This window comes from Benincasa hispida, chromosome 12 (assembly GCF_027475165.1).
Source record: "Benincasa hispida cultivar pf3 chromosome 12, pf3_genome.v1.1, whole genome shotgun sequence".
NCBI lineage: Eukaryota > Viridiplantae > Streptophyta > Magnoliopsida > Cucurbitales > Cucurbitaceae > Benincasa > Benincasa hispida.
Genome location: NC_143489.1, coordinates 42,145,192 through 42,212,541, shown reverse-complemented (window position 1 = coordinate 42,212,541; position 67,350 = coordinate 42,145,192). Strand labels below are relative to the sequence as shown.

The window sequence follows — 67,350 nt, the reverse complement described above, 5'->3', positions numbered from 1 at the left end:
GGCGACATACTCCGACGATCACCTTCACGCAACAAACTCCGATGACCAACTCTAGACTTCAGCAACCACCTTAGACAACAACTCCGATGAAGACCACCCTCCATGATCAACTCTAGTGACAACCACCTCTGTCAACCAACATTAACATTTACCTCATGTGACCAATTCCGACAATAACGAAACCTTTAATGACAACTCTAGTTTTTGTGAACATGTAAATAAACCCTTAATGACAACCCTATTTTTTATGTATGTTCAACTCATACATTCTACAACCATTAAAGTATATTCTAACCATAAGGTTGTTGATTATATAAATAATAGTATATTGTCTACGTCAGATACAATATTTATATGTACAAAGATGGTTATTAAAAGAAATACTATGCTATCCTTTTGTAACTTTCTTGTTTTCCACTTCTGATTTTCATTTTTTACATTCATATAAGGGTAGCAACTAAAAAAAAGATTGTACTATTGAATGCATTTTTCTTTCCTTTCTTTTATAATAAATTAGTTGTTGCATTGATCTGGTTTTCATACATCTTGTTTTAGATCTCATTTCTACTCTACCTCCATTTAACCTTAGTGTTTGATCTAATTCATTCTGGATCTTTGAAGATATATTGTCGTATGTTTGATTTTAATTTTATTTGCATTTATCTTCATTCAAATCTAACTATAGTTTTTTATCTTACTTGTAGGGTCCAAACTAATTGCACAATTCTCCAATAATTAGTTTGAAGTTCATTAGAGTCTGGAGTCTACTTTTTGTAGTCCAAATTTTGTTTAATTACTAGGAACAATTTGTGATGTATTGAGTTATTCATTGCTATGCATTTTTTTTTACATGCACATAAACATTTTTGTGGACATCATTATTTCATTTGTAAATAGAAAATTAGACTTAACCAACAAAGCTAACCATACAAAATGTTTGAACGAAAAAATGTTTGCAAAAAACGAGTTTACACAAAAAAAAAAAAAATCATTTCGCTGCATTAGTATAAAATGTAAAGAATCAAACGTTTGCACACACAAAAAAAAAAACATTAACCTAATTGAAATTCATATTCACAAGAAATATTTTTTTTTTAATTAACAATTATGGTTGAGTTAAAATTAATTGAGAGTTAAAAATGGAGGGTTAGAAATTAGAGAAAATGTACATTTTATTGGAATATGACATGTCTTTGGGAATGTAGATAAAATTGTTATGCAATTGAATGTTCAAATTGTGTGATGAAAATATGTTACATTTTTCAAAAAAGTTGTTCACTTTTTAAGCTTCTTCAATATTCATGATTGATGGGTGAGTAGTTGTGAAAAATTTTTATTTGTTTGAATTGTGTATAGAAATGGAAAAAATATAAAATTCAAAATTTGTGTTTAGTATATGTTTACTTTGTAGAAATTTATTTTTAAGAATGGAAAAAAATAAAGGAGTTTCTAGTGTTAAATATTCTAGAAAAGTATGCATGTAATTGAAAATTTAAAAAAATAAAGACAAAATCAATTTCATTTAGAAAAACTATATTAGATACATCTACTCAACTCAACTCTGAACCCTAAACACAAATAGTCTAACTTCCCAGATAATAATTACTAACTCGAGAATGATGACAAGAATAAGTGGAGAGAATGTGTTGGCCCCGAAATAGTGTCATCGAGCAATGACAATGTTAAGTGGGGGAGAGTGTCTCAACCCTACTATGACTGAGTGGGTTGAGACTCCCACAAAGTGGACAAGACAAGATGCAAACATGATGACATCCAAAAGGGTGTCATCCATTAGGCCAAATAAAGGGCAAGAAAAGTGAAGTGCCATAATGCGATTGAGGAGGACGATGCATCATCTAACACACAAAGAAGAGTGAGCAAATATGTCAGGTTGAACATCAAATAAGAAGACAAGCATCAGTGTCATTGGTGGTGTTAGCGACAAGCTTAGTGGGGGCCATATGGTCCTAGGCCATGACCTTTGAAGTCAAGGTCTCGTCGCAAGTTTGGACGAGCGGCTCTGGAGTTAGATGTATATTGAGAAAATATGCAAGTATGTTGAATCTCATGTCAATTGGAGTTCAAACGAAAGCTCTACGCTGGCGAATGACCCTTCGCCATAATCCATATGCATGGGTGATAGATTAAGAAATGTTCATAAAACACTATAAGGGGAGTCATGGTGTTGGCTCTCCACCACCCCTGGGCCTTGATGCCTAAGTGAGCTACCACATGACACACGAGTGTGGGCGAGTGTTGCGAGATGAGTGTCTTAACAACTTCCTGTGAGGAGGAGTAACTCAAGGACAGTGTCGAGTGGCACGAGTGTGCCGACATTACGCCTTCTAGGGAAGAATGGAGGTTGGTATATATGCTCGGGTAGCGGCATGGTATCCTCAAATGACACGGTATGGTCGCAAGTGTCATCATGCCACGACGATGTTTGTATTGATGATTGTCCTATTGGTCCCGGTAAATATGAATGACCCATGACTCGGTTCTTGATAGTTGTGTCCCTATGTGAAATGAAGTTGTATGTCATCCTAAGGTTCGGGGTGGGATCCTTGAATACCAATGGACACCCGCTGAATGTCAGAAAGTTAGTCTTGTCCCAATTAGAAGCAAGACTTATCCCGATTGGCAAGTTTAGCTAGTTCCTAACTTAAGATGAAGCAGGAAGCTTACAATGAGTTTGATAAAGTAGGACTGACCCCATGATAGGTCATGACTCACGTCGGTAAGGTGTCGACTCGATATGAGGTATGGGATGATCGATTGGTCGAGAACTAAGGTGAAAGAGAGATGATGGAATGTACGAAAGGGCGAGATAAGCTAAGTTGTAAGCATCAAGTTGAGAACACGTGGTTAAGACAATGTCACTAGAGAGCGAAAGAATGCTCTCCGTTACGAATAGCTGAATGGATGTTCGATGCGAGTCGTGAGACAAAGGATTACATAAACTCGTTTGAGAATGAAAGAAACTCGCTTGAGGGTCCGACAGAGTAAGATGACTCGAGAAAAGAATGTATTGGCTAGGATTAGCCTAGCTAGCCATGTTCGAGGAAAAAATCATGGCACCGCATGGTTGAAGAAATATGACCGTGACATTTGGTATCAAAGCTATACTTTACGTGTTGAGTCGGACCTCGAAGACAACCTAGTCGTTATCAGAGTGAATTCACAAGTTTGTCAAGAGTGCAGTTCGGCAGGACAGTTGTGTTAGTCCGTATCAGAGACAGAAAAGGGTTCAAGCCTAACGCTTTGAATCTCAACGATTGCTAAAAGTAAGTTACATAGTTGAGAGGAGTCAAATCCATCAGAAAGCAAGAACTAAGCTCTATTACCTAAGAGTTTGGAAGTTCCGTGTTCGGTCTTAGAAAAGAAATAAATAATCAAACAAATCAAATTCAAATTAGGTAAAAGTGGCCAATCCCCCAAAAAAGCGAAGTTGCATGTCAGTGGCTCGTTGATGTGAAGTGGTCTAAAACTAAGTGCTAGAAGACAAGTGTAAGAGGAAGAAAGGTGGCAGGATCTCGTGGAACGTCAGATTGGGGGCAATGCTAGAAAAGAGAATTTGTCTACGTTTGCTCACCCTAAGTACACACGAGCCAGAAGGTGCTCTTAAGGCAGTGTTGAAAGCAAATTTCGAAAGGGGAGTTGGGGAAGTGACATTCACTTGCCTTAATTTCTTCATAAGCCAGGAAGTTAAGCATTCAAGTATGTCTGTTGTTGTTTGCGGTAGAAGCGAATCTAAAAGGGAGATGGGTTGGGTGAGACCTAGACCTTAATCCCCTTCAAGACAAGTCAGATGGTCAATTTCGAGGTATATGAAGACCTAGGTGAAGTTTGTACAAGTCAAGAGGAAGCAGCGTTGCAACCGTTGAGTTAGCGTTGGCAGTGTCTGCATTGACTCTTTCGAGAATTTGTAGGTAAAAGATGAGACGATCAAGATAAAAGTACAAATTAGAAAGATGGCCTCCAGGCCGTCGAAGAGAAAAGAGCAATGGGATAAGCCATAACAAGTGAATAAGAAAAAGAAAGGAAAGAGACAGAAGGTGAGTCAAGTATGGTGCCTTCAAAAGAACCATTGTCGTCCCGATGGACGATGTCAGTGGTTACAAGTGAATAAGTTGAGAGTCAAGAGAGACGTTGTCAGAAAAAGTGCAAAAGCAAAAAGGAAAAAGAAAAGAAGCATCCCGAAAGTGGACATTGCGGCTAAGAAAGAGTAATTGAAGAAGGAAGTAACTCGAGAACATGGGTTGCTTACCCCGTAAGTGTGCTCTAAAAGGCATAAGCACATGTGTCCCGTAAGTTAGTCCATGAAAGTTAGATGATTGGCTTTGCAAGAGGAAGGTAAAGTTACTAGAAAAGCTCATGCGAATGAGTGTCGATCTGGTAAACTAAGTGCGCGAAGAAGAGAAAGCTTGCATGTGTTTCTGTTAAAGCAACCTTGCAGCTTATTTTGCCACAACTGGTGGCTCAGTATCTAAGATCGACTTGAAGGGGAGGAGTCGTCTTTGGGAAGAACCAGGAGAAAAGAGTTAGTTGTCTCAACATAAATTTTTTGTTGTCAGTGGCTTAAGAAATAGGAAATTTGAAGCCAAATGGGCTTGAAGCGAGGGCAAGAATGCCCGAGTGTAGTTCAATGTCTTGGTGAGATGTTTTGGGCCAAGTCTTCGAGTGGCGCGTGAGTAGGTCGAAAAAAAGGGAGCAGTCTCATAAGCATTGTACCAAGTTAATGTTGTCTGAAGCACAAAAAAAAGGGAAGAGTAGAGTCAATTAGCCTATCTAAAGTAAGACGACGTCATCGAGGACGATGGCGAGATTAAGTAGGGAAGGATGTATCGACCTTACTATAAGGGCGAGCATCTTCGAGAACGATGATGGGAATAAGTGGGGAGAATGTGTTGACCCTGAAATAGTATCATCAAGGATGATGACAATGTTAAGTGGGGGAGAGTGTCTTTACCCTACTATGACTGAGTCGGTTGAGACTCCAACAGAGTGGACAAGACAAGAAGCAAGCATCATGATATCCAAAAGGGTGTCATCCTTTAGGCCAAAGAAAGGGTAAGAGAAGTGAAGTGTCATGGTGCTATCGAAGAGGACGATGCATAATCCAACACACATAGAATAGTGAGCAAACATGTTTGGTTGAACAACATATAAGAAGACAAGCATCAGTGTCATTGGTGGTGTCAGTGACAAGCTTGGTGGAGGCTAGATGGATCCTAGGCCATGACCTTTGAAGTCAGGGTCTCGTTGTGAGTTTGGAAGAGCGGCTCTAGAGTTAGATGCTATTAAGGAAATATGCAAGTACGTCGAATCTCATGTCAATCGGAGTTCAGACGAAAGCTCTACACTGACAAATGACCGTTCGCCATAATCCATATGTATGGGTGGTAGATTAAGAAATGTTCAGAAAGCACTATAGGGGAAGCCATGGTGTTGGCTCTCTACCACCCTTGGGCCTCGGTGCCTAAGTGAGCTACCATATAACACACGACATAGGCGAGTGTTGCGGGATAAGTGTCTCGAACAACTTTTTGTGAGGAGGAGTAACTAAAGACAATGTTGGGTGGCATGGGTGTGCCAACATTGTGCCTTCTTGGGAAGAATGGAGGTTGGTATATATGCTCGGGTAACGACACAGTATCCTCAAACGATACAGTATGGTCGCAAGCGTCGTCATACCACGATGATGTTCGTATTGATGATTATCTCGTTGGTCCCGGTAAATGTGAATGACCTGAGAGTCGGTTCTCGATTATTGTGTCCCAATGTGAAATGAAGCTATATTCATCTTAAGGTTTAGGGTGGCATCCTTGAATACCGATGGACACCCGGTGAACGTCAGAAAGTTAGTCTTGTCCCAGTTAGAAGCAAGACTTATCCCGGTTGGCAAGTGTAGCTAGTTCCTGACTCAAGATGAAATAGGAAACTTATAGTGAGTTTGATAAAGTAGGGCTGACCCTATGATAGGTTAGGACTCACACTAGTAAGGTCCCGACTCGATATGAGGTATGAGATGATCGAGTGGTCAAGAACTAAGGTGAAAGAGAGATGGTAGAATGTACAAGGAGCGACGTACATTGCCGAGATAAGCTAAGTTGTAAGTGTTAAGTTGAGAACACACGGTTAAGATAATGTCACTGGCGAGCGAAAGAATGCTCTCCGATACGAATAGTTGAACACATGTTCGATGCGAGTCGTGAGACAAAGGATTACGAAAGCTCGGTTGATAATGAAAGAACCTTGCCTGAGGGTCTGACAAAGTAAGATGACTCAAGAAAATAATGTATTGGCTAGGATCAACCTCTCGGCTGGCCATGTTGGAGGAAAATATCTTGGCACCCCACAGTTGAAGAAGTATGACTGTGACACCAAACACCCCTAACTTTGCAGCTTGTTGCCATCAATCTTTAGATACATTTCCACAAATTAGCAAAAGAGTTAAAATACCATCATGTTCCCATATTTTGGAGTTTGTTCAATTTTAGGCTATGTCACTTTTAATCGTTCAATTTTAGTTTTGTATTTTCAATAAATTTTTAAATATAGTCCCTCAAGTTAATCTTTATCGAAATTAGTTAAATCATAATAATAATTTTCATGTGAGGGAATACTACATATGAATATGTTTTTCATGTGAGGGAATACTACATATGAATATGTTTTTCAAAATTTATAGTAAAAATGCTAATAGATAATTTTTTTTTCAAATAATTAAATTAAATTAGCAATAGGGACTAAATTTAAAATTTATTAAAAATACAAGGTCTAAAATTGAACAAGCTTAAAAGTATAAGGACCAAAATGATATTTTCACCTTACAAAATTACATTTTTGTTAACATTGATATTCGACTCTATCAAGGAAGTAAAACCTTTCTTCTTCCTTATTTATGTTGGTTTTTTGGCCCTTAATCCCAAATTAATTAATTTTAATTAAATAATTAATTAATGTTTTGATGATAACAAACCTAATTCTATTTATTAATAATTTTATTATCTTGAATAGTCCATAGCGTAGAGCTCGAAAGAAAGATTCCGACACATCTTGAATCACCCAAATCAGAGTTCGAATGAAGAAGATATAGCAAAAAGAAGCGTAACGGAAACATACCCGAGATGGCGATGTGGCAAATTAATCATCAAATTGGACCAATTAAAGAACGCCACTTGGAGTTATAGGTCGAGTGACATACGGGACTTTAAATTTGCAATTGGTAGATTTTAGTTTTTATTGAAAGAAAAGAGAATTAAAAGAAATTGATTTTGTAAAATTAAAAAAATAAGAAGGAAAAATGAATTAAAAAAAACAATTTTAATATTATTTTATATTTGTGTCGAATTAGTTTTTGACAAATAATGAGCTCTTGTTTATTGTTAGGTTTCAAAAGAAATGTTTTTAAAATATATATATTACTATATTATATTTTGTTTGTGTCTAACGCTAGTTGAGTTTAAATTTCAACCATTCAATTTAACTTTTTGAACAATCCAATGGCTCAAATTAAAACCCTCTTTTTACCCCCATTTCCCTCTCTTTTTATACTTCATATTCTCCAAAATTATTTTCAACTTTTCACATCTTACAATCCTCAAAATTAGCAAAAAATAAATAAATAAAAAAAATAAAAAAAACATCATTGCTACTCTCTTTACAAGCTTCCAATTTCTTTCTTTTCATCTTATTCTTTAGAGAAATTTCTATTGTATTGTGAGGATTAAAGTGTATGAGCTCAATCTTGTATACCTACTCTTTTTAGAAAATTTCATTGTGTGATTTAAAGTTTCCAAACATTGTAACGGTTGGATCTAACCCGTGGTAAGGATCAAGTTTGCTCTTGAACCCGTAAAAAGAGTAAGGTAGCGGTTCAACTCTCATCCATGGAAAGAGTCAAAAGAAGATTTTTTTTTAATTGAAGTCCCAAGAGGTGCTTGGAAAAGTGGATGTAGGTCGTGTTTGACCGAACCACTATAAAAACCACAATGTCTTCTTCTCTATCTTTTTCCTAGTTATTCTTGCATTTAATTTTAATTACTTGATTTTGTTGGTTGAGATTGATTGAGTATAATGTTGCATAGTTTTTATCAATCTTGTTATTTAGCATAAATTAGAGTTTTTATCAATTTAATTTAAAAATATCTAATTAGATCAAATTAAACATATTTTATTTAATTAAATCTTATTCACCCCTCTAGGGTTGCCATACCGGAATACTTTATTTATTTATTTTTACAATTTTTGAGTGGAGAATCGAAGTTTTGACATCAAGATCGATATTTTCCCTAAACTTTATGTCAATTGATCTATAGTTATTTTTAAAATATACATATTCTTCCAAAAATTGCAATGTTACACTAGATCTTTTATAATCATTTCAAAACTACTATTTGGAGTATAAATTCTTTAGAATATTGAATGAGAATTTGGATTTAAAACGGAGTAGCAATGACCTAGAACAAAATATTGAATAATCACGCTATTTCAATTACCAATTTTCGTAAGACATTCTAGTGAATTTCTACTTCAAAAATAGTTTTGAAACCTCGATGAAAAGTCAAAGATAATAGTATAACATTGAAAGGAATATGAGTATTTTTGATAGATGATAAAGTTTAGGGTATATAATTTTATTTATTTATTTTTGTAATTTAGCCTTATTTTTTAAACCATTAAGATAAAGTTAGGAGGTTGAACATTTTTTTTTTGGTTTTTTTTTTGATATAGGGGTTGGATTTACTAGCCAGTATGGAAGAAAAGAATTATCATTAATGTAACCAAACAAAACAGTAAAAAAGTACCGATCTTTGTGCATCACGCCCTAATTGCACACATAAAATATATATTTTAGAAAAGTAAGAATAGTTTTCTACGTGACAAACGATCATTGAATAATTGGATAAAATATCCAAAGATGGATGTAGCCTAACATGTACTGAAATACTTTTTTTAATTATAATCAACTTATTTAATATTCACTTCTTTTATTATAGTTAGCCATGAGCTTGTGTTTTTGGATTACATATACAACATAACAGAGTATCATCGTGTGTATGTTGGGGGAAACAATGCATAAAAACTGAATAACACTACCAAATTGATTGTACCTTGACTATAGTAATTACAGTACACACTGTTTACAATAATAATGTTCGAACTTAAAAGTAAACTAGTTGGTATAACAAGATTCATAAATTAGAAAAAAAAAAACTCCTTCAAGATCTTATGGAAACATTAATAAGTAGTCGAGATGCGCTTCAAAACATTATTTTAAATACAATTATTTTTTCCCCAAACGGACTAAACGATCATCTTAATAGGTTATAATGACCAATTTTGGCAGAATAACTTTGAATTACTCAGATCTAGTAGAAGTATTTGCTTTCAACTCAACTCAATATAAAAAAGAAAGAATACAAAGAAGAGAATAACTACTCAAATTGAAATGAGATACTCCAAATAAAAAAATTGTTATTTATAGATTAACAATTTAATAACTATCTAAAATATAAAAAAAATAAAATAAAATAACATAAACTAATAATTGTATTAATTTAAAATATGAACTTTTATAACTATATTAATTTATCCCATTTCCAAATTTTATTTGATCATTAACATGCGAAACTTTTAATTTAAATTAATTAAACTATTAAATTTTCATAAACCAATGAATTTATATCATTTATTATAATTACCTGTCAAATTATAGTCACCTTCGAAGACGATTCCATAATTTCATAAAATAATCATTTGCTGTAGTTGGGATGTTAAAGACGTCTACTAGACAAACAACTTTCTTTGGTGCCTAGGCCCCAACCCACCACATCAGTCATTCCTTGCTTTTCCCCCTCTTTTCTTCTTCTCCCGGTTCTGCACGAAGAGGTAAGTGAGAATCCGATGTTTCGATTTTCATCCATGGCAGCCATTGACAGGACTGAGTTTTGAAGTAACAACAAACTCGGTGATTCGATGAACTACTGGTAGGTTCGTTCCTTTTGATTTTTTTGTTTTGTTTTGTTTAAGTATCTAAATTTTGAAAGTTCTTGGTATTTCTATTCGTGGAAGATTTTCTTAGCCTGCTTTTGATTTTTCAATCTGCAACTCGAATCACATCTACATTTCTCGTCTGTGAAATTTGATTCTGAGGAAGAAGGTCTACTTAGAGAGGTAGACTGTTGAGTGGAGAATTTGTAAGCATCAGTTCAGTGATTTAGTAAAAAGAAAAGGTTTCTATTTTCTTTCCAATCGCACTAGTTTCTTCATCTTCTGTTGTTAGGGCAAGTAATGGAAGTTGGCATCTGTTTGGATCGTATTCATACATTCAAATAGTTTTTCCCTATAATGGTCAGGGTCGACGCTCAAAAGAGGATGAGATAAGAGGTACATTTTGAATCGTTAATAATTTTAAGGTTAAAGTTATAAGTTAGTAGTTCTATGCTTTGATAAATCCTCATAAATAGTTCTATGGTATGATAAAATGTTCATAAATAATAGTTCCTATTATAAGGATTTTATCAAATAAATTCTAATTCTAACTCTACCAGATTTGCAATTTAACCTAATTTAATGAGTTGGAGTTCTAGCACTTTAGTTGACTTTAATCGTACATCACTGTTAATTATCAAATTCAATAAAACAACGAAAAGCTTGAGTTCCTTTATAAAATAGATAATGTTATTGCCACCAGAATTGGATATATTATGATTTACTAATATACCAATTTTGGTCCTAACTTTTGAAGTGTGTAAATTTAGTTATCATCCTTTAAATAAAATATCAAAAATAATCATCATTGTTATTAGACTTCAAAAATCAAACTCCAAAAGCTAGCTATTGAGGTGAGAAGTCAAACCACTTAAATACCACATATGTGGAACAGTGGTAGCCCATACTACCTTGGTTCCTAACACAATGTTAGCTATCCATTGATATTTGATGAGATCAATTAACACCAACGTCTAAATTCATTCAAGTTCATATGCTCCATCGCTGAGCATTAGAGGGTGAACAAAAATAGGAAAAGACACTTATGGGGAAAATTGAGCAGAAGAGTAGGATTCTTCATTATTTCGCTGAGCATTAGATATATACACAATGATGGCATTTAGACACATTTCTGTGGTACAAAAAATCATCACCTTTTACTTTTAGCTTTATGAGTGCATACATAGTTGTGCATTTCCTTTTTGTTCATTTTTTCCTTTTCCTCTGCAGCTTACTACATCTACTGAATTATCATCCTCGGGCATCTATGAAAACTACTGCTTTGTAGCTGAGTGAGTTTTTACTCCATTCTCAACTCCACTGGAAGGTCTAGCATTCAAATCTTAAACTAGGCCTCTTCAACTAATTTTGGGGAGCAAGACGAAACAGCTTCAGCAACTGTTAGAAAGATATGGTCCTCGCCGATCAGATTAGCAAGATCGGATGCGTGGAGTTTGTCAACCACCACCGGCCCGGGGTTTGCCAAAACAAGCTGTCCAACAACACCACACAAACTTCTGGTAAGGCATATTTAAAAAATTTTACAGCATACATATACCTTTACTGTGCATACCATTCTGAAATAATAGTTTTTATTTAATAACGAGAATATTCTGAAGTAGATTACCTGAATGTCTCTTTTCTGGAGATTCCTGTATAGCTCTTCCAAGGCATGAATTCCACTAGTGTCAATGTCGGTAACAGCTACAACAAACGAAACCCCAGAAATTTGAGTTCGGAACAAGCAACAGTGATTTGATTGTTAAGTTTGTCTACTGTGCAGGATTAGTCCAAAATATTTGGAAAGGTTGAGAGTACTTACGAGACATCTCAACAATCAAAAACTGAGTTTTTGTTGAATACACCTTCTTTATTTGTTCTTCCTCATCTGTCAACCATCTCAATATCCTGCAAGAAATTCCCAATATTATAAAGGGCAAGGGTAATGGAATTGGAAAAGGAAAGAGCTCCTGTAACTAACAGAACCTTCATTTTCCCAGACATACATCAATCCAAATATGCAGTTAATAATTGCTAAGTTAGAACTTGGATCTATAATATTTAATTGGGAAAAGAAAATAACACCCTTAGGACTTCCGAAGGCAGTCATACATCAATCCAAACATGTAGTTAATAATTACTAAAGTTTAGTTTGAAAAAGAAAATAACATATAGCTATTTGATTCTACAATATTTAGTTGTAAAAAAGAAAATAACACTCTTCAGATTTTGGAAGTAGGCAGTCCCTTCTCTAGGAAAGAGGAACAAATTACGTAAAACTTGAAATACACCAGGGAAATATCTTTCAACGATTCTCCAATGCCCTTATATTGGATGCTAGGGGAACTAAATATGACAACTAATATGACAGAGTTGGGAAACTAACACAACTTGCATAGAAATGGATTTAAAGAAATAGACCTTTTTAAAGATGAGGATCATTCTTTACCTCTCTTTGATGTAATTGGAGTTAGAGAAGTAAATTGCAGAATCGACTCTCACAATGAGAATGCCCGGAACCCTTGTTGCTTCTGGATACTGTTGAGTGTTCCTATATACTGTGGTCCTAGGGATCTTTCCGAGAATGGCAACCCGTGGCCTGGTTACTTGTAAGAGTATCTTAGCAAATGATATAGAGACCTGCCTCAGCACATTGAAGACAGTATTAGACATCTTTATGAGATGAAGCTAGCAACGAGAAAACCGATTAAGCTAGTAATGAGAGAACTTAAGGTAGCAGGCGTGATTCTTACAGCAATGAGGAGACCTATCTCAACACTTGCAAATATCACGCCGAAGAAGGCTCCCAAACAAGCAACAAAATCAAATTTATCAATCTTCCAAAGCAAAATTGCTGCCTGAATGTCAATCAAGTTGATGACAGCGGAGATGATGATGACAGCGAGAATAGCATTTGGAGTGTACTTGAAAAGAGGAGTGATGAATTCTAGAGTTAGAAATACAACACAGGACATAACAATGTTTGAGACTGCAGTTTGGCAGCCAGACATATAATTCACAGCTGAGCGAGAGAATGAGCCTGCAAGTAGAAAATAAAGCTTATTAGTTAATATTTACTATTTAATGCTCCTAGTTTAAGCCTTATTTAGATGAAAAGGAAACCATGCTATAATCTGCTTAGTTACCAATTGAGACCCCACTAATTTTGCCAAGATTTATATAAATTATACTGGTTAATGGTATAGACGAAGTTTTGATCCAAACCTCTAATTTCTGAATGCTAGAGAGCCACATTGCTGTTTTGAGAATGTTTTTTTCCCTAGTATCATAAGAATATTTTTGACAATTACATATTTAAAACAGTTCTTCAAGGGCTTTTGAAGAAAGTATTTAATTAGTGTTTTTTTTGGAAAAGTGTGATACTTGAAAATACCATTCACAGAAGCATTCCCGGATGACCCTAAGATTCAAAACCTTTTCAGATACGGTGGTATCAGAATCAGTCAATAATATCATTTAGATCAAATTAGCTCTAGTATCTTTCTGATTTATAGTTGCTTCTCACCTGTTGCCACATAGCAGGAAGTCATTGAACCAATAACGTTCATTGTTCCTAGTGCCACCATTTCTTTGTTACCATCAAGCTGGTAATCCTTCATGGTAGCAAATGTTCTTCCAATTGCTATGGCTTCCTGAAAAGAAGAGGATTTTCAAATAATATAGAAAGATTCATTGGGTACTTCAACAAATATTAATATCTTTCACATCTACAACTACTTCCAAGAAGATAGTTTCACGATTTGCTTACCGTTAATGCTATCATACCAGCCACTGCGCCAATCCTGAATCCTTTAAGGAGGTTGTCACCGGTGAAGTAGATTTGCTTCACTGACGAGGGATTGATTCCTTTTTCTATATGTTTCACCTTCAAAAGTTCAACTATCAGAACTGATGGTATTGTTATTCTTAATTTTCTTTTCTTGGTGAATAATATTTCAATAGGGAAAAAGAGTGATAAGAGATGTCCTTACGATTGCCACACCTTTCTGGTCTGCATGGGTTATGTAAACAAAGAAGGTGGACAGAATAACTGATATTAATGGAGCAATTGCAGGCACCCAAAAAAGGTTCTTATTCTTCTTTCCCTGAGATTGCAGACATGAAAGCTCTTCTAAGACCAAGAATAGAAACAGGAAAAGTGCTTATATATAAATTTGCACCAGGTAACAATGGCAAGTGAGATTCTTACAATATACTTCGCGAATAGAAGAAAAATTAGAAAAGATACTCCAATTACTATTGTCTGCCAGTTCCACTGCAAAGGGTCATGAAAGAAGTTACAATACAAGAGATTTAGTTTGTTATGCATCAATAACCCATTAATGTGCAATAAACACCATAGACATGTGAGGTTTGAAGGGTAAGGAGGCTTACTCCATGATGTGCTGCCTCAAAGACTGAGCGCATTACAGAGATAATGTCTGTTTTCTTTGTAAATTTTTGAATACCAAGAAAGCCTTTAAGTTGCTGAAGGGCAATAGTGATGGCAGCTCCACCCATAAAACCCACAATGGCAGCGTGAGATAGAAAGTCAATCAGAAAACCCAACCTGTTGGGAAAAGTCTTGGATAAATAATCTTATCAAGGGTTTATAGAAGAGTATAAAACTAAGCATACAAACAATCCCAAAATAGAAGGAATACCATTCGAGAAAATCAGATTCTATTGGGAGAAAGAAAAGGGACTCAACTACCTTAGTATCCCTAGAGTGGCTTGGGTGATCCCAGCAAAAAAGGTAGCTGTAAATGCAAGCCGCAGGTACTCTGCTGGATGTGTATGGTAATCAATCTCCTTCTGAAGCAGTGTTCCCAGCAAGAGAGAAACAACAGCCACTGGCCCAATCGCTATATCTCTTGAGCTACCCATCAAAGCATAAACCAGTGGTGGTACAAAGCTGGAATCTGCAACAATATGAAAAGTTGGATAGAGGCTAGGAAAACCAAAGCAAAGCACTTGAAAACGGGAAGAAACTTGATGCAAGAGGCATAATGTGTGCTTACACAATCCATACTGGGGAGCCAAATTAGCAAGTTTTGCATACCCTATATCCTGTAATATCAAAGTTTGACATGATCAGACACAGTTGGTTTCTTACTCAGATGTCGTTATCTGGCATGGTTCTTTTAGCTATCTTTTCTAACATTTGCGTGCATATTAAAGCAGCTAGTTTACCTGTGGAATACACAGACTTGCAATAGTGAGTCCAGCAATTATATCTCCTCTAAATTTAGTCAGATTGTACTTCCTTCCCCATTCAAATATCGGAAAGATAGCCTGAACTCCCAGGACCAACTTTCGGGAATTCGATTGGTCCTTGAAGGTTCGCAGAGGATCATCTGCAAAGAAAGTCTCTTTCACTCTGGCTTTAAACTCTTTGAAGAGATTTTGCTTCGGTGGAACCCCCACCTTATGAATGGACTGCGTATTGGTGCGTGAAGATGAAAGACTTCTGATGTCCATTTCTTTTGTTTCGAGTTCTCTGCCATTGGAATGGCCTCTCGAGTCCATGAATAGATTAGTTCACCTACGGTGAGGAAAGCACACAAGAAAAAACAATGAAAGAGTTAAGTTTCACGAGCAAATAAAGGTGGCCGAATACCAAATGTAGCACACAGTCAACTTCATTGTTCTTAAGCTGGAAAAAACTAAGTTTAATGGAATGTTAGATGGTGAAAGGAAAAAAAAAATTCAGAACATTCAATTGGTTTTGAAAAACAGTACACTTTTGTCACAGGCAAAGCTCAGACCTGAGAAAACTGAAGCCAAGCTTATAAAATTGGAAAACAAATGGTACAAGCAATGGTGGAGACTCTTCAACTGAGTTTTATAGGCCAACTTCTTTATTATATAAGATCTCGGGAGGTTCCAAGTCAAACTTTTCAAGCAGCATAGAAGAATTATCAAAAGCAAATTTACTTCTATAAGTGGTTAATTTAAACGTCAAGACGTACGTAAGGTCTTTAGTTTAAAAGTTAAGCTGCAGTTAAACCAGAAAAAATATCCGCAAACTCATTTAATTGGTGTGAACCGATAATATCATCTACATAACAACTATTGGAAGGCATTGACTTTAGGTTGGGTATACAATTATGAGCAGCAGCTTGCATAATGATAAAACTATAAGTATTTCGTCAATAATTTTGACTAGTACTGGCCATGTGAGAAAGTCTCTGTTTTATGATTTCAAATCAATAAATAAATGTTGAAATGTCACCTTGTAGGCCAATCACAAATCAGGAAAGACCTTAGCGAAAGAGATCCAAAGAAAATCCCGTATCAGTTAGGCCCATACGGACTTTTCTTCACTAGCTGTCTAAGTTTGCATTTGTCTAGCAATTTTTTTGAGGGGTTTCATGTGGAATTTCTATCAAAGAAAAGTCTAACAATGCGACCAAATGTCCCCATTCAATACAAGGGTCGAAATTATGATTATCGATGAGGACAAATGACTAGAATACAAGCAGTGGAAAATAAAATACTTTATTATGAACTTGCACATGAATCAATCAAATAGATAAAAAAATATCTAATACCATGTCGAATGTTGAATAAAAGTAATATGTACTATTGTTTTTAGTACAAGTGTGAGATATGGAGATTTGAACTTCTAAAGAAAGTGTGAATTAAGTTCACTTTATATCTTCCACTTCAAAAACATAAAATCCTCTTAATGGTGTAGGACCTCAAGATCTTGTCCCATGTACACTAAAATGCACCTGCCATAACTCAAAGGATTGGAAGCAATAGTTTCATAGAAGTGAAAAAGAAAAAAGAAAAAGCAATTTTGTCCAAACCATCCATAGTGTGGAGTTTAATAGTTGCATCAATATTGAGGGGAAAAATAACCAATAATAATAATATTAACTTTTAAAAAGTCAGCTTATTTCCTTCAAATCACATTTGGGCTCTTTTTCTCTGTTACGAAAACCATAAAGAAGATATAAGAAAGAAAAAAGTAACACAAGTTCACTATTATTTTATTGAAAAGAAATGCAAAAAGAGAAGAGAAGACTCAGAAGAGAAGTAAAGGAAAAAAGAAAAATCCCATTAGCGTTGAAGTCCAGAATCAGTTTCCCACCTTTTCCCCACCCCTTTTTTGTTCCCCACACTCGATGGTTTCTAGGGTTTCCTTTCCCAAATTAATTTATAACCATTACCAAAGCACACCCAATACCTAATATTCCGTCCAGGTTCATTCAAACAACAAATCCCGCTCAACTCTACTCTAATCCATTCATATTGTTGAATTAAAAAAGAAAGAAAAAAATTTTACGCCAAAAAAAGGAAATAAAAAAGAAGATTTCGATGTGTCGAAATCTTACCGCTGTGTTTCGTCGCCGCGAAAATGTGGGCTCATTTCTGTGTAAACATGGCCGATTCGTCGCTCCCCAAATAAAAAGTAATGATACAAAATCAGTGCTGTGTTTGGTTGGCGAAAACACGGGCAGCGAATTCAATTTTTTCGACCACCAGACTTGTAATGGAGTCAAATCGGGGTTCATCTTTTCCCAAAAGTCAAACGAATTCACGGTCACCGAATACGGTATCTGCGGCCCGACGGTTGAACTTTTGAACAGTGAAACACTAGTGTGGGCGCCGGCGATGAACTTGGAAGTTTATGTGGACAGATCCCGGTGGAGTGGGTTCGTTATTCGGTGCTCTAGATACAAAAAAGCTCGTTGTAGAAATTACGTATATGAACCGTTGGATAGTTGTAGATCATCACTTGTTGGCGCGTCATGGTGTTAGTTTTAGTTTCGAATCTATTTGATATTTTAGGTATATATATATATTTTTATTTATTATGAAAAATTTAGGTAGGGCAACTGTGGGATTAGGATTACGTTGTAGAAATATCAACAAAAGGTTAAAAAAATATATAAAAATGATATAACAAAAGGTTAAAAAAACATATAAAAAGATATTTTTTAGGAATAGGTTAGTTTGGAGGTTAAGATTTTAAAATATCCACCTAGGCTATGTTTACTTGCAAATAGAGATGTCTACGGAGATGGGGAAGGTTTTTCTGTTTCCATCCCCTATTTTAATCTCTATCTCCGCAAAATTTTTCACGGATTCGGGCAAGGTAAAAGTTCCCCCTTAGTTTTTTTTTTTTTTTTTAAAAATTTATTTATTGTTTAACCAGTTTTTTAATTTATACTCTAAGGATATAAAAGTTTTAGAATTTTCTATGTTAAATCGGTTATATCCAATACATTTCTCTTTTTGAATTAAATACTATAATTTTTTTTTTATAAACAACAATATTTGATGTGCAAAAATATAATTAAAATATTCCATCTCATGATTTCTAATAGCTAAAATTTAAATATTGATCACTAGTCTTCTACTTAAACATTACAATATACATGTCTTAAAAGTATTTTTTTTTTTTTAATATTTCTATCCTAAAAAGCATTAAAGTATGAAAAAATCATCATGAAAATTAGGAAAATGCTAATTAGTTAAATTTATAGGTTTATATATATACACACACCTTACCTATAAGTATATTCCGTGAGTTATAAAACAATCTATTTACAATATATATGTAAATGGCAAGGTCGGGGATGAGAAATGTATTTCCCATTTGTGTCCCTATTTGGTCAATGGGAAAAAAATTCTCTCCGCTCCCTCTCCCATTCTCAGTTTAATCGGAGATTTCTCACCTTGAGCGGAGCCAGTATCTCGGGAATATGGACTTCTCTACTTCCAAACATAGTCCATCAATAGTAACCTGAAAATTAGTTCAACTTGATAACGTTTTATTGTTATTTATTTTTGTAATCGTAGTGAAATGGTAAACATAATCCTATTGTATTTTGATTATTGATTAGTAAATATGACCTTAATTTGTAACTTAAAATGAAGAGAAAGAAAGGTGGAAACAATAAAAAATTGCACAAAGAATCAATTTAGTTTTACGAATTTGAGTGATCAATTTGGGAAAAACTTGAGCGACCAAGATTGCAATTTTCCCATATATATTTCTAATGATAGTTCATATGAAATTTCTTTTTTCATATTGTCTTAGTACTGGAAAGTTTGAGAATTACTTTCTTTTGTTCACATTGCAAAGAGAATCATATTCTTTGAAATTCTTACCCTATATGGCTAGCTTATGTTGACTTTAGTAATCATATAAAAGAAGTCATTGTTACCGAAATTTACATCTAAATTAAGAATCATTCTCCTTGATTGATAACAGTGTGAGAAAATCAAGATCGACGAAAATTCTAGCTCTAAAGCAGATAGATCAACATCATTTTTCTTTCTTTTCTTTTCTTTTCTTCTGGAAAACAATAGGAACAAAAAATACACATTGAAAATCATTAAAAAAAAGTTACGGGAGTTAGACATATTTAAATAATAATATCTATTCATGACAATTTGACATGAATAATTCTAAGATTTATCTATTCAATATAGATATAAAGTATTTATGCTAACCACGGGAAGCAAAAACTTGCTAAGTGTTTAAACAAATACCTTGAATGAATACATATAGGTATGGTAGGATTCAAATTATAGACTTTTTTATCGCTAATATTAATATGATCATTTGAGTTATGCTTGCTTTGACACAAATACAACCCTATGGTCAAACAACTAAATCCGCCGTTACTCAAACTAGGAGAAATTTATGAGGAATCATTTCAAAAAATGGAAAAGATAGTTTTGAATGATTTAAATTTTTAATCATACTGTATTTGATTATTAGCTATATTCATTGTACACAGTATTTGTATTTTGTATATATGAACTCTATCATTTAAAACTTATGAGAAATTTATGAGGGTTAATTTAAAATAATAGAGAAAATAAATTTGAATGATCTGAACTTTCGATCATACTCTATTTGAATAATCAACTTCAATACAAAAATAAATTCTGAGATTCTTGTATCTCTCGGTTTCTCCCAGACCCCAACTTCCCCTCTTGAGTTAGTGTTTTGGTAGCGTGCACCATTACTAAAATAGTGAATGAGTATTTAGCCCACAAACTTCATAACGTTGGTATTAGATAATTCAACTCCATCGAGTTCAAGAGTGTTTACTCATGAAATTTTTACATTTATCGAAAAAATTTTATCTTCTCATTCTTCTCTTTTCTTTCCTCTAATATTTAATTATAGACTAAACAACTATGTACTCTAGAATGTACCTAAATGAATAACTTGGATTGTATGACCTAAGAAAGTTTTGATGCTAAGTGTTGAAATTAATAGTTGAAAATTGCTTAACAAATGCTAGTTCTTTTAGAAACTTATTAATAATTGTTATTGTTGGAGTAATTTATTATGATTGGACACTTGACTAATGAATATGAATTGTGATTGGCTAAGTGTTACAAGGAAAGAAATAATAAAATTGTGTAGGAAATACAAGTTGGTCGAGAGGGATGTTGGACTTCTTTACCTTGGAAAATCATTTTTGGATTAACTTAACTTGTATTTCCTACCAAATTTTGTTATTTCCTTGTAACACTTAGCCAATCACAACTCATATTCACTAGTCAAGTGCCCAATCATAATAAATTACTCCAACAATAACAATTGTTAATAAGTTTCTAAAAGAACTAGCATTTGTTAAGTAACTTCCAACTATTAATTTCAACACTTAGTATCAAAACTTTCTTAGGTCATACAATATCAAAACTTTCTTAGGTCATACAATCCAAGTTATTCATTTAGGTACATTCTAAGCTCCTTTATTTAGGTTACGACATCTATAATTAATCATATCATATTAATCTCATTAACAGAGTAAAACGTGTTGTGGGAGTCTTAACCGTAGTTATTGAAATAGTATATGAAGTTTACTTTCTTGATTCATAAATACAGACTTCATAACTCCAATATATTAAATCCAAACTAACCTTTTAAATATGAAGGAACGAAAAGCTTAACCGTGCCGAAAAGGAGAGAAAAATGATGTAGGGGGATTTAAAATAAAAGCTAATCCATGCTAATTTTTCCCTTTTTTTTTAAAAAAAAAAAAATTAACCCAATCAATCAATCTTTTTAGTTGATGTCATTCGTTTTATCTAGTATTTTTTATATGTTAGTTTAGTTTTAAAGATTTATAGTGGATTAGTCTTTTCATAAGTTTTTTTAGTGTTATTAAAATGTATCTCTTAAATGAAAATCTTGAAAGAGATTTAATTTTGTTTGTTTGTTTTTAAATATGGTATAGCTCCATTTTAGAGGTAATATATTTGTTATAAATCTATCTTTATTTATTTATTTTGTTTAAGGACATTTTGGTTCATGTTTTTTTTAACGTAGTTACTAAACAAGGCATTTAAATTTAGCTATTTGTTTCGATGGTAAAAAATGAGTAGATTGTTTTGTGGGAATCCAAGATTACTATGTAGTGGATAATTTGTTTTTAGATAATATAAGATGTTGCATTGACCCTTATGGAAGGCATTTGGAGAGCTTTTGATGTCTTCTATAGTTTTTTAGATTTTCGGTGGAGGACATTCTCATTTTACTTTTTTAACCATGTTTTTCCATATATATATGTATAAACCTTCCCCATTTCCATTTTATAATCAACCATGTTTTTAACTAGGTTGTTTTTATTGTTTTCTTAGAAAGATATTTATATTTATATTTAAATTAATATCTATTTTATAAAAAAATTTAAATTATATATATTATTTTGTTGAGAAAAATAATAAAATAATAAAACTATATTAATATAAAAATAAATTCAAATCCATAAAAAAATGATATATAAGTTCAAATTATATTATACTAAATATAAATTAATGAATAGTATTCTTGTCATAATATATAAATTTAAGACATTCTCGAGTAGAAATTTATAAATATAGTCATCTATAAATATCTCTGGATTTTGCATAAAACAGTTCTGATTTTTTATTTTATTTTGAGTATTTAGTTAGTTATTCAACATAAAAAGGGGCATAAACATATATGTATAAGAAGGTTTTATTATTATTATTATTATTATTATTATTATTTTAAAGGTTTGGACTTCGTTTGTGTGAAAAAAAACGAATTTTTTTTTACAAACTACCCTCGAAACCACCCTTGTAATATAGAATTGGTTATAATTCCACTATAAACTTTTAATCAATTAGCCTTATGTAATTTGTTAATGGTCGCAATCAACCTCTACGATTCATATTGATGTCGATATATTGTAAATTCAGTATTGATATCTATACCAATATATTAATTGTTAACTTTGAATGATTGTGAATGTTGATGGCAAACCCTTAATTGATAATATGTCAATATTGTAGTCCTTTAATCCATATCAAAACTTTAATATGTTTAACTCGTGGACAGGGATAAATGTAAATTCTTAACGAATTAATAGAGGAACTAATTGCAACAATTAACAAACTACAAAGATTTAGTTAATCAAAATAAATTATTAAGAGGTAATTGATCACAAATAAAAAATTTATAGATGTGATTGCAATTAAGGATATCCAATTTTCCCGTAGGGACGGACCCCGTAGAGCTTCGCCCCGAACGGGACAGGGATTCCCTGATTAGGCGGGAAATGGGGGAGGTAATGGAGGAAACCATGAGTTAAACGGGGACGGGGATGGGGAATGCATTTCCTGTCTCCGCCCCTGGCCCCGACCCCGCCCTGTTCCCCGTCGCCGCCCCGATTAGCTTTTACATATTTAGTATAGTTATCTAATGTTATGTTATTATTATTATTATATAAATATTACATTTAAATTTCAAATTTGATTATTTATTGGGAAACATAATGAATATGTTTAAATTTAGATTATATATATGTGAATAATTTGATTTATATTTATTTCTTTCTACTGAAAAATTTAATTAGTTTTTTTAAGTCAAAATTTGAGTAATTTATCTTTAAATTCAAATTTTCATATAAAACAAACCATAATAAATAATTTAGTGATAAAGTTAATTATTTAATTAAAATTTGTTGACATTAGTGATTTAAATTAATTAGCTTTTTATATAAAAAAAAAAAGTAACAGGAAAAAATTCTCCGTGGAGAATCCGATCCCCACGAATTCTCCACAGGAAATCCTGCCCCGATCCCCGTGAAGAATTTCACGGGGATGGAGAATGAAATGGGGAGTGGGGACGGAATGGGGAATGACATTCCTAGCCCCATCCTGTCCCGTGACATTTCTAATTGCAATAATTCAATACTCCATAACGAAGAGTATACTTTGCGTAAATTATTTCCTAAAAATTGACAACAAAGAATCAATGATTACATCATTGAAAATTTGAGAAACTAAACTAAAATAAAATAATTAAAAAGCTATCCGGTATTGAAATAGGAATTTATCCTAAAAAATGTTAATAACAATCCCTTTCATTCTCACACTATAATTTTCACTCCAACCATTTTCTTTGAAAAGGATTTCATTACCTATAAGAAGTCAAAGTACTTTTTTTTCCCTTCTTTTCTTTAACACAGAAGTCAAGTACTTATAAAACATTAATGTGTAATTACTTAATTATATTTTTATGTCGGTTTTATTTCAATTATTTGTCACTCCTTCCCTGTCATATCCACACAAAGTAAACCAACCAAAAGGATAGAAAAATGTCCGCAATCTAATGTGGAAACTAAAGGCAAGTACTCGAAATGAAAGAATTTGATTGGCAGACCTAAATAGTTGGACTAAAATGAAATTTGAACGGTTTTTCTAAAACCTTCTAATTTTTTAAATATTTTTTTCTCATTTTCGTTCTCATTCCTTTTTCTTTCCTTTTGTTATCAGTGATTTTTGGACTAAAGAATAGAATTAACATAACGAAGAAGATGAAGCTACCGGGCTAAGAAAACGATAAACATATAAGCAACTGGACCAAGAGGATGAGATGAGCTTAAGGAAAATGGCTAATTTGGTTTCAAGCCAAAGTACTTTGTCGGCCTCAGCCTTGGCCAAGGATGAGACCGAGAGCGACCTTCCTTGTTTTGTGAATAGAGTGCACTACGACTTATTTCGGCCTTGAGAAGACGATAGTTTGGGCCAAGAGCCCAAACTAACCTCCTCAACCAAGGATGAAGCCGAGGTCGAACCTCCAAATTTGATAAACAACGCATACTTAATGCATACCTTGGCCCATTTAGCTCGAGACTAAAATTAATATGACGAAAAAACATAAAGAGGATGCCTAGGTCAGGATTTTACTATAAATACTGAAGGAACTCGTTTTACAAGGAGATCCTTGAGCGGAAGTGGATCGTCCAAATTCTATTTTTTATTGAAAACTAAATTTACAGTAAATATACAAGATATGCATTCATAAATAAATTACAGCATGCTTTTTACAAGGAAAAAGGGTTCAATAGATATCACCTTTGAATAACCTTTTTTCGTGTAAATTCCTCGAACGGTCACGAGCCTCGAACTCAACAAAAACTTGAAGTAATTAATTCCGTCATTTAATTTTAACAATTCAAAGTAATCCAAAATTAATTCTCAATAATTCCAATTGAGCTAGAGAGGAGACCTCATGGACCTGTAGATTGAAGCTCCAATGGCACTTGAGCAATTAATTAAACTCTTTTAATTAAATTATTCGACATCCATTAACTGTCGGTCACTCCATTGAAGATCGATAGTTGCACTCTTCGCACTACAGATATATTTCTGTGTCCATTGGATATAACCAGTCAATAGTGCGATGACCCTTCACAAATTGCTCGTAAGTACAGTTGGGCCAAAATTACCATTTTCCCCCTATAGTTATATCTAACTCCTTAAGTACCACTGATCCCTCTAATGAACAACAAGTCATAGTCAAACTATGACAAAACCTCCCTCGGGCCAAGAAAGAGTGGGCGCAACATTGTTCAAGCCTCGAAATCAGCCCTTAGGGGAGTAATTTATCTACTTACCCTAACATTAGGGAAGGAGTGAATTCCGTCTTGTGTAGCTATGTTTCTAGCTCCCCAATTAGACGAATCCTCAAAATGGTAGGCTTATTAAGTTGAGATCTTACCACTCCCACCCATACAAATCAAAGGACCGCCTTTATAGATAGAAGTTCACAACTTACTCAAGATACATGTCATGTCACCTATGGTCATCCTGGTGAAATGTAAATCACTATTATTAACAGTGTTATATAATGAGACTAATCATTCCATGGTCATGTCTTATACAAACCTCCTTCACATGTCTCCACATGAATAATTAAGATCAGATCATTTACAGCACTTTACAACAATTGTAACATCTACAAAGCAGGCCGTATTCATAGTGTCATCAAGATAAGGTACCCAACCTTATTCATCTACTACTGACCATTTAAATTATGACTTAAACATGATCCACCTGTATGTCTCTACATACATGTTTAAGTTATAGAAGGTAACGTTGGATGTTAGTTTATTGGTTTGTGGGTTAATGCTACTAAATGTCGAATAAAATATCTTATATTTTATTAAATAAATAAAATTTTTAATACATTACAATTACAAACTACAGGACCCATGAGATTTAGGGTATCAACCCCAATACCGGAGACACCACTTAAGGGAACACTTATTTACTTACCCAATAATGAGAGAAGGAGTGAATTCCAACTTATATTATTATGTTTCCAGCTCCCTACTCAGTCCTGTTCCCAAAATAGTAGGCATATTGGGTCGGCGAACCGACCACCTTCGCACATGCAAATAAAAGGATAATCCCTCGTGAACAAGAGTTCATAATATACTCACAATTAAGATTAAGTCGCTTAAGTCATCCTATTGAAATAGCAATATGACTAGTCAACGGTATTACATCTAATGGCTACCATTTTGTGATCCAGTCTTATGTAAACTCATTGCATGGGATATCTCCACTCGCGTGTCAGCTACACAAACGCGTTGGATCATTATATTTGTATCAAATACAAAGTGGGTCATATCCATAGTGTTACCAAGATAAGGTACCAAACCTTATCCCCATACTATAGACCCTTTAGACTATATCTTGAACATTGATCCTTGTATGTCTCCACATGCAATTCAAGACTCATAAGACAGCTGTGGATGTTAGTTTATTGGATTTTGGGTTTTTCTAGACAAAATATACAACAATACAAACAATAACATTTATTGATTTAACATCTATAATTATTTATTGATGATGGTGAACTAATAACATTTAATATCTATAAGTTTTTGGGCATAAAACCCAACAATAGATGAATAAGTAGGCAGCTACATACAAAAAACAAGCAAGCGACTGACCAAATGATGATATGCATTAATGCATGTGGACATAGACAAAAAGTTCATAGCTAAGGCACTCTGAGTATGTCACATAGTTACTAGTTTTCAAAATATTTTCTAAGTGTTTTACTTATGAATGTTCAACGCATAGTTTCTCTTACTTCAATGTTCAATGCATGCTTTTAGTAATGGAAATTGAGTTTAAATGCATGATTGATATTTCTAAAAACAATTTTTATATGAAATCTTCATGTGTTTTACTTGAGTTTTCATGCCATGACTTAGCATTTAAATGAGTTATCCATTGATTCCTGTAAGTTAGAAAGCATGCTATTTAATGATGTTAACATGTGAGATGATATGAAAACCTACTCCTAAGCTTTGGTACCGAAGGTATGGTAAGGTACTCAGTTAGATCTTATTCAGTTCTACATGTACGTAAGACTTATGTTATCGACGTTGATGGGATCGAGCAAAAGGACTATTTCTCAACTAATGTTAGTAGGGATTGAGCAAAATAGCTCTTCCGCATGTTTAGGCAAAGGAGTAGAGGAATTCTACAGGATATGTTGATGAGTTTTGAACAAGGGCTTTCATGTTATGTTTTCTTTATTTCCTAATTATTATTTCTGAACCCTGGTAGGTTAATGAGAATGTTTTATTAATAAGCTGTTTATACTATGAGTTATGAAAGCATGTTTTCTTAAAAAGATCACTCACTGGGCTTTCCAGCTCACTCTTTTGAATGTTTTCCTCCCCAGATAGCGGTCGACGTCTCGAGGCCTTGCAGTTCTGCCAATCAATCACTTTCTAGACCCTCAGAAAATTGAAGCTTAGGTGGCTCATTATGTTTTATTAATCTACTCTTTATGCTCATGTCATGAGGAATAGGGTAAACTTGTGCCGAACTGTGGTTGTAATAGACTTGGTCTTCTGGAACTGTTATGCATGTTGAAGTTGATATTTTGGTTAATAGTAATCTATATGCTTTAAGCTGTTGTTGAGATTGTGTGTTAAAGTGAGTTATGAACTGATAAATAGGTGTAACAAGTGTGAAGGATACAAGTTTATAGGAGTATGTTGAACAGTAATTGTCATAAGGGATCGTGACCCTATTGGAGATCCCGTAGCTCGAAGGGATCCGAATTCAGTTAGAGGACTAGTAGTACAGGAAGCTACATCAGTGGGAGAGTCTAGTACCCCTTAGGTCAGAACATATCCTCAGATGGAGGATAGAGTCTTTGATAGAATTGCTTAGAGACTGGAAACTAATGTAGGATCTGTATCGACGGATCCTGGAAAGAAGTATGGCATTGAGAGAATGAAGGCATTGGGTGCCACTGGATTCGAGGGTACTACTGACCTTGCAAATCCTGAAGTGTGGTTAATCCAAATAGAGAAATGTTTCCAGGTAATCGAATGCCCTGAGGACTGTAAGGTCAAGTTAACAGTACTTTTGCTACAAAAATGGGTAGAGTTATGGGGTGATAAATTCTAGAAGAAACAGATAAAAAGAGATGACATAGGATGAGTTCAAGAGGATTTTTTAAGACAAATATTATCCTACTTCATAGCGTGAGGTGAAGAGGAATGAGTTCCTGAAGCTCGTTTAAGGTAATGTGTCAGTTGTTGAATATGAGCAGTAGTATACGGAGTTATCCAAGTATGCTTCTACCGTTATTGCTGAAGAAAAAGATAGATGCATACGTTTTGAGAGTGGTTTGAGAAGGAAGGTATAGACTCTTGTTGTAGCCACAGCTAATTGGATAGATTTTTTCGAGTTAGTGGTGAAGGAACTCTTAACGAAAAGCATCCATGAGCGCATTCGGATCTTTCCGATTTCATTGCGACCAAAATTACCACACACACATTCTATCCAACAGTTATGCAATTTACACTAATTAACGACATGCTTTGAACACTAAAATATAAGGGAAAGAGTTCTCGTACCAGTTGAAGACCCTCTTTAAGCGTTGAACTTAGAAGCAGCGGAAGACCTCTACGCAAACTCTATCGCCCAACAAACTAGTCGGCTGCAGTAACACGATCGTCTACACGAACGACAGCAACACGAATAGTCACGAACAAAAAAGCAGCGGGGACGACACCACCAAATGGAGCCCTTGGTATTCTTGGAGTGAGAATCCAAAGTGTGGTCTTTTGTGAGTTTGGTAAAGGTCGGAGAAAAAAAAAATTGTGTAGACGATAAGCAAGTGGGAGAGAAAGAGCTATTGTATAGTTGTGTGCTTATCATTTAGAAGAAGCTACATGATCGTGTAGGTTTTACTAAGCGATCGTTTAATAAATGGTAGACGATTATTTAGAAAATTCGACATGCAATGCGATCGTTTAGGAAAGCTAAGCGATCGTTTAGGGACAGGCGTGCGATCATTTAGGCACTGGTGTGTAATCATTTAGATGATGAGCGACTATTGTATAGGCTCTCAAGCTAGGTGATCGTTACGTTTTCACACCGATTGCGAATTTTTCGAACTTTTGTAAAATAAAACAAATTTTCATTTTATTCTTCGGTTACAATAACCGAATTCAGATTCTCCCAAATGCATGACCGAGAGAAGTTTTAGGCCAATTATCATATAATTAACCAATTTAATAATTAATGAATATAATCATATTATATTCTTATCCTATAGTTTGATATCACATATCTACTATAGTAATTTTTCCTCCACTTGATATAAATCATATTTATATCTAATTTCCTCCATAATAATATATCTCATACATTTAGTCAATTATGTCATATATAATTAACCAGTCCAATTATATCATATATAATCAAACTCTCTCTTGTCAATTTGAATATTTCAAACTGACCCAAACACTGATTCTCGACTTTATCCAAGCTACCCAGGGGATTTAATGGACCTGTGGCTCGAAGCTCCAACGGTACATGAATAGCTGACTAAACTCTTTAGCCATGAGATCTATCATCCGTTAACTGTCAGGCATTCCACTAAAAACTAATAGCTGAACTTTTCTTACTACAGATATATTTCTGTGTCCATCAGATATAACCAATCATGAGTACGATGACCCTTCACAGATGCTCGTAAGTAAAGTTGGGCTAATTTACCGTTTTGCCCCTATAGTTACATCTCACTCCTTAAGTACCACTGAATCCTCTAATGAACAATACAACATAGTCCAACTATGTGTGAACATCTCTCGGGTAAAGAGAAGGTATGTGGCGCCACATCGTTAAAGCCCTGGAATCAACTCTTAAGGGAACCATCTATCTACTTGCCTCTACTTCGAGGAAGGAGTGAATTCCATCTTGTGTAGCTGAGTTCCCAGCTCCCAAATCAGACGAATCCCCAAAATTGTAGGTTTGAATCGGCGACCTGGCCACTTGCACCGATACAAATCAAAGGTCCGCTCTCAATGGCAGGAGTTCCCAACTCACTCAGAATTGAGGTCATGTTACCTATGGTCATCCTAGTGAAGTGAAGTCTCTTTCATGAACGGTGTTATATAACGATGTATAGGACGTCCCTGCTCACATATCCCCTACACGAATGATCAGGATCAGACCATTTGTGACAAGTGACAACACTTGTGACGATTCCACAAAGCGAGTCGCATTCGTAGCGTTACCAGGATAAGGTTTCCCTCCTATATCCATATACTACAGACCATTTTGGTTATCACTCAAGACATAATCCACTTGTATGTCACCACATACATGCTTAAGTTACATACAGATAACCAGGGATTTTATGTTTATTGGTTTGTGGTAAAGCAAATAAAACATACAACTGAGCAAAATCAAGATGTGAAGTAAATATCATATATTACATCACAAGCATTCGTACAAACTGTTTACAAACTACAGGACACAAGACTTTAGGGCATCAACCCCAACAAGTGGAAACTACGATGTAAGTGGAGGAGAGCCTGACAAAGGACAGGCAAGACAATGAAGTCTCAGAGGAGAGAAGAGGAAATTTACTCTAGGAGAATCTTACAGGAGAGATTTTAAGCTTTGTTTTAGTGGTTCAACGACCTTTAATGGTAGGATAGCAGACAGTCAACAGAGGAGAGGTAGATAGAGATCCAACCAGACAGCTAGGGGATCTAGATCAGGACATTTAGGGGAGTCCGTGGCCAGTACAGGTAGGAAGCCCAGTGTACCAAATATGACAAATTTCATTTAGGACAGTGCTATGAAGGACAAAATGTTTGCTATCAGTTTGGATAGCTTACGCATTACAGGAAAGAATGTCCCCAATTGATTTCAGGGGCACAGACTGAGCAGAAGGTAGCATCCCAGACATTAATATAGCCTAAGGTAGGCATAACAGGTGATGAGGGCAGTGGTAGTGCCAAATAGAAGAGTGTAGCGGGATGGCCACATCAGTAGGGAAAGGTATACACTTTGACCCAGTAGGAGGCTGAGGATGCACCAGATGTCGTTATTGGTATGGTCTTTATTCATGATAGACCTGCACATGTATTATTTGATCCAAGAGCGACCCATTTATTTATTTCTAGCATGTTTTCATTAAATATTGATAGGATGCTAGAAACTATACCTGTGGAATTAGTTATTTCTACCTATTGGGTATGTATTGATAGTTAATAATTACTATAGAAACTGTGTACTTCTCATTGAGGGACAGGACATGGAGATTGATTTTATTTAGAACTGTTAGAGTTTGATGCTATTTTGGGGATGGATTTCTTATTTAAATCTCATGCATCTGTTGATTTTCATAAGAAAGAAGTTATATTCAGATTACTAGGTTAGACAGAGGTAGTGTTTACAGTGTTGGGAATGTCCTAGAACTCGCAGTTCGTGTTAAACATTCTATTTCATCAATAACAATGACTTTTGATTTTGCATCTTATTATGAAAATCCAATAAACGCGTCCTTGGCTATAGTCTAAATGCTGTAACTTTATGTAGTGATATAAACAGGAACAAGTTGACAGTATATAGCTTAAATGGTCTAATAAGTATATGGATGAAATTGGATATCTCATCCTGGTAACACTATTGGATGCGGTCCACTCTGTAGTTGTTACAAGAAGTTGTGATCTAGAAATCGTTCATGTTGAGACATGAGAGTGGGGGCATCCTATGCAATAAGTTTGCATATAGACTAGACCATGAAAATAGTCAATTTTCTTTCTAACGACCGTTTACTATTAAAAATAACTATTTCATTTATTATATAACCTAGGTTAACTCGATCTTAATCCTGAGCTAGCTATGAACTCCTGTTTGTTCGGGATTATCCTTTGATCTGCAAACGATGAGAGTAGTCCAATAGCACTGCTTAATAAGCTTACCATTTTGGGGATAAGACCGGATGAATAGCTAGGGACATAGCCTTGCAAGATGGAATTCATTCCTACCCTATTTAGGGTTAGTAGATAGGTTGTTCTCTTAAGTACTGACTTCAGGTCTTGAACAATCGGGGCCCGCCTTCTCATGATAGAGAAAAGATTTGATTCATAGAGATTATGAATCAGAGTTGTTCATTAGAGGATCAGTAGGAACTTAAGGAACAAGATGTAGTCGTAGGGGTAATATGGTATTTTTGACCTAGCTGTGATTACGAACAACCTGTGAAGAATCGACTTATTGATTATGGTTATTAAGTGGACATAATATATCTACAGTGAAGAGAGTTCAACTATGGGCTATAGTGGAGTGTCCCATTAGTTAACGAATGGGAGTTAGATTGGACTAATGAGGTTTAGCCGATAATCATCGACTCTAGTGGCACGAACTGACCTCCTACTTCTATAGATGGCACGAACCCCCAAAAATTGAAATTCTTGATCAATGGAGGAACAATATCACCATTTTTGTTCAATTCAATAATGTTGCCGTAATCGAATGTATTTCTCAATGTTAACCTGCTTTGCTTCAGGGAAGAGTGGGCGCAATAGCCATAGAGTCAACCCCTGGACCCGGTTCAAATGATTTGACATAAGGAAGCATTAGTCCAGGCCTAGAAAGAAGAGTAGTTCAAGGGGCAGGCAGGTAAGGGCAGGTTTGCTAGGTTTATTGAGCTACCTCACTACTGCTTTCACCTCTCGGTCGAGCTGCTTTGCCTCTCTCCCTCTCAGTCGAGCCTTTCCCACCCAAGGAAGGCCATGATCTGTAGGTCCGCGAGGTCCCCCTACTAGCTCGTAAATGGATAAGCTTTAGGGTAGCTTGAAAGATTAATTTGAAACGTTCAAATTAAACGGAATAAGAGAATGAATATTTAAATATGATTTAAATATATAAAGATGATTATTGTGCAAAAATTAATTTAATATTCGATATTAAATTAATTAATTTTATAAGTTAATTTATGAAATTAATTTAAGAAAATTAAATTTTGTATTAAAATTATTTAATATCATTTTTGCTTTTGTTTTGAAAAAGAAAATGAAAAATAATTTTTGCATGTTGCACAAAAATGGAAAATGGGTATTTTACCATCATCTTTATGCTCACACAAAATGCATTATCTTCTTCACCTTGATTCTCCAAGCATGAGCTGCAAGCCATGCACTCCATCACTTTGCATGTTCATCTATTATATAAAGTAGAATGGAGTTATTGGAGAAGAGAATTTTCTCTGAAGAAGAAGCCGTCTTCTTCAGCTGTGCTACTATGAATTTTCTCTGGTTTCTTCACTTCTTCAAGCTGTTCTTAAGTCCCATAACTCTGCCTAAAGCTTCAAGAGCATAGTAGGGAAGACTTTGAGGTGGTTCATGTTGATAACAAGAGTAGACAGTTACTGAACAGGCGTTATCTTGAAGAGTTCATCAGAGGTATGTTTAGAAAACCCATTTTTTGAGAAGAGCATGTTTTAGTTTTTACTAAAATTAGTGAATTAGATGCTTATGGATTCTTGATACTTCCGCTACATGTTATACTCTTTCAATTGGTATTAGGGAATCTTTTAAGCTTTCAATTTGGTCTAATTTTTGCAAGGTGGGTGATTTTCCATGACATATATGAAACTGTTGCACTGCTATGCTTTTCTCTGTTTTGGCATTTTAATTCTCTTTAATTTCTTAGTTAAATTTTTAATTGGCTCTTGTTTAATGAGCATTTATGTGTTAGCAAGATTCTATAATTTATTTGGAGTCATTAGAGTTGAAATTAAGATGTAATTGAAGAAACAAGTGAAGGAGGTCGAGCTGCTGTTCCAGAGTTTTCAACTTCTGCTTCAATCTGTTGCTGAGGTCCAGTTGCTAAACGATCGTTTAGCTCTAGACGCTATGCGATGAGAAGAAAAGCTATACGATAGTTTAGTAATATGGGCTAGTCGTTGTGATGTTGAATGCTAAACGATCGTGTACCTGCGGGAGCTAAGCGATGCGTTCATTTGCTATACGATAGCATTACACAATCGTTTAGTTTTTGTCGTGGGAACTAGACGATTCGTTGATTTTGCTAAACGATGACGCTAACAACGATGCAATGAAATGCTAAGTGATAGCACTGAACGTTCGTTTGGTCGCGGAGCTAAGCGATCATGTAGATAAATGCTATACGACGCGAGGATGTTCTATACAATGGAGCTATGCGATCGTTTAGCTACGGGCGGATACTAAACGACGACTTGAATGCACTGGGCAATGGTGTTATGCGATCGTTTAGTACTATGCGATGGAGCTAAGTGATTGCACTGTGTTGGAACTAAACGATCGTCTAGTTCTATGCGATAGAGCTAAACGATTGTTCAGGTTTCAGGAAACACTATGCGATCGTGTACTTCCTCACAACTCCAGGCGATGACACCAGACGATTACATCCAGGCGTTACACGATCGACCTTAGCAACATATTGAGGTTGAACCGAGAGCAACCGGTTCGATCGGTTTACTCAAGGTTCAATCTAGTTCAGCCTCAAATGGTTGTGGTTGGTCCAGTTCAGACTCGTTCAGCCCGATTCAAGTTGTTTTGGGTTCGATTTGGAGCGGTTCGAGCGGTTCAAAGACGGTTTTGAAGCTGTTTGTAATAGTTAGCTGTCTATTTGCTTGTTTATGCCAAAACGAAAACCATAACAGTTAATATTTAATTGTTTATGCATGAGATGTATGTGATAATTAAATAAATTCATGTATATGCATACAGTATGTCATGTAGATTTAAAACCCCACCGTAAGAATTATGTCACATGCATTGGCAGAATGTTATAATTGTTATAATATATAGTATGCATTTTAGGGTTATGTTTAATATAATAGTTATATTAGATACCTTTGTTGAATGTTGTGGATGTTTAAGCATGTCTAAATTATGGAAGTTGTTATAAATTTGGTTAGACATTTAAAATCCATAACAAAGAATAGCTGCATGCTCACTTAGGTTAACAAACTAATTTTAATCGTTAAAATAGATTGTTACCTTATAAAATATGGTTACAAACTCATATCGGTTCATAAACCTGTCTAAGGCTGGGGTACTTAAGTTGATGGTTTACGGAACACCTCCTACCTGGGGATTATGACCGAACAATTGAGAGTTGTTAACTACTTTTATGAGCTTGCATGAGTGATGTGAGGTAATAAAATAGTTTATCACCTAGACATTGTAGGTTAAATCCAATTATAAGAGTTATATTTGGAAAAATCACTTAGACTTAGGTTGTATGAAATTAGTCGTCTTGCCTAAGTAAATTACCCAAACATTTAGAACACTTCAGTGGGAGATTAACAATATATTTGATATATAGTTATGGGCTCTCACGTCCTCAAGAGTTTACACCGTGAGATCCATGCTCGGCTTCTTGTTGATTTTACCTCGATTGCTCCATACGAAAAGTGTTTGCATGGGTCAATAACAAGGTGAATGAGGGAAGTGGTTCATAGTAAGTGGGTGAAGGAAATGTGTCAACATTGTCCAACGGTCTCCTCCATTAGTTTGAATCGTGAGATTCCTATGTTGCGCCTGTTGTTGTTTTTATGCGGCACTAGCTAGTCGTTAACCACGGCGATCCTATGGAGGGTTGTAACATATGATTCGAAACAACCCAAACTTCAGTAAATGAATAGGGTCTTATAGTTCCATCTTGGATATTGTCTTCTCTCTCAGAGACATATTCATACCTTCCTATAAGATCTGAAAATGGCGGGTCACACTTACAAGAATTACTAAGTGTCAGTAAAGATCTTGACCAAAAACGATAACTAAAAGAACTATTGGGATATGAGTTATTCTAGATAATAGTATTTGGTCAAGAACTGTCTTGCTTCTGTGAAGGAATTCTTGACTGCCCCACGGTAGCACTTGTTCTAAATCACTTAAGTATCGTTGCAAATAAATAAAGATTTATTGGATACTTTATTAGTTTTGCTAAAATGGATTTAGATGCATTTTTAATAGAATTTGTTTAAAATGTTTCAGCAATGTCGAACTCGATTATACAACTGCTTGCTTCTGACAAATTTAATGGAGAGGCTTACTCTAATTGGAAATCCAATATCAATACAATATTAGTAGTAGATAACTTGAGGTTTGTGTTAACGGAGGAGTGTCCTCCAGTTCCTAGTTCAACAGCGACCCGAGTTGTCCGGGATGTTTATGATAGGTGGGTAAGAGCAAGCGGAAAAGCCCGGGCCTATATCTTGGCGAGTATATCTGATGTACTCAACAAGAAACATGAGGCCATGCCCACAACTCGTGAGATCATGGCATCATTACAGGAGATGTTCGAGCAACCGTCATCATCTGTTAGACATGAAGCCATTAAATATGTGTATGTGACACAAATGAAGGATGGGACCAACGTGAGAGAACATGTTCTCAACATGATGGTCCATTTTAACATCGAAGAGGCTCACGGGGCTATGATAGACGAAACAAGTCAGGTGAGCATGATACTAGAATCTCTTCCTGAGAGCTATCTGCCATTAAGGACAAATGCTGCCATGAACAAAATCACTTATAACTTGACAACGTTGTTGAATGAATTGCAAACTTATCAATCAATGATGAAACTTAAGGAAAAGGAAATAAATGTTATTTCTAAACCAAAAAGGTTTTACAAAGGGTCTACGTCTGGTACAAAACCCGCATCATAAGAAAGCTGGTACTTCTTCTTCTTCAAAAGATAAAACCGTACAGATGAAAAAGAAAGGAAAAGGGAAAAAGAAAACCGCTGTGAAGAAAAACAAAAACAAAAACTCCCAAGGGAAAATATTTCCATTGTGGAGAGGTTGGGCATTGGAAGCATAATTGCCCAAAAATATCTGGCTGAAAAGAAAGAAGAAAAGAATAAACAAGGTAAATATGATTTACTAGTTGTTGAAACATGTATAGTGGAAAATTCTCACCTTACCTGGATATTAGATTCAGGCACCACTAATCATGTTTGTACTTTTCTACAGAAACTAGTTCTTGGAGAAGACTTTCTCAATATGAGATTACTTTCAAGGTGGGCACAGGTGAAGTCATTTCAGCTGAAGCAGTGGGAGATGTGAAGTTGTTTTTTTGGAGATTCTTTTATCTTACTTAAGAATGTGTTCTTTGTACCTAAGATGAAAAGGAATCTGATCTCCATTTCTTGTCTTTTAAAAAATATGTACAATGTATCTTTTGAATATAATGAAGTGTTTGTTTATTTAAGAGGTGTTCATATTTGTTCTGCTAGACTTGCAAATAACTTATACATATTACAACCAATTGAAGAAAAAGCTATTTTAAATATAGAGATGTTTAAAACAGCTGAAACTCATAATAAAAAGCGGAAAATTTCTCCTAACGCCTATCTTTGACACTTCAGGCTTGGTCACATTAATCTCAACAGGATTGAGAGATTGGTAAAAAAAAACGGTCATTTAAATAAGCTAAAAGACAGTTCCCTACCTCCATGTGAATCATGTCTTGAGGGAAAAATGACGAAAAGATCTTTTTCTGACAAAGGTCTTCGTGCCAAAGTACCTCTTGAACTTATACATTCACACCTTTGTGGTCCAATGAATGTTAAAGCTCAAGGAGGATATTAGTACTTCGTCAGTTTTATTGATGATTACTCTCGATATGGCTATATTTACTTAATCACTCACAAGTCTAAAACTCTTAAAAAGTTCAAAGAATTTAAGGCTGAGACTGAAAATTAGTTAAGTAAAAGAATTAAAACACTTCAATCTGATCGAGGTTGTGAGTAAATGAATTTGCAATTCCAGAACTATCTAGTAGATCATGGAATTCAATCCCAACTCACAGCACTTGGAACACCACAACAAAACGGTGTTGCAGAAAGGAGAAATCAAACCTTGTTGAGCATGGTTCAGTCTATGATGAGTAATGCTCAATTACCTCAATCCTTTTGGGGATATGCAGTATAGACTACAGTTTATATTCTAAATGTTGTTCCATCCAAAAATGTTTCAAAAACACCATATCAATTATGGAAAGGATGCAAAGCAAGTTTATATTATTTCCGCATCTGTGGTTGTTCAGCACACGTATTGGTACAGAATCCTAAAGAATTGGAAACACGTTCGAAATTATACCTATTTGTAGGATATCCCATGGAAAGAAAAGGAGGATACTTTTATGATCCCCAAGAAGATGAAGTGTTTGTATCGGCAAATGCAACTTTCTTGGAAGAGGATCATATTAAGAATCATCTACCTCGCAGTAAACTAATATTGCAAGAACTGTCTAAAGATACTACAGATAAATCAACAAGAGTTGCTGATCAAGCTGGTCCATCAACAACAGTTGTTGTCCCGTCACGTCCATCCCAAGAGTTGGGGATGCCTCGTCGTAGTGGGAGGGTTATTCATCAACCTGAATGCTACATGGGTTTAACAGAAACTCAAAACATCATACAAGATGATGGTTTAGAGGATCCATTAACCTTTAAGAAGGCAATGGAAGATGTTGACAAGGAACAATGGATAAAAGCCATGGACGATGAAATGGAGTCTATGTACTTCAACTCAGTTTGGGAACTTATAGATCAACCACAAGGTGTTACACCTATAGGTTGTAAGTGGATCTAAAAGAGAAAACGAGACCAAACTAGTAAGGTACATACCTATAAAGCCAGGCTCGTGGCAAAGGGTTTTACCCAAAGAGAAGGAGTTGATTATGAAGAAACTTTTTCTCCTGTTGCCATGATTAAATCAATAAGAATACTTCTAGCCATTGCCACATATTATGACTATGAAATATGGCAAATGGATGTCAAGACAGCTTTTTTGAATGGCTATCTTGATGAAAGTATTTTTATGTCTCAACCAGAGGGGTTCGTCGAAACACGACAGGAACAGAAAGTCTGTAAGCTTAATCGATCCATGTATGGAATGAAACAAGCGTCCAGATCCTAGAATATAAGATTTGACACTACGATCAAATCTTATGACTTTGAACAGAACGTTGACGAACCTTGTGTATATAAGAAGATAGTCAACAAAATTGTAGCATTCTTAGTACTGTATGTTGATGATATCTTGCTCATTGGGAATGAGACAAGCTTTCTTGCTGACGTAAAGAAATGGTTAGCATCGCAGTTCCAAATGAAAGATTTGGGTGATGCTCAGTATGTTCTAGGAATATAGATCTTTCGAGACTGAAAGAATAGAACATTAGCACTGTCTCAGGCATCTTATGCAAAATTCCAAGAAAGGTTTATTACATTTCAGGCATGGAATTCATTTGTCGAAGGAACAGTGTCCTAAGACACCTCAAGAGGTTGAGGAGATGAACAGAATTCCATATGCTTCTACAGTTGGGAGTTTGATGTACACTATGTTGTGTACACGTCCCGACATATGTTTTGTAGTTGGAATTGTCAGCAGGTTCCAATCTAATCCTGGACATGATCATTAGACTGCTGTAAAAAATATCCTCAAGTATCTTAGGAGAATGAGGGACTATATGCTTGTGTATGAACCTAAGGATTTGATCCTTATAGGATACACTGATTCTGATTTTCAGACTGACGTAGATTCCAGGAAATCTACTTCAGGATCAGTTTTCACTCTTAAAGGAAGAGCTATAGTTTGGAGAAGCATCAAGCAAAGTTGTATTGCTGAATCCACCATGGAAGCGGAATACGTGGCTGTATGCGAAGATGCTAAGGAAGAAGTATGGCTACGCAAATTCTTGGCTGATTTGGAAGCTGTTCCGAATATGCACCTACCTATCACACTGTATTGTGACAACAGTGGTGTTGTTATTAACTCACAGGAACCCAGGAGTCACAAGTGTGGAAAACACATTGAACGAAAATACCATCTCATTTGGGAGATTACACACAGAGGAGATGTGCTTGTCACAAAGATAGCCTCTGAAGACAACCTTGCTGATCCATTTACCAAGGCCTTCTCGGCTAAAGTTTTCAAGGGCCACTTAATGGGACTAGGACTCTGAGTAGTGCAATCTAGGGAAAGTGGGAGAATGTCTATGGTATTGTAGATGCCCTAGTTTATTGTATTTTTCCCATTATGTATCTCAACATTATATTGTATATATTTGTTCTCACTGGAGTTTTAGTCCAAGTGGGAGATTGTTGGGAATGTCCTAGAACTCGCAGTTCGTGTTAAACATTTTATTTTATCAATAAAAATGACTTGTTGATTTTGCATCTTATTATGAAAATCCAATAAACGCATCCTTAGCTATAGTCTGAATGCTGTAACTTTATATAGTGACATAAACAGGATCAAGTTGACAGTATATAGCCTAAATGGTCTAATAAGTATGTGGATGAAATTGGATATCTCATCCTGGTAACAGTATTGGATGCGGCCTACTCTGTAGTTGTTACAAGAAGTTGTAAGGTGCTATAAACGATGTGATCTAGAAATCGTTCATGTTGAGACATGAGAGTGAGGGCCTCCTATGCAATGAGTTTGCATAGAGACTGGACCACGAAAATAGTCAATTTTCTTTCTAACGACCGTTTACTATTAAAACTGACTATTTCATTTATTATATAACCTAGGTTAACTCGATCTTAATCTTGAGCTAGCTATGAACTCCTATTTGTTCAAGATTATCCTTTGATATGCAAACGGTGAGAGTAGTCCAATAGCACTGCTCAATAAGCTTACCATTTTGGGGATAAGACCGTATGAATAGCTGGGGACATAGTCTTGCAAGATAGAATTCACTCCTACCCTATTTAGGGTTAGTAGATAGGTTGTTCTCTTAAGTACTGATTCCAGGTCTTGAACAATCGTGACCCCGCCTTCTCATGATAGAGAAAGGATGTGATTCATAGAGATTATAATTAGAATTGTTCATTAGAGGATGAGTAGAAACTTAAGGAACAAGATGTAGTCGCAGGGTAATACAGTATTTTTGACCTAGCTGTGATTACGAACAACCTGTGAATGATCGACTTATTGATTATGGTTATTAAGTGGACATAATATATTTACAGTGAGGAGAGTTCAACTATGGTCTATAGTGGAGTGTCCCATTAGTTATCGAATGGGGAGTAAATCGGACTAATGAGTTTAGCCGATTAATCTTGAATCATTGGAGCCCATGATCTATAGGTCCGCGAGGTTCCCCTACTAGCTCGTAAATGGATAAGCTTTAGGGTAGCTTGAGAGATTAATTTGAAACGTTCAAATTAAACGAAACAAGAGAATAAATATTTAAATATGATTTAAATATATAAAGATGATTATATTACAAAAATTAATTTAATATTTGATATTAAATTAATTAATTTCTTAAGTTAATTTATGAAATTAATTTAAGAAAATTAAATTTTGTATTAAAATGATTTGATATCATTTTTGCTTTTGTTTTAAAAAAGAAAATGAAAAATCGTTTTTGCATGTTGCACAAAAATGGAAAATGGGTATTTTCCATTACCATCATCTTTATGCTCACACAAAATGTATTATCTTCTTCACCTTGATTCTCCAAGCATGAGCTGCAAGCCATGCACTCCATCACTTTGCATGTTCATCTATTATATAAAGTAGAATGGAGTTATTGGAGAAGGGGATAATGATTAGAATTTCGAGAGAATTTTCTCGGAAGAAGAAGCTGTTTTCTTCAGCTGTGCTGCTGTGAGTTTTCTCTGGTTTCTTCACTTCTTCAAGTTGTTCTTGAGTCCCACAACTCTGCCTAAAGCTCCAAGAGCATAGTAGGGAAGACTTTGAGGTGGTTCACGTTGATAACAAGAGTAGACAACAACTGAACAGGCGTTATATTGAGTAAAGGTTGTACAACATACTTGGCCTATGTAATAGTTTCTCAACTGAGGAAGGTCCAGAGGATGTTCTTGTAGAAAAAGAGTCCTTTGACGTTTTCCTAGAGGAGTTATCAGGATTACTGTCTGATAGAGAGATGGAGTTTACTATAGATTTGAAACCAGGTACAAGACCCATTTCACAACACCATATAGGATGGCTACAGTTGAGTTGAAGGAATTGAAAGCTCAACTGCAAGAATTAGTAGATAAGGGCTATATCAGACTTAGTGTGTCACCTTGGGGAGCACTAGCTTTATTTGTGAAGAAGAAAGATGGCACACTCAGTTATGTATTGATTACATACAGTTGAATAAGGTAACTATACAAAATAAGTATTTGTTACCTCTTATTGATGACCTGTTTGGCCAGCTGAAAGAAGCATCAATATTTTCAAAGATTGATTTGAGATCAGGCTATCACCAGTTGAAAGTTAGAGAGTTAGATATCCCTAAAACAACTTTTCGGACTAGATATGAGCATTATGAGTTTCTAGTTATGCCATTTGGCCTAACTAATGCCACAACGGTGTTTATGGATTTGATGTACAGGATATTCCATCCATAGATAGATCAATTTGTAATTATTTTCATACATGATATCTTGGTGTATTCAAGTACTAAAGAAAAACATGCACTACATCTGAGAATAGTGTTGTAAACACTACATAAGAAACGGTTATATGCTAAGTTTAGCAAATGCGGTTCTGACTCGACCAGGTAGTATTTTTAGGACACGTGGTGTCTGCAGCAGGTGTTACCATTGATCCTCAGAAGATTGAGGCTGTAGTTAGATGAGGGCGACCTACCTCAGTAATAGAGGTATGTAGTTTCCTTGATTTGGCAGGTTACTATAGAAGGTTTGTGGAAGGTTTTTCGAAGATAGCTCTTCCATTGACTAATTTGACCAGGAATGATGCCAAGTTTGAATGGACAAATAACTTTGAACGAAGTTTCCAAGACTTGAAGTAAAGACTGGTAACTGCGCCAGCTTAACCCTTCCAATTCTAGGGAAAGAGTTCAAGATTTATTGCAACGCATCCAGACAGGGATTAGAATGCGTGTTGATGCAGGATGGTATGGTTACTGCTTATGCATCCAGGCAACTGAAGAAGTATGAGGGTAATTACCCTACTCATGATCTGGAATTAGCAACTATCGAGATTTATTGCGACGCATCCAGACAAGGATTAGAATGCGTGTTGATGCAGGATGGTATGGTTACTGCTTATGCATCCAGGCAACTGAAGAAGCATGAGGGTAATTACCCTACTCATGATCTGGAATTAGCAGCTATCGAGATTTATTGCGACGCATCCAGACAAGGATTAGAATGCGTGTTGATGCAGGATGGTATGGTTACTGCTTATGCATCCAGGCAACTGAAGAAGCATGAGGGTAATTACCCTACTCATGATCTGGAATTAGCAGCTATCGAGATTTATTGCGACGCATCCAGACAAGGATTAGAATGCGTGTTGATGCAGGATGGTATGGTTACTGCTTATGCATCCAGGCAACTGAAGAAGCATGAGGGTAATTACCCTACTCATGATCTGGAATTAGTAGCTATTTTGCTAGCATTAAATATTTGGAGGCATTACTTATACGGTGAGAAATGTTATATCTTTACAGATCATAAGAATTAAAAATATATCTTTGATCCGAAGGAATTAAATATGAGACAAAGACGATGGATGGAGTTGTAAAAGATTATAATTGCACCATTGACTATCACCCAAGTAAGGCTAATGTGTTAGCAGATGCTTTGAGTAGGAAATGAAACTATTTGAGAGATATGTTGAGTTCTTTAAGGAGAAGGTTATTACAGGAGTTAAAAGAAGCTAATGCAACACTGAAAGTAGGTCGTTTGGGAGAAATGATAGCTCATTTTTCAGGTGAGACATGCATTAGTAGATGATATCATTAAAGCTCAAATAGCAGACTGTAATCGCAGTAGCTTGATTTAAAAAGTTAGATAACAACAGAGATCAAATTTTGTTTTGAGACAGGATGGAACTTTGATAAAGGATGATAGGTTATGTGTTCCTAACGATGAGTTGCTGAAAATGCAGTGCTAGAAGAGGCACATGATTCAGCTTATGCTATCCACCCAGGTAGCACCAAGATGTACAAGACATTGAAGAAGTCTTATTGGTGGTCGGGAATGAAGAAGGACATAGCTAGTTATGTAGATAGATGTTTGATCTATTAGCAGGTTAAGCCAGTGCGTCAGAGACCTGCAATTTACTAGACCTACTTCCAGCACTTGAATGGAAATGGGAGCATCTGACCATGGTTTTTCTGTTTGGTTTACCCAGGAAACCCAGCGGTTATGATGGTATTTAGGTAATAGTGGATAAAATGACAAAGAGGGCAAAGTTTTTGCCCGCTAGGGCTACATTTACCCTTGAGTTGGCTAAGTTATATGTTAATCGAATCGTGATCCAATTTGCTCTAGTATCCATTATATCAGATAGAGATCCAAGATTCACCTCAAAGTTTTGGCGTAGTTTGCAAAAGGAACTTGGTACTAAGTTGCATTTTAGTACACCTTTCATCCACAGACAGATGGACAATCAGAGCGAATGATTCAGACCCTAAATGATATACTGAGAGCTTGTGTATTATAGTTTAAAGGTAGTTGGGATACACATTTACCATTGGCGAAAATTGCTTATAATAATGGTTTCCATTCCAGCATTGGTATGGTATCGTATGAGGCCTTTTATGGAAGACCCTGTAGAACTCCAGTTTGCTAGAATGAGGTTGGTGAAAGACAGTTGATAGAACCAAAATTGGTTCAGACGACATCCGATAATGTCAATATAATAAGAGTAAATTTGAAAATAGCTCATGATAGACAGAAGAGCTATGGAAATAAGAGAAGAAGAGAGTTATAGTTTGAAATCAGAGATCAAGTATTCCTGAAGTTGTTTCAGTGGAAAGGGATACTCAGATTTTGGTAGGAAAGGTAAGCTAAGTCCAAGATATATAGGACCCTACGAGATAACTGAATGCATAGGGCCAGTAGCTTATAGGTTAGCTTGACCTACTAAGTTATCCAAGAAACATGATGTTTCCCATGTGTCTATGTTAAGAAAATATGTACCCGACCTTGCTCACATTCACTAAGAGCAGCCAATACAACTGTAGTAGAATTTATTTGATGAAAAGGAACTAGTTTAGATTTTAGACAAGAAAGACCAAATGTTGATGAACAAGACTATTCAGCTAGTAAAAGTTTTATGGAGGAAACACGAAGTTGAGAAAGCTACATGGGAAACTGAAGATCAGATGAAAAAGAGATATCCACACTTGTTCACGTGAGAAGTTTAGGGTAAATTTTTAGGACGAAATTTCTTTAAGGGGAAAGTAAATTTTAAACCTCTGAACTTGTTTTACTAGTTATTTAAGTTTAAGTTTTCTTAATAATGTGTTAAAAATGTGTATTGATATTAATGAAAAAGTAAGCCAAGTAAGTTTAATGAATGAGGCGTTTGTAATGTTAAGAGAAGGAAAATTTTATAAGTGTTAAGAGTATATGCGCTCGGGTTGTAAGTGCAGTTGACGCATAGAGAGCTTGAGAAGTTTAAATAACGATAAGCTCGAAAAAGGGTAAGACAATTTGCTAAGAATGGAATGTCGAGCTCTTGGGTGAAGTAGAAAGAAGTCAAAACTTAGAAAAAGTGGAGGATTCCATGAATTGGAGCTATGAGGCATCATGTGACCAACTCTATTGAACTATGCGGCTAGAGGTTTAAGAAGGGGACGTTATGGCTAAGTACAACCAACCTTGTATGCCAGTGTTGAGAGGTAGACTGATAAACAAGGTGACGGAGGATCATACGTTAAACGTGTCACTTAGAGGATATGATGATGGGTAGAAGTGTGCACTGACCAAGAAAAGACTTAAGTGGCCGCAAGGTCATGCGGTGAAGTTAAACTGAGGAGTTCAACTTAATTAACTGGTAAGTAAGCCAAGTGGCAGTCTCAGAGATGTCAATTGAAAGATAAGTATGCCATATCGCATTTAATTGAGTTGAAACGTCATGCAAGCCTAATTATAAATTAACATGATGAAGAAGAAAAATGGTTTGCCAAAATTTTTCTTATGCCTTAAGGAAGGAGTGCTGCTGCCATATGAAGACTTAGAAAGTGAGAGAGTTCTCAGCAAGCTTGAAGAAAAATTAACGGATTCCAATCAACTCAAAGAGAGTAATGCTCAATTTCTAAACTTATGAAATGTAAAAGATTGAATTTGAAATGATGTTGTGGATGAATGAGCAGGAAGCTACGTCCGAAAAACAAGCAAGTAGTTGACCAATTGATTATATGAATTAACGCGTATGGGAATAGACAAAGAATTCGTAGCTAAGGTGCTTTAAGTACATCACATAGTAGACATTCATCACACAGGCTAAAAAGGTGTTTCAGTGCTTACCCAAGCAACTTGAGAAAGGATTTTTAATTCTCAACCAAGTTATAAGGTAAGAGGGCTAAGGATAGCTGATGCGGTGAAGATGGTTTATGATGCGTCGAACTTAGTTGTGATGCAATGAATTACTAATATGCGATGGAGTTAAGTATGTGTTAAGCTCAAAAGGGAGTTAATTATGCTAACCAAGGTACCCTTCCTTATTTCAGGGCAAATGCAAATAGGAGAGGCATACAGGCCCCTTGGATAAGTAACTTAAGATAGTGAATGACTAGTTTTCAAAAATTGTCTTAGTGTTTTACTTATGAATGTTCAACGAATAGCTTCTCTTACTTCAATGTTCAATGCATGCTTTTAGTAATAGAATTGAGTTTAACGTATGATCGATGTTTCTAAAGACAGTTTTTATATGAAATCTTCATGCATTTTACTTGAGTTTTCATGCCATGACTTAGCATTTAAATGAGTTATCCATTGATTCCTATAAGTTTGAAAGCATGCTATTTAATGATGCTAACATGTGAGATGATATGAAAACCTACTCCTAAGCTTTGGTATCGAAGGTATGGTATGATACCCAGTTATATGTTGATCCTTGCTACCGAATGTATGGTAAGGTAAGCAGGATCCTATTTAGTTCTACGTGCACGTAAAACTTATATTATCGACATTGATGGGATCGAGCAAAAGGGCTCTCTCTCAACTAAGGTTAGTAGGGATTGAGCAAAAGGGCTCTCCTGCATGTTTAGTCAAAGGAATATAGGAATTCTACAGTATGTTGACGAGTTTTAAAATAGGGTTTTCATGTTATGTTTTCTTTATTTCCTAATTATTATTTCTGAACATTGGTACATTAATGAGAATGTTTTATTATTAAGTTGTTCATAATATGAGTTATAAAAGCATGTTTTCTTAAAAATGTCACTCACTGGGCTTTCCCGAGGCCTAGCAGTTCTGCCAGTTAGTCACTTTCCAAATCCTTAGAAAAATGAAGCTTGTCACACCCTTTCCTAGATTACCCTCTTAATCTAGAAGAGAATGTGACAACAATAGTTACCAACCCTTTTGTTGCACTTACTGTCTAACCTACATAACCTACTTAGAAATCCCTGGAATACATAAATAAAAGTTTAAGATACTTAATCTCAGATAACACAACCCCTTAAGCTCACAACATATTTACATCATTAATAGATATAGAGTTCAGTGGGTCCCAACACTTAGCCCTAGTTCCTAACATGAACAACACTCATGTACGGACATTTACAAGTAAACACCTAAAACTTCTCTTGAAACTGAAGTCTTTGAGTGGCAGAGTAGTAAGGCACCTAACCTCGGGGAAGATGACCACTACCTGGGAAAGAAAAACATTTGAAAGAATGAGATACTCGCCCAATGAGTGACTACTAAAACTAAACATCATGCTTTAAACTGAAAGCTGCCAAGCAAAATCATACTTAAAACTTTTAAAAACATAACATAACTGAAAACGTAAGTCATCATAATCCTTAGTTGAGAGAGAACCCTTTTGCTCAATCCTTTACGTCATACCTTAGTTGGTGTGGAGTATTCTCAACACTACCAACGTCAATTCTACCTACGTGCACGTGGTAATAACTAAGTACCATCATACCTTAGGTACTACTATCCAGATACCTTCTCAAAGTTCTTCAGTATCGGGTTTTAATAAACATCATTAACTCATACTTTCAAAGCATAAGCAACATAACTCATATGCTTAAACATCTTTACTATAAAGCACAAACTTCCAATGCATGCTTTTTGATAATCAAGTATGAAATACTAAAATCATACTTTCATAAACTTCTTTAAACTAGCATGCGTTTATAGGTTCATGAAAACTAGTTTGCTTGGAAACTATTTTAAACATTCCTTAACATAAACAAACATGAGTCTAATCATTTAGTAAAGCATGTGTTACAAGAACATTAGGAAACCAATAATTCAATCACTCACAACCTTGGGTGTTCCTCCTAGGGTTAAGCCTTTTGCTATTGACGTTAACCCTGTGGAAATGATAACCATGTTTAGCCATTGCCTTTACTTCTTATGTGAGATTAACTCACCTAATTAAGCTTAACATTTAACTTAAAGTATCACACTTCAGCTCAATGCATACCTCCTTTATGCGTTCAACACTTAGAAAATCCATGGGTTATGTTTCTAGGCTATGTGCAAGTCCATGACAACGACGACAAAAACTTGACAGTATGCGCAAGCACACACAATCGAAGTAATAAATCCCAAATAGGGTATTGTCCTCAGGGACTGGTGTGAGCAAAATTTTCCTAACTTAGCTATCATAATTCTTCGTCAATTTTATGCAGGCAACCAAAAGATGATTTTTATCTATAACTACAGATAACAAAAATTCAGTCACACACAAGAACAATTAAGAGTAAAACAATTCTAGGGTGTTGTTTCATTTAGGGAATATACTGACTATGGCATGCAATTGATTGAAATTGATAGATTGAGGCTAGAAGTTCTAAAATCAGGAAATCCTTTCTCAAGCTCAAACCATCCTAATAACTACCCATCGACCTGAATCTCTTCTATCGCTTGAATAGTTACAGCATTAAGACCTTTCAATCACACCACTTACTATTCTAAATTCACTCTCATGCAATTTCGAATAAAAATCTAAATATTGGGTCTAGTGAATTAAACTCTCTCTCGAGACGTCTAATTAACTTAGGTTCGTTCAATTAATGGCCAGTTAATCAAAAGCATTAAACACAAATAATTTAGAAATTCATGCAAAATCAATCAATTGTAAACTCAATATTCAAAGTAACATCCCTAAAATCCACAAACACCCTAGAATAAAAGAGTTTAGCCACGCATGATTCCGATAATAGTATTCAGCAAATAAAAAATCATTATGGCGAAAAATAAATTAACAAAGAAGAATGATCTCCCCTTAATAGGTTCAAATCCCAATCACGATCTTTTTGACTCTCACCACGAATACCGGATTGTTCTTCAACAAAACTACACAATCATGATCAATCTTCCTATCACGAACAATCCAGAAACACTCTTAGATAAACTCTCAATCGAAATCTTGAGTCTTCAATCAAAACCGATCATAAGTGCTCTGTTTCGGCTCTTGTACGGACTAGAATTTAGGTAAAATCTACCAAAAGTCGACTCTTTTTTTCCTCCTCCTTTGACCTTGTAGCGCAACACTGTTATTTATAATATGCTCGCAGCGTTGCAACGCTGGTGGCGTCATGCCAACCGCGCGACAAAGTCATAGAATTGCAATGTTACAAGTAGCTTTGCAACGCTGCCCTGTTTCCAATTGATCTCGGGTCTACAGCGTCAGGGAGCAACGTTGCAATGCTCTTTCAATGTTGGCTCCCCCAAATTGCCTTCCAAAATTGCCTCTTTTCTTGATCTTGGGTCCTTGATTTTTTCTTAATTCCATGGCTAACCCGTAATTGCTCAAAATTGGAGTTTTTCCCCAATTTTTTTTTTATCATTTTTGCACAAATTGCTCCCAATGCTTAGTTTCCTGAAATCACTCAATAAACCACATAAACTAAACAAAAACTAACAATAGTAGCTCTAAATTTGAAGGTAATAAAAGCACTTTTTAGATGCTTTTCAGCACCCCAAGCTTAAAACTTTGCTAGTCACGAGCAAAGAAAAGAAAGAAATACAAAGTAGGAGAAATAATGAATACTGAAATGAAAAGGTTCAAGGCATGCATTCTCTTATTTCGGTTTCATCAGATTTTCAACATATACAACACTCATCCACAGAAAAATTTAGACACATCATAATCATTGAGAGTTTCTGAAGCCAAAACTGTTTATCCTCTGTGTGTGTGTGATTCCTCCTTTAATTCAAAACTAAAAAACTGACTTAAGATTTAATTAAGCTTCATTAATTTTTCCCCTAATCTAGCTCAAGCACCAATCATCAAGCATCACCACACTCAAGGATGTAATATGTCCACTAAGGTGTCTTATCTCTCTCTATTTTTGTCTTTTTTTTTTTGAAACAGCAAAATGTTCTCAACTTGCATCATTTTACCTAGGGGCACTAGCTTTCACACATCTACTGCAGAGAACCATACCTAGTCAATTTCCAGGTGTCCTAACTGATCACAGCAAAGGCAACTCTTTTTACCCCCATCCATGCATACACATTACAAGTTTATAAAAAGAAATTTCTTTTAAGCACATAAGTATACTCTTCTCTTTATTTATTTATTTTTTTAAGGCAAAAACAATATTTTTTTCTTTCCTTTTAGTCTCACATTACAAACCATCATGCAAGGCACTCTTTAACTAGTGAGGCCTTTCGAGGTGACAACCAAACTGACTTAAATTAATGCTTTGTTCAGTTAGAGGTTCTAAATTAAAGTGGTTCGTGCTCAAGATAATAAAGGATACAAAGAGAAATTCAGAACAAAGAACACTCAAGATAAAACTATGTTATCCGATTTCTACTTCAAAGCATGGCATATATCATGAGTGACTCATCAACGATCATAGTAAAAGAAAGCAACCAAAGAACACAATTCAATCAGTCTCAACATTCTTCCTAACCAAAATCAACTATTTTTCAAAAGTTTCAAAATTTTTCAAATTTTCCTCAAAATCAACAATAACATGCATAAAAGAATCAACTCAAAACAACAAGCATAAAAGCACAAGATTCAAGCACAAAGTATGCCCCCCACCCCAAACATAAGAAGGTGCATTGTCCCCAATGCATTACATCTAATACAATCACACAACAGATGAGTGATACAAGCCTGGGTAATGAGCAAGGATTCACGAATCTGGATGGCGAACTGGTGCTTGAAAACACTTGAGCATTATCTCGGATCAAAACAAAATAATCATGAGGTAGCTCTCTATCCTTAAAAAAATATCAAATAACAAATAAAATCAAAACTAAATTAAAATAGAACACTTGGGTTGCTTCCCAAGAAGCACTTAGTCTAACGTCTTTAGGTAGACCAGGTCTTTGATTCAGAAAACTTTCAAGGTGGCTTCATCATTCCATGCATAGCAACACCTGAAATATATAATTTTCTCCCACATTGACATTCACATAAAAAATTAATCGAAGAAAAGTTATAAGAAAAAGCATAATTTTCTCTCCCTTTGTCCACTAGTTCAATATCTCCCTTACGAATATAATTTAGAAAATTTATTGTACCTTCCTTTGGAGATTGTTCAGGACAACTTACTTTTTTCCTTTCCCTTTTCCTTTACCTTGAGATTGTTAGAATGTTTACGATCTACATCATTGATCTCTTGGCACAAACTTATAGTCTCATTGGGTTTGGAAGAACGAAAGATGTTGAATTTTACCTATTCATAGTTCACCCGAAGTGCAAGCTTGCCATCATAAACATCAATCAAAGCTCTGCCTGTGGCTAGGAATGGCCATCCAAGGATGATGAGAATTTTAGCATCTTCTTCCATGTATAGGACCACAAAATCTTATGGGAAGATGAAATTGCCGACTTAACTAGAACATCCTCTACTACACCAGGAGGGTAAGTGGGGGAACGATCTGCCAATTGCAATGAGATCGTCGTCGTCTGCACCTCTCGATAAAGGTATCAAATTAATTGAGGCTCTTAAATCACATAAGGCTTGATTAACCGTCAGATTCCCTATTGTGACATCTAGCTGATGCAAAAGGGTGAAAAAATTTTGATTGTGAATTTCCTCATCTCGCTTTAGATCCCCGAAATGTTCGTTTGGGATTAGCTTTAGATGGGTTCAATCTATTTGGAAATATGAGCACTTCTTATAATATGTGGCCTATGGTGATAATTCCTTATAATTTGCCCCCTTAAAAATGCACGAAGGAAACAAAATTCTTCATGTCTTTGCTCATACCTGGTCCAAAATCTCCTGGAATGGAAATTGATGTTTACTTGCAGCCGTTGATTGAAGAGTTGAAAGAGTTATGGACAATTGATGTGCGAATTTATGATTCTGTTACTAGTGAGTTTTTTCAACTATATGTTACCTTATTATGGACAATTAATGACTTCCCTGCGTACATTGACGTATCTGGGTGGAGTACAAAAGGTTATCAAGCATGTCCAATATGTAAAGAAGATAATTCGTCCTTCACTATAAGAGGGAAAAATATCATTTATAAGACATCGACGTTATCTTCTAGAGAATCATATTTGGTGTCGAAGTAGGCAACATGATGGAAAAGTTGAACGTAGACTTCCTCCAGTCGTAATGAATGGAGAAGAGATCTTACAACAAATAAATATGTTAAACTTTTCTGTGCTTAGCAAACATCCATCGAAGCAAGACAAAAAATGAAAACGAATTCTAAATTGGACTAAGAAAAGTATTTTTTTCCAACTTCCATATTGGTCCAGATTATTGTTACGACATAAATTGGATGTAATGCACATTGAAAAAACATATGCGAAAATTTGGTGGGCACATTGTTAAATATTGAAGGAAAGATAAAGGATACAACGAACACTCGATTAGACTTACAAGATTTGAAGATAAGAAAGGACCTACGCTTGATATAGGTTGATAACAGATTTATAAAACTACATGCAATGTACACATTAACTAATGGTGAACGGATTTCGTTTTGTAAGTATTTGAAATCAGTGAAATTTCCTAATGGATTTGTGTCTAACATATCACGATGTGTGAATGACAAAGATGGAAAAATATCAGGGCTGAAAACACACGACTGTCATGTGTTGCTTCATAGACTACTCCCTATTGCTATTCGAGCATACCTATCGAAGAACGTATCCACTGCTATTGTTGTATTGTATACATTTTTTCATGATTTATGTGCAAAGACAATATGTGTAAGTGATTTGAACAGACTACACGCAGACATCATAGTCATACTTTGTACGTTGGAGAAAATATTCCCGCCTACCTTCTTCGATGTAATGGTACACCTTGCAGTTCATCTACCATATGAAACCAAAGTGGTGGGTCCAGTTAGTTACAGTTGGATGTATCCTATTGAAAGAAGTTTATGAACATTTAAACAATTTGTATGGAACAAAGAACGTCCCGAGAGATCTATAGTGGAAGTATATGCAATGAATGAATCATGGAACTTCTGCTTACGATATCTAAGTAGGATTGAGACGAGATTCAATAGAGATGAACAAAATGATGATAACATTCCTGATCATGAGATATTTGGTGAATTTGCATAATTTAGGCAGAGGGTACGACCATTAGGGGCGTCAAATTTATGGACGCTATCAGCGGAGGAAAAGCATATTGCACATTGGTACATTCTCAACAATTGTAAAGAAATAACAGACTATCTCAAGTACATTTCAAACTTTATAAATTTCTAAGTTCTAGGGTAAATCCTTTGATATAACTTTCAAATGATCAATTTTGTATGCAACACTTGAGGTTAATTTGTTGTGAAGCTCAAAGCACCTCTGACTTATATATAAGACATCAACACAAATTTCTCGATTGGTTCAGATCTCAGGTATACATAGTATTGAAAGTTGAGAGATGATTCATTTTTTGTTGTCATTTTTAATGTATAATTAATTATCACGTTCTACAACGGTGCGAGAGAGAAGATATCTCCGATGATTTCTTTTCACTTGCAATGGTACCTTCGTCTGAGGTTCGCTCTTACAATGGATGAACTGTTAATGGGGTACGGTTTCACATTATAGAGTGTGATAATTGTCGAGCTACAAAAAATAGTGGAGTCCTTGTGGCCGGGGAGATCAGTGGGAACAGAAGTGTGGAAAATAATTTCTACGGTGTTGTTGACAAAGTATTAGATTTCCAATATGCAAACAGAAGACATGTTCTTTTGTTGAAGTGTAGATGGTTTGACACGGATAACAATAAAAATATAGGACACATGTGGATTTAGGATACAAATCACAATACATCACACTTTTGGTATGTTGATGAGTCTTTCATTTTTTCTATCCAAGCACAACAAGTCTTTTACATTGATGACATCAAATATGGTAGCAATTGAAAAATTGTTCAAGTACTCCAAAATAAGCGAATATGGGATGTACCAGAAGTGGATGATGTTGAAAATGCACAACTAGATTTACCAGGAATTGTCAGTGGAGTCCGAGTGGATGAAACCATTGAGGAGGTTACTTTATGCAAAGTTGATGTTGATCCTATAGTTGTGGAAAGACCAATTATTGGACATGGTAATGATAACTTCATAAACAATGATGATGAAGAACAATTATCTCCCAATAACAGTTCAAGCTGATGAATAATTTGATTTAGATTACGATGATGAGTAATCATGTATCTACTCAATTCTCTTTTTCTCTGTTTACACGTATTTCATATTAATTTAATATTGTTTTGTCTTTTTTTGTGTTTGTATAGATACGATGTCAACCTCTAATAGGCAACAAGAGGTTGATGAAGAATTCCAGGAGATATATCTAGGCAACACGGGATCTTCTGTGGGTGACACTTTAGGTTAGTATATTTTGAAATATATTCTGTTAACTGAAATACATTATAAACTGTTTAAAATTTTTTATTCCTCAGATAGTAGCTTAGCATCCACTCGGAGGAAATGTGAGCATTCGCGGAACATTGAGTTGGAAAAATACGTCCAAAAACATGGCAGAATTACAATCGTGATAAATGAGGGGGAGACGAAGCCAATTTCTCAACATTCAGTAAGATTTAGTAATGCGATTTGTGTCATTGTCAGATCTGCATTTCCAGTACGATGTCGTACTTTTGTTGAGGTTCCAAACGAGTTTATAGAATTGGCTAAGAGTCAATTGTTGGTAAGTAATTATAAGTTTATTCTTTTAGAGTCAATTGTAGACTTAGAGTCATGAACATCATATATGCTAATTCTTTCTTCATTCTTTTGTAGACTCATTTCGTACTTGATCTGTCCAGTCAACGACTTAACCATTTTATAGAACATCAAATGCAAAACTCCTTCAAAGAATTTAACACAGATTTGAACAGACATTAAGGAAATGTGGAGATCCTCAGCAAGCCTGTGCCAACTTGCCTAGCTGGCTTAAAAATAGGCCAGAAGATTGGTATTTTTTGTGTGAACACTTCGAGAGTAAAGCGTTTCAGGTTAAAATAATTTAGGGCATGTTCATTTACTGCATTTACTTTTATAGAATATTTGTTATTTTTTTTTTGGTTGAAATGTAGGAAATGTCGGAGACGAACAGAAAGAATAGAGAGAAATTACCGTTCGACCATGTAGGTGGATCGAAGTCATTCCTGTAAATTCAAGTAGAGTTATAGGCAAAGGAAGGTTGAGAAATAGGACGGGTTGACCTATTTAAGGAAACACACTCTAAAGGTGGCAAGTTCGTGAATGAGGCAGCTGAAAATGCACATGTAACATTTTTTGTCTTACTTTCGTGTTGTTTTTCATTTCTAACTTTAGTCTCTCATATTTACACATTTAATTAATATGTCTAGAATCAAATGTTAGAAGTACAATCCAACCCCACTCTAGAAGGTTCTTAACCACTAATAGGGGATGGAATCTGTGAGATGGTTTTGGGTAGACGACCCGGATATTCAAAAGGCCTAGGTTGGGACCTTAAACCGAAGTTAAGAAGGGGTAGCAGCTCATCAAGTCTGTCATCTACTCAAGGAATGGAGAGAGGGATGAAGGAATTGGGAGCCAATTTTGAATAGTCTCAGTCGAGGATTAAGGATATTGAAGACGTTTAGAAACAAATGAAAGAGAACCATGCAAGACAAATGGAAGAAATGAAAAAAATGATTGAAGATATGATACAATCACAGAGAGGAGGCCCATCGAATTAGGTATGATTACTGTAGGATTGTATCAACAGTAGCGAAAGCACAAGGATCATTTAAGCACTCAAATTCACTAATTTTGGCAAAATATAAAACATGCTTTTACAGAAACAAGTGAGTTTCAAGACATACCTCTTGTAGAACTTCTTCAAAGTTCCTCCACCAGCTGCTATCTTCTCCAAATCTTGTTGTAGACCACCTCAAGATCTTCCCCACTATTCTCTTGGTGCTCTAGATTGAGTTGTGGGACTCAAAACAAGCTTGAATCAAGGGTAGAAGAAGAAATGCTCACTGAAGAAAATCAGTTGAAGAACTCTTTCTTCAAACCAATTTTTCTCTCAAAATTTCTATAAACTGCATGCCCGATTTTCACTCTAATCTCTTCATTTGAGTGAGCTACTTGGTGATGGATAATGGAAAAACCTTTTTTTTTTCCCCATTTTGTGTGTTTTTGGATTTTACTTTTCCAATTTTATCTAAAAATCAAAATTTGATTATATAAAATCTATTTTGATTTTAAAAAATAAAAAAATTAATTAATTTCATAAATTAATTATTAAATAAAACTTAATTAATTTAATATCAAATATTAAATTAATTTTAACTCATATCCATCTTTATATATTTAAATCATCTTTAAATATATAAATTCTCTTATTCCGTTTAATTCTAAAATTAAACATATAATTATATCCCATATAATAACTAATTTTCTTAATTCTAATTTGAACGTTTCAAATTAACTTATCACGCTAAAGCTAGTCCATTATGAGCTAGTAGGAGAACCTCGCGGACCTATAGATCATGGACTTCAACGATTCGAGATTAATTGGCTAAACTCATTAGACCAAATTAATCTCCATTCGTTAACTAATGGGTCACTCCACTAAAGCCCATAGTTGCACTACCCTCACTGTAGATATAATATGTCCACATGATTTAACCATAATCAGCAAGTCGACCCTTCACAGGTTGTTCGTTATAACGCCTGGGTCAAATATCTATTTTACCTTTGAGATTACGTCTTATTCCTCAAGTCCCTACTGATCCTCTAATGAACAACTGGTTTGTGATCCACTCACTAAACTAAACTCTCTTAACCCAGTGAGAGGGTGAGGCCCATTGTTCAAGATCTGGATTCAGTACTTGAGAGAACAACCTTTCCCTATCCCTAAATTGGGTAGGCGTGAACTCCGTCTTACACCCTATGTCCCCAGCTATCTATCTGGTCTTACCCCTGAAATGAGAGTCTTATTGAGCCAACACTATTGAGCCAACCCTCAACTATGCAAATCTAAGGGCAATCTCGGATAAATAGGAGTTCATAGTTAGCTCAGGATTAAGATCCAGTTACCTAAGTCAACTAGGTGAAATAGTCAGTTTAAACAGTAAACAACGTTATAAAGTAAGAGTGACTTATTTCTTGGTCTTGAGTAGGCCGCATCCAATGGTTTTACCAGAATAAGGTATCCAACCTCATTCATGTACCATAGATCATTTTGACAATTTACTCGAACCCGATCCACTCTTATGTCTACACATAAAGTTCAAGTACTCCTACAATAGTCATGGGTCTTAGTTTATTGGATTTAGACTTTCATACAATTTATGAGATCAATAACAAGTATATTGATTATAGAAGATGTTTATCATTTTACAAACTGCGAGATTTTAGGACATAAAACCTAACAATTACTACATTATTTAGTTGTCTAATATGTTGCTATCCTGCAGTTATGGTAGCAAAGTAGTTATGTCTTAAGTAGCTTTATGATAAAGAATTGTTGGCTATCCTGCAGTTTTGGTAGCCAAACAACTGGATTTTGATGTGCTTTTTGTTGTTTTATTGTTTTTGTGTGTTTTTTTTTTAATGTTTGGGAGGTTTTTTGTTTGTCGTGGGGGTGGTAGAGTTTGATTATACTCGTTTTATCATTGAACTTAGAGTTTTTGTGTGTTTATGAATGTTTATGAAGTTGTAATATGTTGTGGGGGGTGGGTTGAGATTGGTTTAGATAGTTTTGGGGAGAAAGTTTGAGTTTTATGTGTGTTTGTTATTGTTTATGAAGTTTGAATATGTTGTGGGGGTGCGTAGAGTTCGATTGTAATCGTTTTGGAGTTGAATTTGTAGGTTTTTGTGTGTTTTTTGATGTTCGGGAGGTTTCATGTTTTCGTGGGGGGTGGGTAGAGTTTGATTATACTTGTTTTGTCATTAAACTTGGAGTTTTTGTGTGTTTATGAATGTTTATGAAGTTTTAATATATTGTAGGCGGTGGGTTGAGATTTGTTTAGATTGTTTTGGGGAGAAAGTTTGAGTTTTATGTGTGTTCGTTATTGTTTATGAAGTTTGAATATGTTGTGGGGGTGCGTAGAGTTCAGTTGTAATCGTTTTGGAGTTGAATTTGTAGGTTTTTGTGTGTTTTTTGATGTTCGGGAGGTTTCATGTTTGTCATGGGGGGTGGGTAGAGTTAGTTATACTTGTTTTGTCGTTGAACTTGGAGTTTTTGTGTTTATGAAGTTCTAATGTTTTGTGGGGGGTGGGTTGAGATTGGTTTAGATTGTTTCGAGGAGAAAGTTTGAGTTTTATGTGTGTTCGTTATTGTTTATGAAGTTTGAATATGTTGTATGGGTGCATAGAGTTCGATTGTAATCGTTTTGGAGTTGAATTTGTAGGTTTCTGTGTGTTTTTTGATGTTCGGGAGGTTTCATGTTTTTCGTGGGGGTGGATGTTTTGTTTATAATGTTTGAATATGTTGTTGATGTTTAAAGATGATGACATTTGAATGTTTTTGTTTTATTGTAGGATACTGTTCGGAGATGAGGTTAGACGATTGTTCATGGTGCTGTGTTTCAGACGTTGTTTTCCTTTTTTTTTTATTTATGGACGTTGTTTACATTTTATTTCTTCTATGTATTTGTGAAACAAATTTGTTTTATTTAGTATCGACTTTGTTTTATTGTAGGATGTTGTAATTTTTCATTTATTTGTTATAGTATGAACTTTGTTTTCTTTGTTTTATTTATTATGTGGATCTGTTTAAGTTGGTTAATTATGTTTTATAGGTTATTCAGATCAAATTTAAAAAAATTACAAATTAAAAATTAAAAATATTTAGAAGACAATATTCAACTAATGAAGGAACTCCCCATGCATAGTTTACTGCATTGGGAGTTCTTGTAACTCCCGAAAAATAAAACAATCCGTCTCAAACTCCCGACGCATGAAACAAACGAACTCCCGACACATAAAACAAGGCGTCGAGAGTTGTCGAAGAATTCCTGACGCATGTATAGGGCATCAGGAGTTCCTCAAACTCTTGACGCCATATTTAATGCGTCGGCAATTTGAGGAACTCTCGATGTCCTATACATGCGTCGGGAGTTCTTCGATAACTCCCGACGCCTTTATTTCATGCATCGGGAGTTCCTCTCCCGATGGATTTTTCCCAACCAAACTCCCGACGATCCATTATTCGTCAGGAGAGGCTCTCCCGATGCATTTTTCACCCTGTCCCAACGAATTGTGACAGCGAGAGAAGTTTGATTTCTTGTAATGCCACTGACGAATTTGACGAGGAAAGATGTGAAGTTTGTGTGGACTTCAGAATGTGAGTGGAGCTTTCAAGAGTTAAAACGGAGACTAGTATCAGCTTCTATACTTACTTTATCAACCTCAAGTAAAGAATTTGAAATTTATTATGACGCATCCCAATAGGGACTTGGATGTGTGTTGATGTAGGATGGGAAAGTGATTGCGTATGCGTCTCATCAGCATAAGAAGCACGAGAGCAATTATCCTGCACATGATTTGGAGCTGGCGGCAATTGTATTAGCTTTAAAGCTGTGGAGACTTTATTTATTTGGAGAGCGTTGTAGAATATTCACAAATCATAAGAGCCTGAAGTATATTTTGATATAAAAGGATTGAACCTGAGAGAAAGAAGATGGATTGAGCTGATCAAAGACTATGACTGCTCAATCGAGTATTACCCCGATAAGGCGAATGTTGTAGCTGATGCACTAATTAGGAAGTCCTCGGGGTCCAGAGAAATTGTTGGATCAGCAAGAGGGATGTTACTTCAGGAGTTTAGGAATTTTAGAACCGCCTTATCAGTAGGACAGTCAGGAGGATTGATAACTACATTTTAGGTAAGACCTATTGTAATGGAAGACCTTAAGCAGGATCAGCTGAAAGATCCTGATCTTCAAAAGATTGTAAATGATGTAAGTAAGGGAATCAGAACTGACTTCCAGTTGAGAACAGATGGTGTGCTAGTAAAGGAAGGAAGAATGTGTGTGCCTAATAAGTTGCAGCTTAAGCAAGCTATTCTGGAAGAGACACACAATTCTGCTTATGCTATGCATCCAGGTAGCACCAAGATGTATAGAACCTTGAAAAGATCATACTGGTGGCCTGGGATAAAGAGAGACATAGCGGAATATGTGGATCGATGATTAGTCAGCCAACAAGTGAAACCTGAGAGGTAGAGGCCAGCAAGATTACTAAACTCACTCCTAGTGCCTGAGTGGAAGTGGGAGTATGTGACAATGGACTTTCTTTTTGTATTGCCTAGGATGCCCTCAAGATATGATGGCATTTGGGTGATAGTTGATAGACTGACCAATACAGCCAAGTTTATACTAGTAAAAGTTACCTTTACGCTGGACTGTCTAGCTAAGATTTATGTAAATAGGATAATCAGCCAGTATGGAACCCCAGTGTCGATAGTGTTGGATCGAGACTCAAGGTTTATTTTGACATTTTGGCCTGGTCTGTAGAAGGCTATGGGCACTAGATTGCATTTCAATACGAATTTTAATCCATAAACTGATGGACAGTCAGAAAGAACTATACAGACACTGGAAGGCATGTTAAGAGCATGCATGCAACAGTTCAAAGGAAGTTGGGATATGCAATTATCATTGGTTGAATTTGCGTACAACAACAACTATAATTCAAGTATCAGAATGGCTCCCTGTGAAGCATTGGACGATTGACCTTGCAGCCTGGTATGTTGAAATGAAGTCGGAGAACGAAAATTATTGGGTTTTGAATTAGTTCAACAGACAATTGAGAATGTGAAGCTTATCAGAGATAACATTAAGGTGGCTTGCAATAGAAAGAAGAGTTATAAGGATAAGCAAAGAAGAGAACTAGAATTTAATGAGATTAGGTATTTCTTCTATTGTCACCATGGAAAGGAATTCTCCGGTTTGAGAGGAAAGGGAAGTTAAGTCCGTGATACATCAGACCATATGATATTGTGGAACGAGTTGGCCTAGCAGCTTATAGATTGCGGTTACCTCCGGAGCTAACTCTTATTCATGATGTGTTCCATGTGTCAATGTTGAGGAAGTATGTGCCTGATCCTACGCACACACTAGTAGCACAACCAATACAGCCCAAGGAATATTTATCATACAAAGAAGAGCCTATCGAGATTTTAGATAGGAAAGAGCAAGTACTCAGGAACAAGACGATACCTCTGGTAAAGGTATTATGGCATAATCATGGAATATGAGGAAGCAACCTGGGAACCCGAAGAGCAAATGAGGAGATATCCTCAACTTTTCAAATGATATTTTAGGTAAATTTCGAGGACGAAATTTCTTTTAAAGGGAGGTAATTGTAAACCCCGAATTCCACTTTTTCTATATAAGTATGTTTAGCCATGAGGATATTATGTTAAATAAATGATAAGTGAACTTTATGGTTTAATACAGGGAATTACGAAGAAGAGAATAGAAAAATAAAAAAATAGATTAAAGAGATTAATTAATTAAATTTGGCTAAAATGCACTAAATTATTAGTGGATGAGGTGGCAGTTTGATAATTCATGCGTGGGAGGCAACAAGAAGTATAAAAAGAAAGATGAAATTCAGAAGCTCGATTTTGACAATTGACTTAAGTGAATTAAGTGAGATTGGTGCCATTTGAAAGCGGTAGAGTCTACTTTTTTTGGTAGGGTTTCCTGAGAAAGATCACAAAGGAAGAAGGCCAAAAAATGAAGAAATTATAGAAGGGCCAGGTTCTCGAATTAATCGGGGCCAGTGGCAAAGATTAGAAGCTCCTGGCCAAAAAACAAAATATTTAAGGCTGAAAGTTGTAGATAAGAAAGTTAACTCAATTTAAAATAAATTTATAGAAGGAAGTTTCTTGAAAAGAGTTCTGGATTTTGAGGTATAAATTTTTTAAATTGGAACAGGAATTCAGTGCGTAAGCAGGCAGCTGCTTGGGAAGATCAAGCAAGCAGCTCACCTGAGGGAGCGAGAGCGAGACTAGAAGTATGTAATCTCGCCCAGGATGAGACTCTCGCTAGTTTTTTTTTTTGCTAAATCTTGCCCAGGAGGAGAATCTCGCTGAATTTTTATGCTAAAACTCGCTAGTGTTGGTAAGTCTCGTTAATGATGAAGTCTCACTAGTGTGGTACTTGATTTCGCTCATAAGGATCTCATGAGGATCTCGCTCATGATGATCTCACTCATGAGGATGATCTCGCTCATGAGGAAGGTCTCACTCATGATGACAATCTTGTTAGTATTGATGATCTCGTTGATGAAGGTTTCAATAGTAACCAAATTATTTGAAGCATCGTGATAGGAATTCCAAGGAATCTAACAAGGAATTATATCGTTTCAGGCCAAGAGGAGCTAGAAGAAGCCTACAAATCATTAAGTGCCCAGATGAGTAGTGAGTGACTAAAATAAACTTAATGTTTTCAATGTTTCGTGCATAAAATACCATGCAACTTTCAATGATGTTTGATGATAAGTTTACACGTTCTCAAGCAACAAATGTTCTATGAATTGCATGGCATTTCTTCTCCAGCATGTATATGTTTTATTGCATGCCAAGGTTATATGTTAATTCACTATGAAAGCTAAGTTTCTGTGATGAAGCATGCGTTTTTCAGATAAAGTCTATGATTGAACGATTCTTAATGTAAATGTTTTTACTTTTAAAGCTTGATTTGATTCTAGAGAAGAACTTGACACTAAAGGACTCGGAGAAGGTACCTGGGTAATAGTACCTAAGGTGTTGACGGTACTTAGTAAACTCCACGTGTATGTAGATAGTTCTGAATGAGAGGCCGAAGTTTGGGTCTCCTAGGCCATATACCAGCAAAGAGAGGCCGAAGTATGGGTCTCTTGGTCGGATACAGACATTGGGAGCTAAAGCGATGTATGCTCTTCCTCAACTAAGGTTAAATGATGTTTATTGATGTTTAATGAGTTTTCTTCTCAGAAGCTTGATGTTATGACTATGTTCATGTTTCAAAGGAAGTTGCTTGAAGTGTTTCCCAGTATGTTTACATGTTTTATAATAATGTGAAGCATGGCATAATATGATTTCTATAGTCACTCACTAGGCAACTAGCTTATAGTTTTCCTATATTTTCCTTTCCCAGGTAGCGGTCAGATTCCTGAAGGTTGATCCTGCTACTGCTTGCCACTGAAAGGCCCGACTAGTTAAAAGAATTTAGGTTGATGGTCTATATATATGTACACATATTTTGAGGGGAATCAGGGTTTTTTTAGTAGAGTTTGGGCCCAACATATCTGTAGATATTGTGTCATGGTTGTTAAGCATGTGATCATATGAAAATTACGTTGAGCATTCCGAATGTGAGCTAATCGTATAAGTTAATAATGTTCATCATGTTAGCACTTCAGGAGTGAAGTAAGAGGGTAAAGGTGGTAAGTGTTGGCGATAGGGCTAGTAATTGCTACCGTCACATCTTCTTCCAGGTTAAGAGGGTAATCTGGGAGGGGGTGTGACAGTTGCAACGCTGCCCTGTTTCCAATTGGTCCCGGGTCTACAACGTCAGGGAGCATTGTTGCAATGCTCTTCCAACATTGGCTCTCCTGATTTGCCTTCCAAATTTTCCTATTTTCTTGATTTTGGGTCCTTGGTTTCTTCCTAATTCCATGGCCAATCAGTAATTGCTCAAAATTGGAGTTTTGCCCTAAGTTTTTTTTTTTTTTTTTTTTTTTTTTTTATCATTTTCGTACAAATTGCTCCTAATGCTTAGTTTCTTGAAATCACTCAATAAACCACATCAAACTAAACAAAAACTAACAATAGTAGCTCTAAATTTGAAGGTAATAAAAGAACTTTTTAGATGTTCTTCAATTAGCGCCCCTGACCATGGCATCTGGCCACTAAAACAGTGCTTAACCTGAGAACTCTCTCCTTAATCCTCAATGCAAAGCCCACTCTTCAGACATAATCACGTAGCAGCCTTGAAAGCATGCTCCTCTCGGCCAGTACATGCCAACATCTCCTTGCGCCATCACCTAGTAGGATGGCTAGCGTATGGCTTTGTCTTTACACATGTGGCCAACTATCCTCAATCTCGTACATCATTGTCTCTTCAACCAAGGCCTCACCTTACCAACTCATAGTTCATGGCAAACGTTCATAATCGCCTATGACCAGCACTTAGTTGCTTCTTCCTTGTCTTACGCCCAACCAACGCCCAATTAACCTCATTGGGACATGGCTTGGTTAGTGCATTTCCCACACTTCACCGCATGGCTTCACTCTCGGTCATACTTAGCCTCATGGCCAATGCCTTTCATGTGCCTAAATAACCTCCATGAGCATGGTTGCCGTACACTAAGCCACATCCTTCAATGCATAGGCTATCAATGCATGGAACATCTATCTTTCACACTTAGCCAAATTTTCCTTACTAAGTGTCATTCTTGTTGGAGTTTGTGCCCTAAAGTCTCATGTCCAGTTGTTTGTAAACAACTTTGTACGAATACTTGTGATGTATAATATAAATGATATTTACTTCACTACTTGACTTTGCACATTTAGATTTTACCACAAACCAATAAACTTAATATCCTTGGTTATCTGTATGTAACTTAAGCATATATGTGGTGACATACAAGTGGATCATGTCTTGAGTGATAACCAAAATGGTCTGTAGTATATTGATATAGGAGGGAAACCTTATCCTGGTAACACTACGGATGCGACCCGCTTTGTGGAATGGTCACAAGTGTTGTGACTTGTCACAGATGGTCTAATCCTGATCATTCATGTAGAGGACATGCGAGCGGGGGTGTCCTATACAAAGAGTTTGTATAAGACCTGACCACGAAGTGTTAATGTCTCGTTATATAACACCGTTTATAACTGAGACTTCACTTCACTAGGATGACCATAGGTAACATGACCATAATCCTGAGTGAGTTGGGAACTCCTGCCATTGAGGGCGGTCCTTTGATTTGCATGGGTGCGAGTGGCCAGAACGCCGATTCAAACCTACCATTTTGGGGATTCGTCTGATTTAGAAGCTGGGAATTCAGGTACACAAGATGGAATTCACTCCTTCCCCAAGGCAGGGGTAAGTAGATAGATAGCTCCCTTAAGGGCTGATTCTGGGGCTTGAACGATGTGGTGCCATGCACCTTCTCATGGCCCGAGATGTGTTCACACATAGTAGAACTATGCTGTATTGTTCATTAGAGGGATCAGTGGTACTTAAGGAGGAAGATATAATTACAGGGGAAAAATGGTAAATAGGCCTACTGTAATTACAAGCATCTGTGAAGGGTCATCGTACTGATGATTGGTTATATCCAATGGACATAGAAATATATCTATGGCAAGAAGAGTTTAACTATCAGTCTTTAGTGGAATGTTTGGTAGTTAACGGATGGTGGATATCGTGACTAAAGAGTTTAGTCAGCTATTCACGTACCGTTGGAGCTTCGAGCCATAGGTTCATAAGAGCCCCTTGGTAGCTTGGATACAAGTCGAGAGTTAGTTTTTGGGTCAATTTAAAATGTCCAATTTGACAAGAGGGAGTTCGATTATATATGATACAATTCAACGAGTTAATTAAATATGATATAATTAACTTTATGTACGAGATACATTAATTTGGAGGAAATTGGATATAAATATGATTTATATCTAGTAGAGAAAAAATATTATAATTAATATTTGATATTAATTTATAAGTTATGAATTTGATAAGATCACATTCATTGGACAGTTATAAAGGAAATGGAAAGGCGCCTCTTTGTTCTAAATAACGTATGAGTGCATTATAAATAGCAGACGATGTGTTGATCTCGGTGTGCGCGGGTATTGTGAAAAAGATAGTGTCATCGTTTAGAAAATCAGTGCCTATACGATAGGGACTGCACGATCGCTTACATATACGATATTGTTAAGCGACCACATACCGATTACACTGTCGCGTGCTATTATCTAAACGATCATTTACCTTTTTCCTAAGCGATCGTTTAACTCTTGGCATTTACTAAACGATCATATAGACGATCGCTTAGTTTTTCCTACGCGATCATTCGGACGATCGCTCACCCTTTTCCTACACGATCATTTAGACAATCGTTTACCTTTTCCTACACGATCATTTAGACGATCGCTTACTTTTACTACACGATCGTATACTTTACCTAAATGATCAAGTATATTGACTATACGATAGACGACCGCATCTCCCACTTGCTCGATCATTATGTACGGTCGCTATTCCTTTTTCCCTCTACCAAATCCGAAGAAAGCCCACGCTTTAGATTCTCACTCCAAGAATAATGAGGGCTCTAAGTGGTGTTGTCCTCTCCGTTTCCTTCTGTCCGAGTGGTGATTGTTTGAGGTAGACGGTTGGGCTTCAGACTCGCTGTGAAGAAGAGATCTTCATCTAGATGATTTCTTGATCCCTTTAGCATTATAAAAGTCTGTTTGAATGTATATGCGGTAATTCTGTCACAATGAATTGGAAAGATTGCTTCCGCTCGTATGTACTCTTGAAGAAGAGTTCCTTCAATTGGTATCAGAGCACTCGATTTTCTGATATTTCAATTTATTGCTGCAAAAGAATTGCAAATACATTCTTGGTGGGTGTATTTCTACACTGTTTAATCGTTAAATTGCTGTGGATGTGCGGATTTATGGATGTTTTCGTGGATGTTAGCCTTGGTTTGTTTTAATTCTTTTACATTTGCGGTTTTTTATAAAGGCCCCTGCGTTTTTGGGCATTGATAATCATTATCGAGTCTGTATTCAAAGTCTGTTTGAGTTTTGAATCCTTCGCGAAAAAGATCGGAGCAAGCGTTGTGGTTCGTTGTGGAAGGTATGCATTCAAGTTTTGATTGCATCGTGCAGACGAAGGGGAATGCGATCAAGTGTTGATCGCATTGTGCTGCGATGGGGTACGAAATCACTGTTGATCACATCAGTTAAACAATGGGGTATGCGATCAAGTGTTGATCGCATTGTGCAGACCATGGAGTATGCGATCGCTGTTGATCTCATCAGTTAGATGATGGAGTACGCAATCAAGGGTTGATCGCATCGTGTCGAAGATTGGTTACACGATCACTGAGTATCGGGTTGTATGGACGATGTGATGCTCGCGTATCGCTTAACGCGCACGCACACTGGACGATCGTTTTGGTCAGCAAGCTTCATCGCTTAGTAACTGACTAAACGTTCGCTTAATAACGCAAGGTAAATCATTTACCTGACGATGCGTTAAGTTATCGCACTAGACAATCGTTTTGGTCAGCAATCTTCGTCGCTTAGTAACTGACTAAATGATCGCTTAGTAACGCAAGGTAAATCGTTTACCTGACGTCGCGTTAAGTGATCATATAAATGATCGTTTTGGTCAGCAAGCT

At 35.7% G+C, this 67,350-nt stretch overlaps 1 protein-coding gene and 1 long non-coding RNA gene across 10 annotated transcripts; one reads left to right on the top strand and one right to left on the bottom strand.

Moving 5' to 3' along the window:
* The first annotated feature begins 9,749 nt into the window (after window positions 1–9,749).
* On the top strand, window positions 9,750–11,883 carry LOC120067131 (uncharacterized). 6 transcript variants are annotated; one of them, XR_016525299.1, is made up of 5 exons: window positions 9,851–9,992; window positions 10,078–10,202; window positions 10,289–10,392; window positions 11,227–11,516; window positions 11,645–11,883. It is a non-coding gene; the product is annotated as an uncharacterized LOC120067131 (long non-coding RNA). The 6 variants fall into 6 exon arrangements; XR_016525296.1 differs by having other exon boundaries at window positions 11,619–11,883; XR_016525298.1 differs by lacking the exon at window positions 10,078–10,202 and having other exon boundaries at window positions 9,750–9,992.
* SULTR1;3 (sulfate transporter 1;3) lies at window positions 11,052–17,841 on the bottom strand. 4 transcript variants are annotated; one of them, XM_039018566.2, is made up of 14 exons: window positions 17,340–17,841; window positions 15,190–15,541; window positions 15,018–15,066; window positions 14,711–14,918; window positions 14,392–14,566; window positions 14,207–14,272; window positions 13,989–14,102; window positions 13,766–13,882; window positions 13,523–13,649; window positions 12,750–13,036; window positions 12,446–12,636; window positions 11,819–11,904; window positions 11,624–11,700; window positions 11,052–11,488 (listed from the first exon to the last, which is right to left on the bottom strand). In XM_039018566.2, exons 2-14 carry the CDS (start codon window positions 15,523–15,525, stop codon window positions 11,345–11,347), a joined length of 1,977 nt encoding a protein of 658 aa, XP_038874494.2. In that variant the 5' UTR covers window positions 15,526–15,541; window positions 17,340–17,841; the 3' UTR covers window positions 11,052–11,344. The 4 variants fall into 4 exon arrangements, with proteins under 4 accessions (XP_038874494.2, XP_090164364.1, XP_038874492.2 ...); XM_090308238.1 differs by having other exon boundaries at window positions 13,766–13,869; window positions 14,000–14,102; window positions 17,340–17,794; XM_039018564.2 differs by lacking the exon at window positions 17,340–17,841 and adding an exon at window positions 15,765–16,112.
* Window positions 17,842–67,350: the final 49,509 nt, after the last annotated feature.